This window comes from Rhododendron vialii, chromosome 13a (assembly GCF_030253575.1).
Source record: "Rhododendron vialii isolate Sample 1 chromosome 13a, ASM3025357v1".
NCBI lineage: Eukaryota > Viridiplantae > Streptophyta > Magnoliopsida > Ericales > Ericaceae > Rhododendron > Rhododendron vialii.
This window is the reverse complement of record NC_080569.1, coordinates 28,757,040-28,828,432: the sequence shown is the minus strand read 5'-3', so window position 1 is coordinate 28,828,432 and position 71,393 is coordinate 28,757,040. Positions and strand designations below refer to the sequence as shown.

General features: G+C 38.6%; 6 protein-coding genes across 9 annotated transcripts in view; 2 read left to right on the top strand and 4 right to left on the bottom strand.

The window, feature by feature from the left end:
- Positions 1–4,707, bottom strand: part of LOC131312358 (floral homeotic protein AGAMOUS-like) — a 9,250-nt gene extending 4,543 nt beyond the window's left edge. For both annotated transcript variants that reach the window (XM_058340058.1, XM_058340059.1), the window contains exons 1-2: positions 4,551–4,707; positions 4,036–4,279 (exon numbers count right to left, since the gene is read on the bottom strand). In XM_058340058.1, coding sequence (XP_058196041.1) covers positions 4,036–4,271 — 236 coding nt within the window. In that variant the 5' untranslated portion in view covers positions 4,272–4,279; positions 4,551–4,707. The remainder of the gene's footprint in view (positions 1–4,035; positions 4,280–4,550) is intronic.
- A 6,768-nt stretch (positions 4,708–11,475) lies between these two features.
- Positions 11,476–35,844, bottom strand: LOC131312355 (integrin-linked protein kinase 1-like). Its single transcript, XM_058340054.1, has 12 exons — positions 35,351–35,844; positions 33,224–33,298; positions 33,004–33,099; positions 30,880–30,965; positions 30,660–30,780; positions 29,921–30,000; positions 27,507–27,569; positions 27,294–27,412; positions 26,447–26,532; positions 21,898–22,019; positions 20,075–20,186; positions 11,476–11,884 (listed from the first exon to the last, which is right to left on the bottom strand). The coding sequence occupies exons 1-12, from the start codon at positions 35,660–35,662 to the stop codon at positions 11,780–11,782; spliced, it is 1,377 nt and encodes a 458-aa protein (XP_058196037.1). The 5' UTR covers positions 35,663–35,844; the 3' UTR covers positions 11,476–11,779.
- A 5,435-nt stretch (positions 35,845–41,279) lies between these two features.
- On the bottom strand, positions 41,280–43,342 carry LOC131312357 (aquaporin NIP1-1-like). The gene is made up of 4 exons (XM_058340057.1): positions 43,123–43,342; positions 42,739–42,936; positions 42,593–42,655; positions 41,280–41,798 (listed from the first exon to the last, which is right to left on the bottom strand). Exons 1-4 carry the CDS (start codon positions 43,330–43,332, stop codon positions 41,574–41,576), a joined length of 696 nt encoding a protein of 231 aa, XP_058196040.1. The 5' UTR covers positions 43,333–43,342; the 3' UTR covers positions 41,280–41,573.
- Positions 43,343–46,705: 3,363 nt separating this feature from the next.
- LOC131312356 (uncharacterized) lies at positions 46,706–47,934 on the top strand. The gene has a single exon (XM_058340055.1). The coding sequence runs from the start codon at positions 46,851–46,853 to the stop codon at positions 47,685–47,687; it is 837 nt and encodes a 278-aa protein (XP_058196038.1). The 5' UTR covers positions 46,706–46,850; the 3' UTR covers positions 47,688–47,934.
- Positions 47,935–55,030: 7,096 nt separating this feature from the next.
- On the top strand, positions 55,031–59,144 carry LOC131312353 (uncharacterized). Of its 2 annotated transcripts, none has more exons than XM_058340052.1 (4): positions 55,031–55,402; positions 55,913–56,538; positions 57,500–58,015; positions 58,743–59,144. In XM_058340052.1, exons 1-4 carry the CDS (start codon positions 55,156–55,158, stop codon positions 58,869–58,871), a joined length of 1,518 nt encoding a protein of 505 aa, XP_058196035.1. In that variant the 5' UTR covers positions 55,031–55,155; the 3' UTR covers positions 58,872–59,144. The 2 variants fall into 2 exon arrangements, with proteins under 2 accessions (XP_058196035.1, XP_058196036.1); XM_058340053.1 differs by having other exon boundaries at positions 55,262–55,402; positions 55,902–56,538.
- On the bottom strand, positions 59,117–69,616 carry LOC131312352 (protein STICHEL-like 3). 2 transcript variants are annotated; one of them, XM_058340051.1, is made up of 7 exons: positions 69,287–69,469; positions 66,558–68,595; positions 65,335–65,554; positions 63,940–64,509; positions 62,424–63,060; positions 61,778–61,841; positions 59,117–59,569 (listed from the first exon to the last, which is right to left on the bottom strand). In XM_058340051.1, exons 2-7 carry the CDS (start codon positions 68,490–68,492, stop codon positions 59,477–59,479), a joined length of 3,519 nt encoding a protein of 1,172 aa, XP_058196034.1. In that variant the 5' UTR covers positions 68,493–68,595; positions 69,287–69,469; the 3' UTR covers positions 59,117–59,476. The 2 variants fall into 2 exon arrangements, with proteins under 2 accessions (XP_058196034.1, XP_058196033.1); XM_058340050.1 differs by having other exon boundaries at positions 66,558–69,616.
- Between the last annotated feature and the right edge of the window lie 1,777 nt (positions 69,617–71,393).

The window sequence follows — 71,393 nt, the reverse complement described above, 5'->3', positions numbered from 1 at the left end:
AATGGCTTTGGTGTTTCATTGTGTTTTCTTATATGCAAGTTTGAATCACAGAGACTATAAATTTCCACATGGAATCCTTTTTTGAATAATAAACACAGAAAAGGAGAAGAAGAAAAAAATTACTTGGCTGGACTCAAACTCGACCATGGACGTACACTGAGATCAATCTTACAACTAAACCAACAGAGGTTAATACATTCATGTTGCGAAAGTACAAGTACTTATACCAATTCTTAGGCCCCGTTCCAGAACTAAAAAAAAGCCCTTATTTTTTAAAAGGCAATTTCAAGCTAAAAAATGAGGGGTTTATTGAAATCTAAAAATATGCACTATGGATCTTGTTTGAAAGATTTCATTGAGATTTTTTATACGATGCAAAAAAAATTGAAAATTTATTTTTCATTGACATTATTTTTGAGTTTGAAAATGTGAAATAAGCTGCTTATTTTTTAAAAAGGTTTCTGGAACGGGACCTTAATGGCATGGTCCTTTTTTTGGGCCAAAATTTGGGGGTCCTAGGTGGCGGCCTCTTGGGCCATTCCTAGGCCCTAGGATCTTAAAATAAAGTGAGGAATGAGCATAACATAGTGAGGTTCGTTAGATGAGTTGCAGCAATTGCATCCCAACTATGGGGTGATTTGGATTAAGAAGTCAAATAGTAACTCTTTTTTGTCTTTATTCAAAAAAAATCGCATTTGTTAGTTTTACATCAAACTTTTGTAACTTATTGATTCATCTCGGTGAGAGGAATCGAAAAAGTAAAAATTTATGATCAAAACTCATAATTTTTTTAAAAAGACAAAGATAAGTAAAAAGAAAGTTGTCTTATTGACTTATTTTTGTTTTTATTCAGAAAAGTTATGAGTTTCAATCAAAATTTTTTACTTTTTTGATTCCTCTTGTCGAGACGAATCAACAAGTCACAAAAGTTTTGACACCAAACAAACAAAAGCAAAAAAAGTTTGAATAAGGACAAAAAAATAAGTCACTTAACTTTTTAATCCAAACCCACCCTATATACTCCATTTAGAAGATAGACATTATCCAACGTCGTTTAAACAACACTAGGATTGTCTGTTGATAAAAAGAACGCTTTTAGACGGTTTGAATGTGGACGGAGTACGGCCACCACATATTATTCTATTTGGAGCCAAAAACTTCTCCAGTTTTTCATTCAAAGGAAAGCCAGTCAAGTTTCAATGGGACAAGCTTTCACTCAGCACCTTAACAAGTCACCTCTTGCATCAGTAATGTTTTGCTACCTTAATTTCGTCGAATCACTGATTGGCGGTCCTGCCACGCTGGCACATGATCCAATGACATGATTGGCTGAACCTTTAGACGGTGCATTGCCACGTGTCCCATCTCATACTGTTTGATGGGTAATATCCACCAAGTATACCCTTTGACCGAAAATTCCTCGAAATACTTTATAAAATGTACACCACATCGGGTGTGACCGATTTTGCAAAGTCGCTTGATTTGTTTAAAATATTATTCTTTCTATTCGGATTTAATAGTTCCTCATTCAATTTTAACCGGATAAAAAATGAGTTATATCTTTAAATTGATAATGAATTTTATATTTAATATAGATCTTATTATCTTAATTAATTCTATAAGATAATATTTTCAAAATTATATAAAATATTATAAATTACAAGATATAATTGATTGAAAAATAACACGAATTTCAAAAAAGAACTATTAAATCCAGACAGAGGAAGTAATGTAATAGATCTTATGAAAATTATAAAAAGTTAGCTCATTTGAATATAGATAACAGTTTAATCGATTCATTCAAATTTTGTCCCCACGAATTCAGGAGCTAATATTGAACAAGATTTTACAATATTTGAATGAGTTTATTTTTTATCAAAACTTATAAAAAAATACTTAAAAAACATTTTTTGGCTTTGCTTATTTGTGTGAAACTCGAAAGTGAGTGGATTGCGCCAAGTGGTGTGCCCATATTTTTTTTTTTGGTTATGAAATACCGTCAAATACTACTCTAAAAAAAAAACAAAAGTCTTTTCTATCTGTAACTCCGAATACATCAGAGCTGTCCATTTCAGTCCCATCCATGAAAGAGGCCAGAATCTCAGAACTCACCATTGGTTCGCAACTGTCGTACTCTCTCTCTCTCTCTCTCTCTCTCTCTCTCTGAGTTCTGTGTTTCGACAGAAGCTTTTATAATGGGAGACAACAAAAAAGGAGAAAACTTGCTTCGAAGAAGAAAGAAACTCCCAATAGAGGTTTTCAGTTTTCATCATTGAAGTAAAAATTAGGGTTTGATGTAGACGAGGAAACAAACAAAGAAAGTGACAGACTACCAAATGGAAATGATCATGACACACATAAACACGCACTACGTACGTACCCTTTTTGACCCTTTTTGGCAGAAAAACAAAGTACTGAAAAATCGTGCGTGACGTGACCAAATATTCTTTGAGTAACTACAACAACAAACTTCACTCAACTACTCTAGTCCACTTCAATTCTAACCAGATCACACAAGTTCAGAGGGTATATTTGTCTTTTTGCACATGTACACATTGTTATCTTTGTAGTATAACCCTAGGTGGGTTTTGATTGGCTGAAGAGAGATATCTTGTGATGTACTAGTATTTAATGATCGAAAACCCCATTTTGCATTGTTAATTTGCTACAAAAACCCTAATTTTGAGTTGTTTCACTAAGGGCAGACGGAAGAGGTAGATGCTAATAATAGCCCATTGCGGTGTGAAAAAAAAAAAAAAAAACAGTTTGCTATGTTTTAAAGTGCCTTAAAAAGTGTTAAAAGTGCATTGACAAAAGTGAAAATAATTATTTGTATACTTCTTGTTTTATTAACAATTTAGTGGACTGTCAATAGTTTAGCCGTTATTTTATTTAACATGATCCTTTGAGTAGGTGGTTGAAGAAAGGGTATTTGACATGTTTCAATAGATTGCAAATCGGTCATTCCTGATCGGGCTGATAAGATGGCAGATTCATCAAAGTACTTGTGTTAATTTTTGATGTGGGATGGAGGAAAATGGGCAAATGAGATATTGACAGCTTTCAGAGAGAGAGAGAGAGAGAGAGAGAGAGAGAGAGAGAGAGAGAGAGAGAGAGAGAGAGAACAGCCCAAGTTTACGGCAATGGAGGAGAAAACTCAAATCTATTTATATCAGTTAGCAATTGAAACTATAAAACTTGCATAATAAACCAAGAATTATTCAAGGTTCATTAAAGGGGGAAAATGATCCCCAAAGATCGTAAAAAAATGAAGGCATAAAAAGAAAGAGGAGTCAATCTTGGTTGAAGAAAAAGAGAAAAACTACAGTACACATTCTTTATTTGGGCATGCATCATATGCATTCTTTAAAATGTTATGAATTATAGAGAAAATGTTACGAATCGTATTGCTAAAAAGTTATGAATTGTATAAAAGTTACGAAATACACCAAAATGTTATGAATCATAATCAAAATGTTGCAAATCGTACTGCTGAAAAGTTATGAATTTTAGAACAAAAATTACGAAACATACTAAAATGTTATGAATAAATCATAAAATATGTGTATATGTACACCATTTTAAGGAGTGTATATTGTAGATTTTTCCGAAGAAAAATAAAAAAATGTCTAAACCAGAGAAACAAAAATGACTAGATCCAAACATTTCAAACCCCTTTTCATATTCACGTACACATAAAGCAAAAGAAAAAATGTCTTCTTTTTATTGTTCGGTGAAAGTTAGTAGTGTTGGAGGAGTACTTGAACTTCTCACCGAAGCAAACCAAAGAAAGAGATCATAGCTAGTAGATTTATCAAAACTAAAAGCAAACAAATCATATAAAGAACTTCACCAAGAAGGTAGAGAGCATTTCAAACCCCCTTTATGTTGGAAAAATTAAGGGAAAAATATTAGATGGATGTTTGGCCCTAAAACAATTTAGGCATCAAGAAAAAAAAAAAACTAAAGAAATATGTTAATTAAATACCACAAAAATTAAACATGAAGAAATTGAGATCAGTAGATTTCCAGTACCTGTTGTTGGCATAGTCGTAAAGGCGGCCGCGGGCAGAGAAGACAACAAGGGCAACCTCAGCATCGCAAAGAACAGACAGCTCGTAGGCTTTCTTGAGCAATCCGTTGCGGCGTTTGCAGAAGGTGACTTGACGGTTCGTCGTGTTTTCGATCCGTTTGATCTCGATCTTCCCCCTACCCATTTTCCTTTGGGGAGAGAGAGAGCCCTCCATGGATTGATCTTGGAAAAAAGCCATGGTAACAGCTGAAATTTTCATAAGCAAAACAATTACAGAAATAAATAGGAAGAATGTATATATATCCACTGAGACAAACGGAAAAAAAAAAAAAAAAAAAAGGAAAAGAAGAAGTTGAGGACTTGGGAATTTTATTATTTGCATCCGAACTTAAACCTATTTACACTGCAATTATTTACTAATGAGTTTAATATCAAAGCCAGAAGAGAGATTGCATGTAGGAGAAAGAAGTTGTGGATATTTTTCAATTCAATAGTTTTAGAAATATAGATCACCCACCTGGGTATGATATTCCAAGAGGGAGAAGATAATGGAGGAAAGAATCTACAATTTCTGCCTTGCTTTCTCTCTCTTGTTTTCTCACCAATCTGAAGAGGAGAGAGATGCAGAAAATGGATGGGTGTTGCACCAAGAGATGGGCACTTATAGTTATGACAGTGACCTTTAATTCCACTTACGAAAGATTATTACTCCCCTTTCTAAAGTTTTCTACAAAAAGGCTTGCAATTTTCAAAACAAAAATAATGTACTTTTATACATGATTTTTCAAGTTTTTTCGCACCAAATTAAAAATCTCGATTATAGTTTGTTAATTTGGTGCAAAAAAATATGAATAGAAGTACTTTATTTTTTATTATAAAGATTACACGTTTTTTTCGTAAGAGACTATCAAAATTAAACAAGGGTGTACTACAAGTTGGAAAATTATCCATTTCGAAAGAAACATTACCCTGAGGTGCTCAATTCACTTAGAGTTGGTTCATATTACGGAACCCATTTGCACAATTCACAATCGTCCCGTAACCCTTATTACAATACAATTCGTAGGTACCCCTACAGAATTCACACATAATAAAAGTCATAGCATTTTAAAATTAGTAATGCACAAAGTAATAGTAATATATATATATAGTCATTTTCAAATGAGGAGGTCCTTATTTTAGTTAAAATAATGACATCTCCATTTCTCCCATTTCTCATTCGAATTACGATGATCTGAGCCGCTTAATGTGTTCAAAACGTAATTTTAAGAGTACCTACAGGGAATCAGCAAAAAAATGACCAGAAAGGGCTTCATTCGAGTAGTTTTTATTTGAACCATTCGATAAAAAATAAACAAAAACTGCTCGGATAAAGCCTTTCCGGTTTTTTTTTTTTGTGCTAATTTCACGCGGGTAACCTTAAAATCACGTTCTGAACATATTGAGCGGCTTGGATCATCGAAATTCTATCGGGAAAGGGAGGTCTTTATTTTATTAAGTTAAGGTGGTCCTTAGGAGAAGGGTATATATATAGTAAGCTTCTAATGCGGACCTCCGCATCCAAGCAAAGTGCGGACCACCTCATTTCTCCCCTTTTCCGATTGAATTTTGATGATCCGAGCCGTTCAATGTGTTCAGAAAGTGATTTCAAGGGTAGCCATGAGAAATCGGCAAAAAAAATGACCGGGAAGGGTTTGATTTGAGCAGTTTTTATTTGAATCGTTCAATAAAAAATAAACAAAAACTGTTCGGATGAAGCCCTTCCCCGTTTTTTTTTTTTTTGCTGATTTCTCGCGGGTACCCTTAAAATCACGTTCTGAACACATTGAGCGGCTCAGATCATCGAAATTCGATCGGAAAATGAGAGGTCCGCACTTTGTTTGGATGCGGAAGTCTGCATTAAAAGCTTACTCTATATATATATATATATGTCCGCGTCAACTGGCTAGAGTGAACATCAGGTGCTTAATTTAATTGCTTATCCACGGACTGGGGGAAGCTGTTGTGCAGCTTCGTGCTGCGTACCCGCTGGCGAGCCTTGTCGACATTGGTCCGACGATCGGAGACGTTCACCGCGTAGAGCTCATCGAGTTCTACGTGTACGCCAAAAATCAGCTTGATCAAATATTGTTAAGTGCCTCATCGAAATATATATAACTTGAAAAAAATAAATCCTAATGGATACAAAACACTGGATCAAAACCATTGAATCCATTTTTTTCAAGTTATATGTGTTTGGATGAGACACTTATCGATATTTGATCGAGTTGATTTTTGACGCACGCGTAGAACTCGACGAGCTCTATGCGATGAACGTCTCCGATCGCCAGACCGATGCCGGCAAGGCTTCCCGGAAGGTGCGCAGCACGCTGTGCAGCACGAAGCTGCACAGCAGCTTCTCCCAGTCCCTTATCCACACGTGCAGGGGCTATGTAGGAAAATTAACTCACAAAAGTGGGGGCGGCATGTAATTTTTCCGCGATTCTTTTGTTAAGAACTTTAATTTGCAAACTAGAAGTTAAGTCCAAAGAGAAGTTCAAGGAGTATATTCTAGAGACCGACAAATATTTAGTTTTCAGGAGAAAATTTATTACAATATCTGAATACTTTTTTTTTTTAACAGCGAACAAAATATTACGAGGGAAAGGAAAGAAAGAAAAACAATCCAAATAAAATTTCTCTAATTAGCAAGGGACCAAACTATTGAAAATTCTCCCATAATATTTTCCACGTGAATCTATCACTACATACCCAAATATCGAATTTTTCATGTGAATACTCCCATATTTTTTTTGTGCTTTAAAAAGATCCAAACAATTCGAGAACCAAAATTGTCCCTTTAATGTCTTTCTAGCCCTTAACCTTTTTAGTTGCATTAATTGCTTTTGAAACCTTCTCCAAATCCTTGTTTGGCTCCCCTCCTTGAATTGATCCTTTCTTGATCCTTTCTTGCCATGAAGCACGACCTCATCTCTTTTAGAGCTCCCTCATCTGCCTCACACACACCCATCCAAGGGAGAGTGCAAGGCCATCTAGATATCACAATATCTAGATACTACCATAGAAATATCTATATAGTTATCTTATGTTAAAATATATCATTTAATCTAGAATGTACCAAATATAATATCTAGCTTGTAGAAAATATCGAGGGACTAGAACCATCCTTGGGGGTAGTTTATAGAGTGGATGAATGTAACCATTTTGTTTGAACAAATAATCAAGCAAGTTGTACTCCATTCTATCTATCATAATACAAATCCTTCATCTTTATATATCCAATCCTCTTCTTTCAAACCAATAACACTCTTCTTCTCTTCTTGATCGGGATCTCAGACAATGAGAGTGAACATGGAGAGATTGACAGAAAGTTTCTAAATATATATTTAGGCATTTTTGTCTCTTATCAGCGAAACTAACTTAGCTTCTGAAAATTTAGGTTTCTATCAAAAAAGTCAACAATGGTAGAATCCATTGACGACGTTAATCTCTCTTGCTCTCAGTCTATGGTTTTTTTTTTTTTTGAACGGCAAAAGAAAGTTTCATTAATCTTGAAATTGTTACAAGACTAATAAGAGCAAGAAAGTCTATGGTTTGACATTAAAACATATTTTCCCATAGGATTACACTCCGATCATTTGTGATTTCGGGTCTGCCATTCGCAAGGGAGAAATATTGAAGTCCTTAACTATTGGCTACTAGTCTATGATGTATATAGGTAGATGAATTTTTCTCTACTAAATTCATAAACAAGTACATAAAGAAGTAGTAGATTTCTCTTCTTAATCCTCAATACATTGATGATTCTTATGGAGTTTAGTCCGAATGAAGTTAGGTGACATATATAGTTCTATCTTTTTCCCTATATCAATACGACTTTGGAAAAGGGGACATATTGTGGTGATATGTTTGTTGATTTGGATTCACGGAGTAGGTAGATTTAGTAGATGATGATTTTGTTTTTGTTTTTGTTTTTTTTCTACCTCTCCGGTTCTACTCTATTAGTGTTATCTGTAACCGATATTGACCACGTTAGACCCTGCATCAGAGAGGGCTTTAGTGCCTTCCGCAAGAAAACGATCCTATCGAAAAGGCGGAAGCGACTCTCTCTTTGGGGAAGTCTATCAACGAGGATCAGAAAAAACTCTGGTGATGCACACCTTCAATTTTTGAATAAAAGCCAAGAGAATGAATCAAGTACTATAACAAGAGTATGGCACAAAAGATCTTATCATAGAGCGTTGTTGAAAGCTTCAAATTTTGATTTTCAAATCCGCCAAATATCATTGAGCATTGTTGAAAGCTTGTGTTTATACCATGTAAAATCATGTCTTGTCTGGAGCCCCAACGGCATGTAATTATTAGAATAATTACGGTGCACCATGGGATTTCGTACTTTCCGAATGAAGTTGAAGTTATCTATATTATTGGTGATCGAAAGTTCGAAACGTAGAATAGCAGCGATGTATCCCATGATTCAGTCCAAAACTTTTTTGTATTCCCATATATATTCTTGTTCTAAGGCTCTTGGTAATTCATCAAGCCCATCTTGTGCACCCTTGTTTATGCATTTACACTCTGGCGCCGGGCCTTGTTGTGGCCGGATGCATATGAACAACCATTTTGACTGTGATGATTGGTGGCCCAAAATACTTGATAAGAAAATAATTAAATCATTTTCTTTGCTCCACCACTTCCCGATGACAATTTTTGGACTAGATCTCTCAATTATGGATGCATAGTCTAATCCGAGTGTACAAGACACTCTTTCATTTTTGAGGCACACGAATTCACAATCCCGTCGAAGGAGGAACCACCAGATTTATGTCCTAAGCTAAGCCATGTCACGTCCTAAACTACAAGTTAGGCGTGGCATATGGGAGTATAGGTTATTGGATCATAGGGTACAAGAGCATCAAGTAATAAAAGTTTCGTTTACCGAGCAAAAAAAAAATGAAATTAATTTGTTGACTAATTAGATTTCAACGACATATGATTTTACAAAAACTTTTATGTGTTAATGATTGTCTGTGATGACTCGCGATACTACGTTGCACTGGTATTTCACAACAGGTATAGATGGCAATGCAATTAATTCATGTACTTAATTTTAAATCTAAACTTCTGATTAATATGGGTTGTGACAATGTAATTAATTCATGTACCAAACCCAGTTCTTTTAAATGGAAAAATGTTTTCTATTTTACAAAATCTTTTATTAACGTATCAAACCTTCGGGGCGTTACGTACCTTACAAATCTACTACTCCATATTAAAAATTTGTCAAACATATTTGCGATGAACATATCAACTTCGAAAACATATTCATATTTGATGTAGGCATATAATTAATCTTATACATCCATATTTATCCCAAATGAAAAAATGTAGAAGCTAGTGTTAAATTTTTTAGAGATGCATACAGCATTAGGAGGATGGTTACAAATTTTTTTCCAGAAAATCATGGATAGGGTGTTCGACTTTTTGAAAAAATCAATGTTAAGCAAATCTTGCACAATATTGGATATTTTAAAATTCAAACGAAATTTTGAAAGTTGGGCATGGCGGATGCATGTCCAAACTTAATTATCCGCCTCTTGACCCTTCTTTGGAGGTTGCCCCTGTTGATCATATCCTATTTTATCCCTAAACGCATTTGTACGTAATGTCATCCCTCCAAATACCACTTCACTGCCTTTCAAATCAAAAAAAGAAAAAGGAACACAACTGCAGTACTAGATGATCATACATTTAATTAGTTCTTGCCCAAGAAAGGAAAATTAAAAAAAAGAGCTCATACATTGGACTATTACTGGATCACAGAGTTGTATGATAAAAGTGAAGGTGACTCCCATGTGACAACCAGGCCTCCATTTACTTGCATGATATTGATATCACTTATATGGTAACAAAGGGACAAGCACTCGGCCTTCCAAACAGTAATTTATTTTCATGCAAGATCAGATCAGAGCCATCACTTTGAACATATGGTGGTGGGATCCTACAATGACTACATCAGAGCAATATGCCAATCCAGCTGCTTTTCTTTTTGGTAATTCCGGAGCGTTGGGTATTCTACGTGAGTTTACACACATGGCGCACTTGAACTAATCCATACAGTCTCTTCACAGTCATTTCACTGTACATTTGCGCGTGGAGGTGAAGTAGCTCTTGGAGTTGCTGATAAAGAGAACTGAACATAACACCTTAAAAGAGAGCAAACTCCTAAGTCTCAGGTGGCAAATCCGTTAGGATTTTTTTTTTTTTTGGTAAACCGCTCACTGCTTTTGATTTAAGCTTTCGGTATTCTAATTAAGGGCATAACATGTGTTTACCACACCGGGTTAAGTTATTCTTCATAACTCTGGCCTCCCTTACTCCTACAAACACTTGTTAAGTAGGTGAACAACTACTACTCCCTCCGTCCCCTTTTTTTATGTCCAGTATTCCATTTTAGGCTGTCCCTTAATAAGTGTCCATTTTGTAAAGTTAAGGGGGTAAAAGTTAGTGTATTGTCTATTTTGTCCCTAAAAATATATTTTATTTTGAAAAGTTAGTGAGTAAAAATGTAATGATGATGGTTAAGTAGGAAAAGTGGAGAAAAAAGTTGATGTGAAAGGTGTAATGATGATGTCTTTTTAATAAGTTGGAGTTACGAAGCAGGACATTTAAAAAGGGACGGAGGAAGTACATTTTTACGGCTGCGTTCTTTTAAACTTATAAGTTTTTAACTTATTTCGGTATTTTTCACTTTTTGTTGGTTTAGTTTTTCGATGCAATTATAGGGGTTAACCGTTTGTCTTGACGAGACGAATCAGAAAAATATAAAAATATGGACCGATATCAAAAAAATCAAATAAGACGACATTTAAGCTCCAAAAGACAACTATTTAATATTTTTTGTCATAATTTTATACTTTTTAAACTCCTCTCGTCGAGACAGATTAATCCCAAAAAAAATCACGCGAATCAAACAAAATTTTGAAAAAGACAAACAAAACACACAAAACGAAGAAATAAGTCAAGTATAGAAGAACTCAGCCATGTGTTGTACAACTTAAGTATTGAACTATAACTACGGCAAACGAAACACTAGTTTTTCGGATACTTATCGATGTCTGATTGAGTTCATTTTTTGAAGAGATGTCCTGCTCTTCAAGAAGGACAAAATTAACCGTTTGGATTTGCAATATGCGTTCGGGATGTTATTATACCAAAGGGGGTTCAGACGAATAAGGAGGAGAAAGGTATTGGGAGGAGCTTGAGAGAAAGTGGACTCAAATTAGAAAGGTATTTGTTCAACTTCCTTAACCCCCAAGATTCGGAGCACAATGGTAACGGTGATACCAGTCGGGTTTATGCATCGATTCGGAGATTGCATACAATTCCATGTTAGTCAAAACTCAAGAAAAACAGCAACATACCGAGCAACAGCCAGAGGATTAATAAGATAGACATGCTATCGCATAACTGAAATAGATTATACATGGGCCATAGACTAATGAAAAAAAATTTACAGAGCTGAACGCGATTACATTGGTAGTGTATGTAGAAAGTCTATATCTCTGGTAATAGAACGCATATGAACTTTTGTTGATGAATAAGAACGTGCCTACTGGTTGAAAAGCACCTTAGAAAACTGACTCCCTAATTACAATAGAATCTATAAATGGCCTTTTTTCCATGAACTAAAACCTTAAATTTACTGCACACTCACAAGGTAAAAGGAGCATAAATCCCACACATTTATATGCTTCTGGTTGAGCGAGATGAACGGTTGTGGCTACTTCGACTGCCATGATCTTTCTTCAACATGGCCTCGAAACTAGGAAAGCATTTAAAGGTTCTAACCTGTACAATATATCATGAGTACACACATTAGGATACCGGCACATTGAATAATGTTCTATGTTATAAGTTGAATCTGGGATGAAATAGAGATCAAACAAACAATATTAGAATTGTGAAGATATACAGTCAACCGTCATTGAAGGATATTAGAAATTAAGCATTGGTGGCAATTTTGACCTCCCCAACGCTTACAAACTGCAATCTGATCTCCGAAGTGTACTTAGTGTGTCCTAAACGTCAGGTTTCTAATCCCTAGTGCAAGGCCGGCCTTCGGGGCAAGTCAGCAAAGCGGCCACCTTCCGCCGCCAAATTTTTTTCCAAAACATAAGACCGCACTTGGCAAAAGAGGCTGCAACCCAGTGGTGCATGGGTGATTCAACTATGTATTAGGTTTAGGGTTCGAGTCTCTCTTGTTACCTTGTAGCCTAATACGCTGTTGTGTTTCTGAGTATTCTGACTCAATTGTGTCTTGTAGCTTTTTTTGATAAATGTTTCTATAACGTCCTATTGAAAGCTAGCTTGGCCCACTTAAGAAGAACCCTTATATTAAGCTTAAAAATAGTTTCTTCATTAATTCCCACTTCAATTTATTTCAAAATCCAATTAGGTCCAACCTTTATGCCTATGTTGACCCCAAAAAAAATATTCATAAAAGACCAAAAAGTTATAAATTTTGACTTCAACAAACTTTGGTCAAACTGAGATCTTGATCATGGCCCTGACGCAGAGGAAACTGCGACCCAAAAGAACACCGTCATGAGATGCGTCCACTGCTAGAAGCTTCCCAAAGAGCTTTCCGATCAGCTTGGCATTAGCCCTAGTCATCTTATCCACTGAAAGTCCATGGATCAGTACCCAGAACGGGCAGTGGGAAAACTCAGCATCCGTCACTGTGCCTCCATTAGCCAGAGGTTCGAGAACCAGCAAGCTATTTGAGATCGACCAAGGTCCCTCTTTCAGAATATGCTCCTTATCCTCTGCATCCTCAAAACGGAAAAGGAAAGTGTTGTTGTTCCATGGTACCACAGAGAATGGAGCTCTCATTTTTCATGCTACGTTGCACACATTAGAGACTGCAGAGACGTGGCAAGATTTATTGCTCAGAACCTTACCCACAACGCAGAGAATTTGGATCTCGCCAGTTTCCCCGGTACTCTCCTCCAGATCCAGAAACTCCATCTCTGCCCAGTCACAGCGAAAGCTGGAGGAGGGAGAAGAAACGATAACTTTGAGAGATTGGAAGACGGAATAGAGAGAAGGGGAAGAAGAGGGGGGAGATGAAGAAAACAGGGAGGTATTACAAGACTGTGGATTTGGGGGAGTAAAGATTGAGGGGCTAGATGAGGAAGAAGAGGATGGTGGTGAGGATAAGGATGGTGAGATGAAGGAGTGTACAGAGGGGCGGCGTGAAAATTCCACTACAGGACAATACTCTCATCTAGAGAAAGAATTAAACATATATACAACTAGTACCAAGAGGGTTCTGGTTGTGACGAAAACTGGGGTGTGGGGATGATATTTGGATTTTGTATAAGTTCGAGAAGCTCAGTGATTTTTGTTATGCCTGCGGGAGGATAGGCCATGAGAATAAGGGATGCTGTTTTGTTTCGCGGTAGGAAGGGATGAATTCCGGTTATGGCCCCGAGCTTCAAACTGGTAGAGTGCATCAGTCTGCCATCCCTATTGAAGAGATACACCAGCAAGTAGATGAAGCAGAAATACGTGTGGAAAATCTTCTGAGAAATCAGCCTGTGTTCCGGTCTGGTGTTACGGCGGCGCGTGAGAATGGGGGTTTACTAGCGAGTGAGGGGCCCCCTCTAAGCCTGCAGAATAATTCCACGTGTACGTGTACGGGTACGAGGCAACCACACTTCCCTGACTCTGTCGCTATCTTTGACGGGACAGGTATCACCACGGCAATGAATTCAGGTATCTCGCCATGCACTCCCCTTGTCGTTACCCCAAATTGTAATTTAAATTCCTCTATGGATCCCCTGGCTGACCCGAATACCTTGGTTGGACCGGATCCCTTGATTTCAGCCTCTTTGCCCCCAATTAAGGTACGTCATAACCCCACCCTCAACCCTTTTCCTAAACCTGTCCAATCCACAATTATAGCCCCACAGTACTTTGTTACAGAACCTTCAGAAAGCCCAAAATCCCTTGTCACCAATCGGCCCAATCCCACTCTGAAAGCCCTTGAACAAAGCCCAACCCACCCCCTCATCGTGGAATTTAGCCCCACTAATAGCCCAAGCAAAATTGACCAAACCCTTAACCCTACTAAAAAACCCACTCCAAATCAGCTGGATGTCTCCCTTGCCACTGTTTTCAATATCCTCACTATTAAACGGAAAGCATAAGATGATATAGAGGAACATGGTAGATCCAAAATTCTCTGTATTTGTGCTCTTGAAAACCCCATTACTTAACAAGCCAGTATAATCCACACCTCCACCCACCGTCCCAATACACCTCTCAACCACCAAGCCAAACCCAAGCCTCGGCTATCTCGAACAATTCAGAGAAGAAACAATTCCCCTAAACCTAAAGGGAAAACTGGTTCTGAGGGGAGATTTTCTCTTGAATGTGAAGATAATCTTTGTGAAGTCAGCATCTGCCAGGATTTTGATGGCCAGGGGAAGGATGTTATCACGGAACACTCTGAGATGGTCCCTAAAATGGAGAAAGGGGTTTATTATCTTTTTGGGAAATGGACAGGGGCGTGTGGCTGGCCCGAAACAGCCACTGCGTCAATGCTGATCCTAACCTGGAACTGTAAAGGAACTGGGCATACTTTGACAAGCCAGACTTTATAGGATCTAGTTCGTAGAAATCGCCCCTCCATCATCTTCCTAATGGAGACAAAAAACAATAAGGTCAAGTTGGAGACCATCCGCCATAGATTAAAGTTCGATTTAAGTAGTTATGTGGAGCCCAGGGGACCGTCTAGAGGGCTTGCGTTATGGTGGAGGGATATGAGCTTTCTGTTGATGTGAAATTCTCTCACAAAAATTTGATGCATACGGTCTATGTAGCATGGACACTTCGTTGGAGCTCACGTACCGGTGTCGGACACTTCTCGGACACCGACACTCCCAGACACTCTCCGGACACGTGTCCGACACTTCTCCCAGAGTGTCCTTTTTTTTTTCCCAATATTTGGGGTCCGTCACTTTACGGACACTTTCAGGACACTTTGGGGGTAAAAATGCAATTACGACTTTTAAAATGGATCAAAGTGTACACTTTAGGGACACTTCGGATGACACTTTAGGGACACTCTCGTTGTTTGAATGTGTTCTCTCTTTCTTTCTCTCTATGTGATTAGATTTAGGACTATCTCGTTATAATATTATTAAACTTTTATCTAATTTGAATATATTTTTTAATTTATATATATATATATAACGTGTCCCCCAATGTGTCGTGTCCCCCATTTTTTGAAAATTTGCGTGTCGGGGTCGTGCCGTGTCCGTGTCTGTGCTACATAGCATACGGTAGTTTATGACAAGGCAGATTCTTCAAGCTGGGCAACTACTTTTCTGCATGGGTGCCCTTCTCATGCGGGCAAGGAGCAGGTTTGGGATGAAATTAAAGGTATTGGCTGTACTGATGTCTGTCCGTGGCTTTGTATAGGGGATTTCAACCAAGTCCTCAATGTGGGTGACTGACTCTGGTAGAATTAGGGCTTTCCAAGATGTGCTAAATGATTGTGGGTTAGTAGATTTGGAGTGCAAAGGCCCTAGATTCACCTGGAGACACAATAGGTGTGAGGATGGTTTCATCATGGAGAGAATTGATCTGGCTTTTGCAAATCTAGAGTGGAGAGAGAAATTTGATACAGCATTGGTCTTTGTGGAGGCTGCAATAGGGTCAGATCACAATCCTCTCGTCCTGAATACAAATTGCTCTCTCAATAAGGTGAGAAAACCCTTTCGGTTTGAGTCCTGGACTACTGAGGAGGAGTGTCAAACGCATCATCTTTGAGTCCTGGGTCAAATTGGTTGAAGGGTTAGAAATGCTACGTCTATGCAAGAAGCGAAGGGGATGTAAAGAGAACTTGAAGATTTGGCACAAGAAAAACTTTGTGGATATGCGACTTCAAATTGCAGTTTTGAAGGATCAGTTGACTGGTTTACAAAAAGATAATGAGAAAGGGTTCAACCCTGACAATTACGTTAACGAGAAGGTATTGATTACTAAATTGGAGGACTTGTGGCAAAAAGAATAAATGCTGTGGCACCAACGATCAAGAATGTATTGGCTAAAGATTGGGGACAAGAACACTCGTTTTTTCCACCTAACAACAGTCCATAGAAGACAGAGAAACCAAGTCGCCAAGCTGAAAGATGGGAATGGGGTATGGCAAACTGAACAAGACTGCATTGCTGAGATCATTAAAGGGCATTTCCAAAATCTGTACTCATCTCCACCTAGCAGAAATGTAGACGATGTTGTTTCACTGGTTGATCCAATAGTTTCGAATGAAATGAATGATGCTCTTACTAAGCCTAGTTCCAGAGACGAAGTGAGAATGGCTGCATTCCAAATGGGTCCGTTAAAAGCTCCAGGGTCAGATGGCTTTCCGGGTTTATTTTACCAGAAGTATTGGCATATTGTGGGTGAAGATGTATTCAACGCTGCCAGGAACTTCTTTGAAGGAGGGTACCTGTTGAAAGAGCTGAACCATACAAACGTCACACTTATCCCAAAGGTTTCTAATCCTGAATCCATAAGCCATTGAGCCACTTTCGACCCATCAGCCTTGCCGCTTCAACTGCAAACTTTTGTCCAAAGTAATGGCCAACAGATTGCAACCCTTCATCCCCAATATTATCATTGAGCAACAATCTGCCTTTATCCCTGGGAGGCAGATACATGACAATATCATTGTTGCACACGAAGCTTTCCACTATCTAAAGTGCAAGAAAGGGGCAGTGGCGGTGAAGTTGGACCTGAACAAAGCTTACGACAGAATTTGCTGGGATTTTCTCATTAAGGTGATGGAAAGAATGGAGTTCAGTCCTACCTGGATTAGGAGGGTCAGAGAATGTGTGTGCTCTGTTAAGTACTCTATTACGGCTAACGGAGAGCAAGTATGCAGTACAGTTCCCAATAGAGGGCTCCGTCAAGGCGATCCCCTTTCTCCATATCTCTTCCTCATTGCTTCTAATGTTCTATCCATTCTCATCAACAAGGCGATCATGAAAAAGTCTCTGGGGGGGATTCGGCTGAGGAAAAAGTGCCCAATTATCTCTCATCTTCTGTTTGCGGATGACTCTCTGATTTTTCTCGAAGCAAATGCAAAGTGGTGTTCAAACTTCAAGGAGATGGTGCTGTGTTTTAGTGAAGCATCTGGTCTATCCATCAATCTTCAGAAATCTGGCTTGTACTTCTCTGCCAATACCCATGGAGATGTAAAAAGAGAGATCAAGGATATTTTTGGGATGGAGGTAATGTCAGAAGGGGCTAAATATTTGGGCTTACCTATGTTTTGGGGTAGGTCAAAAAAGGAATCGTTGGCTTTCATCAAAGACAAAATTATGAGGAAGGTTCAAGGATGGAATAGGAGGACTCTCCCACAAGCGAGCAAAGAAGTACTGATCAAGTCGGTGGTGCAGGCGACCCCAATGTGGGTGATGTGCTTCAAACTGCCTTCGTCCTTATGTTCCTCCCTCAATGCTATTATTGGTAAATTTTGGTGGGAAAATGGAGATGGGGGTGGTAAAATTCATTGAGGAGCTTGGGATAAGTTAACAGAGCCAAAAGGGAATGGAAGTATGGGGTTTCGCGATTTTGAGGCTTTTAACTGTGCTCTTTTGGCTAAACAATTCTGGAGAATGGTTCAAAACCCCAATGCTTTATGAGTACAGGTCCTGAAGGGTTTGGACTTCCCGAATTCTTCGTGTATGGAGGCTGAAAGAGGGGCCAACCCTTCCTGGTTATGGCGTAGTTTGCTGGAGGGAAAGGATCTCTTAAAACAAGGATTAAGGTGGAACGTGGGAAATGGAGAAAGTATTAACTTTTGGGGTGACAATTGGATTCCAAACTGGTCTGATGGAAAACCAGTGCCAACTCCACCAGTGAACTGTCAGTGGACCAAAGTTTCTGAGTTTATCAATCCAGCTAATAAGGTTTGGGAATGGGAAAGTTAAGAAGCTGTGTTTCGGGAGAGGAAGTCAGAGCAATCTCCAAGATTCCTGTTAGTATTACTAATTCTGCTGATAGAGTGATTTGGGGCCATACAAAGAATGGATCTTATACAGTGAAGACAGGGTACATGCAAGCTTTTAAGAACAAGACAAAGCCAAGACCCATTGCCCTTCCTCCTCTCACTGTCTTCCATACAAATTCTGGACTAAACTGTGGGCAATCCCTACCATTCCTAAGGTGTGTAACTTTATTTGGAGAGTAATTCGAAATTGGGTGGCTTGTAAGGATAACTTGTGCAAAAGAAAGTGTGCCCATTCCGCACTGTGTCCTATTTGCGAGTTAGAGCATGAGTCGATTGAGCATGTGCTGTCTAGATGCCCTTGGACTGAGGCTGTTTGGTTTGGGTGTGGTCTGTAGTACTGGATCAAGGAACACCCTATTAACGAGGCTGATAAATGGGCTGAGGAGCTATTGTGTGGCAATCTTGCCAAAGAATCCAGTCCTGAGGTGGAGGGGTATATTTTCCAGGTGTGCTGGGCAATTTGGAAGGCCAGAAATGAATGTGTTTTCAGTGGAGTGATGCCTAAGCCAGAAAGAACGGTTGACCAAGCAAAGAAAGCCAACTCTGACTATCTCCAAGCAACCTTCAAGGAAGCTGAGCAAAATAGAGTGAAACCCAGTAGGACTTGGAAATGGACCCGTCCTCCCCCTCCTTTATTAAATTCAATTGTGATGGAGCTTTTTCTTCCTCCCGCAGCTCAGCTGCCTTTGGCTTTTTAGCCAGAGATTGTGGTGGTCAAATGCAGTTTTTCAGATCGGGCAGAGTAGTTGCATCATCAGCACTGGTTACTGAAGCTTGGGCCCTCCGAATAGCTTGTGGGACGGCTGTTGACATGGGAGTTTCAAAGGCAATTTTTGAATCAGATTGTCGTGTTCGTATTGGCTGCCTCAACAGCAAGAATGATCAGGAGTTGTGGGAAATATCAGCTATGGTGGTAGACATAAAGAAGTGGGCTTCGAACAAGAATTGAACCTTTGTCTGGACTGGTAGAGAGCAGACTACAGCAGCACATTGGTTAGCTACTAGATCCTTAGATGGTAGGTCTAGTTGTTCATCAGGTTGTATTCCGCCTGATTTTACCAAACTTCTTTTGAAAGATTGTACTCTTTAATGCGTTCATTTCAATGATTGAATTATCAAAAAAAAAAACTTTGGTCAAACATGCCTTTGAATAAATTGACTATCTGTCTATGGAAAATGACGATAAATAAACGTAGTGAATTGTTGAATTAAATAAAGATACAGTACAACTGACGCAATGTTGCAATTCATTCAGTTATTTCTTATTACAAATTCAGTTGTCTTTCTTCTGTGGAAAATCGGTTTCCGCTAAAATACCATATTTTGTTGTTTTTAATTCTTGAAATAATAACTTTTGAAACTTCGTCATACAAAAGTTTAGGGACACCATCTCACAAGATCGCGTTGGGGCCCAAAAACTCATGGCAGCCTCACCCTAGTGTGTCCCTGACTAGTCCAACTGAAATTGTATAATGAAAAAATTAAACATGTATTTGCGGGTGATAGTAGATGTGACGTGTATCTGCTTGAGAGAGAGAGAGAGAGAGAGAGAGAGAGAGAGAGATTAATCATGCAGGTAAGAACATGCAACCAAGGAAATGATTAACCGAAAGGACCACCGCATGGACTACAATCACCCAGTTCCACGGATAAAGTAAGTATTCAGGACAACTTAACAAGATAGGGCTCTTTCAACCTGTCAGGTACGTCACAACTCGTTTGCTAAGTTTCTAGAGACCCACAACGAGTTTGTTACATTTTCGTTGGTTGCCTTCTTTCTAGGCCCAATCGAACTAATAAATTACTTAATTATAAAGGTTAACTTATGTTATGCGGTTGTTGTTTATTCACAATAGAGACGTTTATACACACATATTGAAGCACATAGATGAACAGAAAAAAGGAGATCCCGGTCAATTATGTTTAGAGAGAAAGGGAAAGAGATGAGAAACCTTCCAACCCCTCTTGTGACCAATACTGCCATAGATGGTCTCCAACCTAGAAATTATTTGCCTGAATGTCGGTCTCTTTGCTGGGCTCTCATTCCAGCACGCCTCAATCAACCTAAGCCAGAAATACAGGATTAAGACTTCATACTTGCATAAATATCACTATCATTCTAATTCCTAACTCATCAGTGGATATGACCCAAGGAATTTAACAGCTAAAACCAAGAGAAAAAGTCAAAGACAACCAGACATGAACCCATGTATAGCGATGATTTAGCTTGTCAAGGCATTGCTTAACTATGTACATAGTGTTCTTCGTGAATATTGACAATTGACATACCCATCTGTAAGTTCACATTTGCAATTCCGAAGCCATGCAAGAAATACAATAAAGCTATGAGTACATATGAGTCTGTACATACCATGTAATATGAGTTTTGTGGGGTTCACCTCGGGTCCCAAAAAGATGATTCAAACCGCCTATTATTTTTAAAACATTTTTTTATGGAGCCTGTAAAAAATCAGCTCAACCCGATATCGGTAAGGATATTTTCTGAATTTGTGGGGGTGAAACTACTTAACTGCTCAGTTTAGCTCCTACAAATTCAGAAAAAATCCTTAAGAGATATCAGGCTGAGCTGATTTTTTACAAGACTCCATAAAAAAAATATTTTTAGGCGGTTCGAATCATTTTTGTGAGACCCAAGGTGGGCCCCACAAAACCCATATGTACATGGTATGTACATTGCATATGTACACAGCAGTACTCGTGTCATTAACTATATAATAGCTGCTTCCATGAGGTACTTAGCCCTTCGTACTCTTGTACATTCCACTGGTAATGTACTACTACAACCCAATTTTCTGTTAGAGAGACAGAGAGAGAAGGTAAGTTATAGCACTGAACCCTGTTACTCTCATCTTCTACACTAATCAGTATCACTACCATTTTGCTAACATGTTTGCTGCCAAAAGTTGCAGCTATGATGCCCTCCCTATCTTACTATATCAAAACTTCCTTTTTGTTTACTTGAACACCCGTCTTCTGTTCCTTTTTGTTTAGATACCTACACAAACGTAAATCCTCAAACAATTTTTTTCCACTTATATAGTTGCCCACCACATTAAATTGCTAATTAAAATCAATAAATTTGAAGTTAGGTTTAAACAAGTTACCAATCGATGCCATTCTAAGTAAAACTTAGAAACTTAGAAGTTAGAACAACAAGAATAATAATACTATTTTCTTTCATGTCACATGACATATAATAACTCATATATATCTATGATATGCACATTTCTATTTAGGCAAACAGTAATTACCAGAACATTTGTTAGCAATTATTCTACGATATATATATTGTTATATCCTATGTGTTGCATGGGACAACTTCTAGGAAAAGAAATTACTAAATTTGTTTTGTGCCCTTCCTATTGACTTGATTTTATTTTTCTCAAAATGTGGAGCCTGTATGTCCTTAAAGTGCAGAAGCCGTAGCAGTATGTGTCCACACTTTAGCCTGGAACTAGGCATCACACCTTACTGTCTTCATTTAAACACATTACACAGTAGAATATTTATGGGCTGAAAATGTAGCGTTAAGAATCGCAGATATTGTTGAGGGGGGAAAACCCAGTGTCTGCAGTTATCAAAATGAAAATACTAAACAGACTTTTGGAGATAATAATGATAGACGTGGATAGCATCAAATACAAATAAGTGCACTAAAATGCTACAATATGTACCCAAAAAAAAAGGAACTTTAAAGTTAGTTTTGCAGACAACAAGAAGAAACATATAGACTATGTGTTGATATAGAGCATACTCTTTAAGTCCATGGGCATAATGCTTAGCTGGAGCTCGAAATGGAGGGCGAACATTTGCAGAGTACGCTTTAGGGACATCATTTTCTTGCTTCGCGGAAAAAGGGAGGCAGCCTTCAATCATCTAAGTTAAAAGACAAAAGAAATGCCAGCTTATAATAAGCCTATAATGAGCAAGGAATTTGTCCAAAAGCATTAGCTAGAATCTAGAAATTTCTTTCCAAATAGTTAACCAGGTTTTCATGGACTGGTCAAACAATCAAGATAACAAATCATGCGATGAGATTTGTTTTCCAAGGCAACATTTTAATCTTCGGATCTCCCTATTGGGGGACATCCTCGGGTAGTTCACAATTGAGTTACAAATAGAGATAAGAATACTAGAAAGAAAAGATTGATGGGATATCTTTGATCCCTAGGTGCTTTTTTCATATTGTTTCCATCGATTTGTTTTCGGTCAATTAATGTCCTTAAAACCACCAACAAATACGATCACTTTATTTACTTCCCATCTTGCACCAACAAATACAATCACTTTATTTACTTCCCATTTTGCACAGAGTTGGTCATGAAGTCGAGAATCCATGTCTTCCAACCTTTCATCAAGCTTTACCACTTCGTTACAATCTAACTTGGGACTGGGGAAGAAATGTCACAGCGTGGAAATTGGTGTTGAATGATGCTTTTGTTGTGATGACAAAGCAGAAAAATCATCACTGATATCGATCAAGTTCAACCTCATTGGACCCGGCATCAGGTGATAAAGAAAGAAGAACGAGAATATCGGAAGTACACAGTCAACTTATTAAGCTGAACAGAGCTCCGGTCTTTTTGCAACTCCTTTCGTGAATAATGGAGGACAATTAACTGATGTCCAGTGAAGTGTTTACCATATACCTCTCTGTTTTCTATCTTTCCTCCTAAATCTTGTTCTTTTCTCTTTGTAATCGCTAACACATAAGACAAACAGTACCGACTCCGGGGTGACGTAGCTTGTTTTGTTCATTCTTGCTGTAAGCTGTACATGGCTGTTCGCAAATGGGCCTTTCTATTTAACTAATGAGTCAAATCCAAAGAGAAAAAAATCATGGCAAGATCCCGGCAAAGGTGGGATTGATTTACATCTGCTTTGGATCATATCCTCAACACTTTCAAGAATTCGAAAAATAAAAGGTACTTTCTTTCACCCTGTTGAGTTCGTTCCCAATTAGATGATTCATAAGTTCTGACAACTGACCAGAAAAACAGATGTCATTTGTGTTTGTCTTTTATTTTACCCACTACACATACTTAAACTTGAGCCAATATGTAATTCTTTTACCAACTTTTGCTCCAAATTTTAGTATCAGAAAAGATAATACAAGCTTTAAAGCCAACTGTTCGTTAGGCGTGAGCTATAAGAACATCAAATATATGCAACCAATACCCCATAACATCTAGTGCACGATTGGCGTAAGCTGCAAATCAAAGGTTGTCAGGATCAGGGTTTCTGGTGATTAGTAAAGTGTATCTTTGGTATTTCTGTTTGCATATATCAGAGCCGATATGATTTACTAATCACCAGATATCTTCCAAAAAGGCCTGCGCAGATCAGAAACAGTCATAGTATCATTTTGCATTTGAACATGAACCAGAAGATACCCAGGACTGGTAACAAACATGCAGTACATAACCAAATTACTTAAAGGTAAACAACACTGACCTCCCCTAAATCCCTGATAATTGTATTTAGTAAGATTCACCCTTCACTTGGGGAAAACCTCACTGACATCAGTGTTTGTCTCTTACTGAGGTAATGCCCTTAACTTTATAACTAAAATTACCTCACTATCCCTTGCATCTACCTCCTCTACCTCTGTCAGCTCTCCCTACCCAACGCCTAGGGCCAAAACAAACCACACCCGCATCCAAAGACACTTCCTTCACTCATGGACCACCACCACTACCCACATAACATATAATAATCTACTTGTTGTGCAGAAAATCATCTCTGAACTGAGATTTTGCATTATTGCTTGGAAGAACTTGACGAGGTCTCCAACTAATCAGAGCATATGTCTGACTTGGAACATCTCTTGTAATATTCTTTGCAAGGTTTATGGTCTCTGTTGTTGTAGCAAGGGAGGCCTAGATTGACTCTGTTGCTTGGTTGTTTGTCTGTTATGGTTTTGTTTCCTGCTATTATATGCTGGTAGGTTGGTGTAGGGTTTGCTCTGTTTTCAGGGGTATGCCCCAGTGGAGATGTCCTGTGTTTGGTTAATAAAATTTTAACTTACCCAAAAAAAGAAATCAGTGGCCACCCCCCAGCCCACCTCCACTTGCACCATACCCACCGACACAGCAATCCGTACCACACCCGTACACTACCACACCAAAACAACGCTTTCTCAGATCTTCCACCATCAACCTGATCTGCTCTATATGATAGCTGAACATTTAGGGATTTCGAATGCAGGCATGTGAAAGTACATTCTGAGAGAGTTTCATCAACGGTGACATCACTCCGGAACTCAACACAACACAGTGTTTTGCCTCCAGTCACGATGTAGAAGCTTCTTCGTGAGGAATTTGACATGTCCTGTTAGGTTTATCCATCACTGATCGTTGTCTTAAAAGAAAGGAAGATTTGCAGTCAAACAAATCACAGAGTCAAAACCACGCCAAAAGATTTGATTCTCGTCTATAAAGAAGATAGTATTGCCGACAAGAAAAAGGAAGAGTGCAATTTTGTTCCCCCTCCCTAAAAGAGGTTGAACAAAACCCTCTCTCCTATTGGCTAAGACCTTATAAGGGGACCACTCTTAACCCAACCTAATCCAACCCTAAGTTTTTATGCACTACTCTCTCTCTTCTGAATCGTCTCTCTCTTCTGAATCCTCTCTCTCTCTCCACCCATGTCCTTTCTCTCTCCTTGCTCCCTTCCATGGCCTCAATCGTCAGCACGACGGCTTGCGGTTGGATTCCTCCCTTCTCTTTCCTTCCTCCACCGCCACCACAAGGCCCAGTTCCACAACTGCATCGACTCCATCATCTGTAATTAATTAAAAAAATCCCCTCTCTGAACCCATGAATACAGATAATTAACAGAGAGTAGCAACAAGCTTTCGTTAATTCGTAAGAAAATAAATACGCATCTTTTCCAGTGCTCGCTTTCTAGTGACCTTTGATATTGCCCTGCTGTAGATCCCCTTTTCATGGGTCAAATGGTACAGATTAGATCAAGATAGAAATTAAGTCATGGGTAAGGTTTTGTTGCTTAGGTCATCATTGACATTATCACCGTCATCACTACCAAAGAAGAAGGCAGTCGATCATGTCACAGTCATCTCGAGCTGGATTGGCCTATATCCAACTTAACTTGGGTTGGGTTAGGTTGGGTTAAGATTGGTCCCCTTATAAGGTCTTAGCCAATATGAGAGAGGGTTTTGTTCACCCTCTTTTAGGGAGGGTGAACAAAATTGCACTCCAAAAAGGAAGGACTCAAACCGCTGATTGCCACTGCCTCTCAGATTCCCCGACTGATGCTATCAAAGAGGCTGACGATGGGTATCAAAAGTAGGGAAAGCAACTGCCTTTCACATCTTCATCATCTGAATCACCGTCTTCGTACTCTACTGGTCCCATTCAGCATCCTTAGGACCTCATTTATAAGCATGTGTAGTAGCTGATGATGTGCCATTAAACCGTTTTTGTAACACCCGTCCCACATTGGAAGTCTACATGAAGGATCTTGGGCATATAACAAACAATGTGGGCTACTACTAGTACCTTGGGCTTAAGCATTTTGGGCCATGTGGTATCGCTCGTGAATCAAACTCAAGTTATTGGGCCAATGGTCTACTTGGGGCATTACAGTTTTGTGTTGGCTTTGAAGTTTGTAGTTGCCTTGGGGCTTTTAGAAACTCATTAAGTGCTCAATACACATAAACAATTGGACGACTCTGATTAAACACAAAGACTTTGCATAGTTGATGCTTAAGCGCGCGATTCATGCCCCTTTCACTTAGCCCCGAAGCGCGCGCATTTTGTGCCACCACTGCGCTTTGCCACCCTCGCACTGCTTCAGCACATTGAAGCGCAGTACCTTAGCCTTATGTGTCTTGCTTAGGAGCATGCTTTTTAAAACATTGTGGGGCTTTGAGTTTGGTTCTATAAATAGTCTGAAGAGAGGGAGGAGAGACAGGACAGCGGGTTACAATTGTCATTCCAATATCATAGGGGGTGGCATCAGTAAAATCCATCGAGGGCCAATGTGCATTGGGATGTAAACCTCAAGGCGGGAATTTATTTTCCAGAACCTCAGAGGTGCTAATGCATTAGTCATAAACCTTTTAGGAGGGCCATGTAATTTACCCGATTATGCAACATAAACATGACCACATCAACTTTTCATGGGGAAACAAATAAAATACTAATAATATCATCCTATGCTGTGATCAGAAAATATTGAACCCAAATAACGGAAAACTTGAGGAGAATAGACAGAAAGAATAACAGGATCTAACTTCCAGCGGGAAAAAGGATGAAGGGTCAAAACCATTAAACCTTTACCTCTTGTAAAATTACAGCAAATGAGAAAACATCCACTTTGGTATCATACTCTTGGTTTTTAAAAACTTCTGGAGCCACATATCGACCTGTCCATACGTATACAGTTAGTACACCGAGTAAAAATTCAATAGCAGCTGAATTAATTTAATTAAAAAAGGATAATTGTGTTGTCACTTGGCAATTGGAACGAAGTTCGATCGGTATGTCAAATCTAGAAACCATAAAACATATTTCAAAACAGAAATTCAGCAAAATTACTGCCCCGAAAAAGTCCTATGTACAGAAAACCATGCATAAGACACTTGACCCATCAGGAACATTGGACCCAACTACAGTAATGCACCAGAAATATATGAACTTCGAAACATGGCAAAGGACCATAGAAGCTTCATATTTGGGAGCACCAGGGGCACGCAACTAGGAATAATTTATGAAAATAGCAATATGAAATAAAAGTAAATAATATAATTTGTAATTCGTGTGAAGTGTGAACTGTAAATATTGTTTTAGCTAATAGAAGTGCATATGATATTTATTTTTCTAGAATCTTATCTCAACAGAAGCAAGGTTCCAACTTTAGAGCAGGTTTCTTTCTCAACAGGAGCAAGGTTCCAAGGAGAGTCTGACTTGGGAGCGTGGAAGCAAGGTCTTAGGTGGATTTGCCATCTTGATAAGAGGTCATTGCAACTAAGATAACTTCCATACAATCTAATACTATTTTAACTCATCCATAATCCAATGCATTCGCATGACCTTAATAGATAACCATAAAAAGTTTCTTTAAAAAAAAAGGAAGGAACAATTTGGATAGGCAACATGAACACTATCCTTAACTATGCACACTCACAAGAATTGTCTTGGCAGGTCAACGGCCTATCTTCTTTGACTCTGCTGGTTACTTTTAGCAGCTTGCTCACTCCAAAGTCAGCAACTTTCAGACACCCAGAATCATCCCGCAATATATTTCTGTTATCTTACTCGTACACAACACAAATAGTTAGTATAAAAGGCAGCCTTCTCTTGCACAGGTAAAAAAAACCTATTAAAGAAGATAACTTACGAAGGCTCTAGATCACGGTGGATAATTGCTTCAGGTCTGTTCTCATGCAAGTAATTCATACCCCTGGATAAATCACCAAAAACAACGTAAGGAAAGCGGTCAGACCTAACGGCTGAGTTAGCAAAGTCTTGGGCGAGTAACAACACAGACAGTCAAGTGTTCCTGTTAGCTTGAAACTAATTTTAATAAAGAACCAGAGCAACAGCAACAACATCAAAAAGAGGCTTCAGTTCTTAAGAATTCTAGAGCATGTATCCATCAACTCAATGAAAGAATCCCCAGTTAAGTTACTGAAACCTTCGATAATTATAAAAAGTGAACATCGAAAGCTAAGAAGCACTACAACAGCCAGTACACGGAAAACACCCTACCAGTACCAACACCCCAACAAAGTAATTTCTAAAAAGATCAGCAGGCGACAGAGTTCAATATAAGTCTGCAAAAAAACAACATCCATCTTAACACGAACATGAAAGTAGTTCCCATTTTTTTTTGCAAATTAAGATGTTATATGTAACAGATCTTTCCACATTCCATGTAGCAGAACTGTTTATAAAAAGCACTATTCAAAGTCAACTGAAGCCTAATCTAGAAGGAATTAGTTGGTATGAAATGCATAACTTTGCTTTATGATTTGAAAACCTAATTATTTAATTCAAACTTTCAAGGTGTTACAACTTACAGGTGTCTTAAGTGATGGAAAGGTGTGCCCTGCCCACTTAAGCCTCCTAACTCCAAAGCATCCAAGGTTTTTTAAATACTACAAGAATAATAGGATACATTTGGACTCGTTCTTGAATGTATTAGTCTCAAACTGCAAGATGGAAAGACCTAACTGATTGGTCCACTTCTCTAATAGATTCGTTCTTCAACGTTTTGTTTGCGCCGTTCATGTTTGATCAGCTTCATTTTCGTGCATGTTGTGTGAGTTCAAATTAGAGATCAAGAATCATGCTCATGCTATTCGAGAAATCAAAACCCAAGTCTCCACCTTGTAGGGTCATTACTGCTTTTTTGATGTCTAATCAGTATTGACTATCATTGAGTCCTAGAATTCAGTTCATAGTGCATTCCTTAACTGTATATTTCACTCCACAACTTGTCTTCCAAACAAGAGCTTGAATCTTCTCTTCTGATCCAGTCAGTCAATTGAAAATTTGGCACACTTACTCCCCAATTATTTTAAGTAAAATGATTAAACCAAAGGCTGCACAACTGCATAAGTTCCGGAACAAGCTCCTGTTTTGTGGTTTACGAGTTTTTCTCAATGCGTTACAATTCAAAATTTGCTTCATTAGATCGATAGGGAAAGTATCAAGTAATGCATCACTGAAATTAGTTTTGTAGTTTCTTTTCTGATGTTTGTATCAGTACTATCATTAGGTTCCTATGGTTGACATTCACCTTCCATAAAATTTCTCTATGAAGGCTTACACTCCAATGCGACATCAATTATAGCTGATTCTGAAACCAATATTGGCAAATCAAACTGGAAAATCCTCAATATTTCCTACCATATACCTGTAATGGAATGATAACATACTTCAAGGAAATTATTCCCCACCCCTGGTTATTCTTAAGTAAACCAAAAAAACCTAAGGCTGCACGGCTGCATAAGTTCTGGAACCAGCTCCTGTTTTGCGCTTGGTGACTTTTTCTCAATCCATTATGAGCCATTCATTGTCTTACATTATTTCTCAAACATGAGTACGAAGCAGTAAGTTAAGCATCTGGCCTGCTCTATTGCCCCATGCCTCTCTCTCCCTCTCGCTCTCTCTCTCTTTGATGCAAGCCAAATTTTAATTATTCTTGAAATATAAGAATTCTAGTTTATTAGTTTGAAATCAGTATTTTATTTGGAATATTTCCATTTTAGCATTAATTGCCTAGAATATTAGGTTTTCTTATTTAGGTTTATTCTATTTCCCTTTTCTTGTTTTCTTGTTCTCTAAACATAGATTTAGTTTTCCATTATTTTAGTTTCTTTTTTTTAGTATTTCTAGATTATTATAAATTGAGTTGTAAGCCTTAGGGCAAGGGGGTTGTTATTGAGTTAATAAAAAATAGAGATTTATCTCAATATAGTGTGTTTGAATAGGGAGTAACTCTAGTTCATACTTGTTCATGGTTACTTTGTGCAAATAGTTTCGTTGTCATACACTTCCCTGCATCACTCTTGAAGAAACAAACAAACATAACTAAAACCCTACAGTTCCCAGCACAGGACACTAGTTTCAGACATTCTTTAAAATTTAAATGTTCTACTACAGTCTACAGGAACGTTCAAATTATCACTTTCAAGAGAAGTTAATTAAATAAGGAATTTACAGTAAAGAGATGGGCTGCTAACAAAATCTTCTAAACAAGGCATGTTAAGTGAAGGTGAAGACAAATGCATAAATAGAAAAACAAACCTTGCAATATCCAGTGCCAATCTGACAGCTGTGGGAGCTGTTAGGGCTCCTTTTCTCTTTAAATATAAGCGAAGATCACCCTGCATTTTACAGACTGATAAATAGAATAGAATATATCTTGTACCAGTAGATTTTAAAGAGAACAGTTCCAAGGGTAAATTGACAGCACAAATTGTAAGAACAACATCATCAGTTCAACTCTGTTGTAGAAGTCGATTGAACAAAATGTCAGCTGACATGGAATCCATAAAATCCAAAATGATTATATCACAAAGACAATGGTACATGCACCATCTAAAGATCATGATATTACTTTTAAATCAAATTGCCTTCCTCGAGCTAAGAATCTTCTGAATATTGATGATTGGCAAAACTTGAGTTATTTTTTCAATAAGCGAGAATCGCAGTAATCATGTTGATGTTGGATCAACAAAAAGATGATATGATGAGTAGTTCTGACTTATAACTTAAGGTACTATATACAAGCTACAACAAAGGAAACTAAAAATACAATAAGTAACAAAGAATGGGACAAGATCAGAAAGCTCATGAGCTGCTATTTACAAGGCATAAATAGCAAGGACGAAAACTCATAACACCATTTCCGATTGAACAAAAGAAAAAGAAAATGCATAACACCATGAGAGCAAAATCACATGTATATCAACAATCCATTTAACGGGAAATCAATCATTAGTTGAAACTTAATAAGGGCTAGCGATTGTAATATGAGACAGACCTTGGGCAAATATTCTGTCACAATCATCATTGGACTACTTTGAGTTACAGCACCCAGAAATTGAACCACATTTGGATGCCTAATCTTCTGAAGCAATGCAAGCTCATCTCTGAAAGCCCTCCTATATAGAATTACGCATTTTAAGGTAAAGATAAAATAAGAGAAAACATTCCAGAAAATAATGCAAAACCACATAAATTTCGATGTATAGACCACTCACACTTTATCCTCGTCAGCAGTCACTTCCTCACCAAGCCTTTTTACAGCAACTTGTATTCCTCGCCATGTAGCAATGCAGAAGGTTCCCTGAGATAGGTTTCATAAGGTCAAGTTACCCTAGATTAATAACTACTTGCAAAGCCGAAAAGATGCCGAAACATGATGGCTGCAACAGAAAGTCAGCAGATCAAAAATCTTGAGTTCAAAGCTACCAATGAGATTGAAATTATGCCAAACTTCTCCAATCATTCTTACCAAAGTACACAGCTCATGTGAAGAGCAGATTAGTTCTAGCGATATGTATATTATTAGGGATTGAATTGTTATGTGGTCTTAGATAGGCCTCAAACTCAAATGCTAACCAGTAAGGTAAGGTGCCCTCACGCATATAACTACATATTGCTTTCATAGAGGACGAGGGACTCCACTCCATAACCTCCTGACAAGCAGCATGCTCACCTAGCAGCCCACGAGAATGGGCCCAACAGTGTATATCTAAAAAAACGCCACCACCACATAACGTGGAGATATCATGATCCATACCCAGAGCAAAACACAAAGTAAAGGGTAGAGGTAGACTGCAAATGTAGAGACTTGAACATGAAACCTCCCAAAAACCAAAGCTCTGATACCATGTTACATGGTTTAGACTTCACTCCCACGTAATGTGGGACTTTGCTTGACATGGCTAAGGACAGAACAGTAGTACACCTGATCTACTCATTTAAGAGCACGAACTGCATTCAACACAACGCATGAGTCATGGCCTTGTCAATATGAAAAGATTCTCATAGGTCATGTTCCAGGAACTTCAATAGGTTCACCAAATTGTCTACTAATCTTTAGTAATGTGCTTGACATTAGGGATGTAATGTACCACTTAAGACGCTTTGAAGAAGCGTTGGACATTTTTCACGAGTATCTGATATAACACCTCCTTCATGGAAGTGTATGTACTCTGTCATTACCTGCGAACCTACATAACATGTTTCTTAAGCTAGTTACTTCTGAGATATTCCTACCAAAGAAGTATATGATTGAGTACAAGAAAATAGGTTTCACTTTCCTTTACTTCAATAAATATTCCCCGACAATAAATTTTCCACACAAATTTTTGCACGGCCGAACATATCCCTATTATGCTAAACACAGCATCTTAATGACAGGTATAATTAGAGCCACACTTTAGACAAGATCATATCGAGAGACAGTCAGTCAAATTGAAATATATATACATTCAAGAAATTGGTATAGTTGTTCTTGTTCAACTAGGCTTATTAGTTATTACCTTAGATTACTTAAAAGTTAAAGGCATGAGTTTCCCTAAACCACATTTCAGTCATAAGCAGCACATATGAGGTTGAAACAGGTCAAAACACAAATGATTACACTCAGATATTGAGACTGAGCAAACTAAAGTATCAGTTTTAGCACAAAAATATTGTTTCAAATAGCATCCATAAGATAAGTATTTCCATCCATTCTTTTCAAGTTTATCTAGTCCTGCTATACCAGAAAATGCTAATAACACAGTACACCTACAATGCGGTAAAATAACAATCTGCAAACCCAAAAGTTTGTTCTGTTGATTTCCTTAGAATAATGAACAAACAAAATAAGCTAAAATGCATTGGTGAAGATTTGGCGACGCAAAATCGTAGTTGGAAAATGGTTATAATGCGAACAGAAATGTGTTCCAAACGATAATTGTACAAGAAAACACCAACTTGATCTGATATTATTCGCTTGAAAAGAGTATAATATACTCTTCTAATCTACAGAAATTAACGCCACAGTCTGGGGATGCTACATGTTCGAGGTTTCCATTCCACTACAGTTCCTCGTAATGGAACAATCCTGATTCCAGGCTAGCCTAGATAACATTAGGCACTAAACACCAAAGAAAGCAGAGGTGGAGGAGAACATAGCCAGGGAAAATAGGTTATAGTATAGCACAAACGCACTTAATAAAGGAACAAACAACTACGACCACAGGGTTTCAAACCAGAGGGAATAAAAACTCGAAATAGGCAGAACCATGGCTAAATGCCAGTAGCAACGAAATTGAAAGAACATGTATATTTAAGTTTTCTTTTGGCGATCAAAAAGAAAACATATATCTTACCTTGGTTATATCGACACTATTTGTGAAGTCGAGTTCCTGCGGATTAATTTCGTACTCTGGGACTTGACGGGCATTTTTGACATGCATAGGTGCCGTCTGATTGTTAGATCGTTTGAACAGATAAACAAACAACATGAAACATATCAACCATGATCTGTAAGCAGAGAGATATAAGTATCAAAATCTCAGAAAACCTACACAACCAACACATTGGACATACCAGAGGTTTCGCGCCATGTTTCTCCAAAAGTTTGATTGCATCATGCTTTTTATAATGTATTGCATCTGCAAGAGGCTGTTTACAATGTTAGCTTCCTAATACATAAGTCTGAAGTGGTTTCATACTTTCATCCTTCTCAATATTAGAGACTCTATTTGGTTTCATGCCTGGTAGATCAACTACAAAAACAATCTACTTGTTAAGGAGATTAGTTGAAAAGTATAGAAAAAACAAGGACCTTCACATGGTTTTCATATCATAGAATTAGAAAAAGCATGTGATATGGTGCCAAGAGAAGTTATATGGCGGATCGAAAAGGATGTGACGAAAGGGTATATTGATGTGATTAAGGTAAACCACTCCTACTTTGATTATCTGAGCCATTTAGTTTCAATGTCTCTATGTAAACATCTATGAGAGAAAATTAAGTTAATCGGATATCAGTAAGTATCAACTGTAATCATATTTGTCTCGAGCACCATCTGAATTGATTTGAAATGTGAGAATCCGAACCGTTCAATTCTCCATTTGATAATCTCGATTTGTTGAGATGGCTATCGATTGATGTAAGATTTCACTTAGTTCTTAGCATGCATATAATCCATACGTCAACAGTGGCGGCTGCACACCCAAGAGTGAGGGTGCAGCTAAAAATTATCGCTTTTTGAAAGGTAGTAGTAATTTCATGTAAGGTTTTATTTGAACACCCAGCTCAATACACTATGAACACCCATCAGTCTAGGTAATTCATAGTTGAACATCTAACACATTAACTCAAACAAAACCCCATACTCATAACGAAAGAAGTTTAGAGAGAGAGAGAGAGAGAGAGAGAGAGAGAGAGAGAGAGAGAGAGAGAGAGAGAGAGAGAGAGATATTGTTATTGGTACGGTGTCCTGTCTTATCTCTCTTCGTCATCTGTGTACCATGTCTAGATGTAGTAATTTTACTTGTATTCATGGCATTAACTAATTTAAATTTATTGTTTGTTTAGCTCATAGAATTAAGGATAACCTCAAAAGAAATTCAACTACGTGTTGACTTGAACGATCTTTATTCGGGTCCACAACTACTGTAGAAAATCTCATCATATCATGCTAATGGTGAGATCAAAGCAAGAAGAGCACATTGTCAAAAAGGTCCACCCTAACCTATTTGCCAATTGCCACATTTTTTCTCAAAAGGATATTAATGGATTAATGAACCAGTTTAGCATTGGCTCTAAATATGAAAATTCATCCATAGACAATTGTAAAAGGGAAATTTATAGAAATGGTCCTCTTAGTTTCACTCGAGTCTCATTTTCATCCTCCAAGTATCAATTACAACTCTTTTGACCTTCAAGTTTGGTTTTCGTACCAAATTGGTCCAATTGAAAACTTCTGTTAGCCAAACTGGACGGAAAAAATCAAATTGATGGCAGTTTGGACGTTGCCGTTCGTACCAAGTTGATCCAATTGATAACGTCTGCCCTCAATCTGATTTTTCCCTCAATCTGATTTTTTCCATCCAGTTTGGCTGACTGGCATTATCAATTGGACCAACTTGGTACGAAAATCAAACTTGAAGGTCAAAAGAGTTGCAATTGATACTTGGAGGATGAAAATGAAACTCGGGTGAAACTAAAAGGACTATTTCTATAAATTTCCCATTGTAAAATCTTAGTCCTTCCATTCTGGGGAAAAAAAAAAAATTTATTTATTATGCAAAATGAGAACTTAAAAACAAATAGACCTTTTCCATAAAATATAGAAAAAAAAAACTCTTTTACTTCTATTCCCGTGCAGAAAAAGGTTTGGATTTTTTACCAAAGAACAATTTTTTTCAGTTCTTGTGTTGCATAGTGGACAATTTTTTTAGAACGAATGGTATGTTTTCTGATCCCATTATTCATACAAACATACTATGAGGTTTTTTATATATTCTTGGTTAAAAGAAGGGTAATTTCTGAACACCCTAGTACAAAATCTTGGAGCCGTCACCGTAAGTCGAAACCCTTAAAATGAATGACTACCATCATCAAGATCCTACCCTCTCGACCCTATTGGCTCATTACTCTACCATGTGTGTTGCATACATACACGTATATCTATTTATATGTAGAGGAATTAGAAGTGACTGCCATACCGTGCTTCCCCACCGATCCTCGGGGTCAACCTCGGCGCCGTTCCGAAGCAAGAGCTCCACCACGCCGCCGGAACCCTGGCACGCGGCGACGTGCAGCGCGGTCCGGCCGTCGATGTCCCGGTAATTGACGTCGGTGCCGGAGTCCAGGAGCTCCTTCATGCCCTCCAGGTCGCCCTCGTTCGCCTGGTACATCAGCCTCACACGAGGATCGATCTCCCTCTCCTCCCCGTCGCCGTCCCCGTCCCCGCCTCCTTGCTCCGGGGCCAGCGACGACTGCTTGCCCAACGTGAACCTCACCGGCTGCGGCTCCATCGGGGAAACAATCGCGAGAATTCGATTAGGTTGCCCGCGGCGTTGGATTGAACTATTTGGGAGTGTTAAACCCTGGGTTTTGTGAAGGATGGAGAGGCTAAGACCTTAATTTGGATCTGGATTTGAGAGAGAAGGAGAAGATCGTGGGGAAGATTTTGGAAACAGGCTGAAGTGTCAACGACTCAACGGAAAGGTCGACGTTGACGAGTTGTATTTAAAGTCACTTTGCTTTTTCTTTTCTTTTTTATTTAAATTTTTTTTCTTATTTGTTAATTTTTCGTTAATTTTTTTAGAATTATTATTTCGTCATGACTACAGGAATTTAAAAAGTAAAAAATTATGATTGAAACCTAATTTTTTTAATAAAAATAAAAATAAGTTAATAATAGCTAATTTTTTCGTCTTTATTCAAAAAAATGGAATTTCGATAATAGTTTTTTACTTTTTAGATTGCTATTGTCATAAATAAGCAATAATTCTCAAAAAATTGATAAAAAAACTAACAAATGCTAAAAAAAATTAGAATTAGGACCAAAAAAAAAGGCCAATTAGCTTATTTAGCCGAACAACGCGCTGGGACAATGCGTTGGAGGTTTTCGCAGCTATAAAATACGCGAAAGCGGCGCGTTGGTATTAGTATTGGTATTGGTATTGATATTGGTATTGGTATCGGTCTTTGCTCTTTTTTGTTTTTTGTGTTTTTATCTTTGATTAGTCTTTGTCTTCCTATTGAGATTAATGCTTTGTGAACACGTGAAAAATGAAGGAAAATGAAGAGAGTTTAAAATTTGTTCCATGAGAGAAAATGGGCAAATGGTGAGAGTACTGAAATTTTTTCCCTCCTTTTCTCCCATTTTCTGTTGTAATTATTTTCTCTCCTCTTTCCTTTAGTTTCCATAAGTTCCAAACAGAGATTATTTTCGACAATACTGGAAATTGCACTGAGACAATGTGGGTCCCACCTTATGTATGTTACAGTAGCTTGAATCATTCATCTTGTAAGGTTCATCGATTTGATTATCAATGTAGAAAATCAGCTTGATTGGACATTAATAGGCATATCAAAACTTGAAGTTTTGTTTTGTTAAAAGAAAAATTCTAAAATCTGCCCAATGGGTTGACAATAATGAGTGTGTGAATGTGTATTAAATGGTATAAAAAGTATACAGAAATACGTGTTTTCCTTGTTTTCTAATGTATTTATCGTCAGCCCAGTGGGCTGACAATAGCAAAATTGTTTGTAAAATTAGAAGTTAAGCTGTCCATAACCCGCCCATTTCATAAAACAAAATACAAAGTTCGATGTTTTTTGCATGGATAATCTACTCGGAGAGCCCTACACGATTACTGTAACAAACATACGATGGGACACACAATGTCGCAACATTCACTCCTTGGTTTTTTTTGGATAAAATTGCTTGAACCCCAAACTAGTACTAATCTCGTCCATTCACGCTAAACTGCAAAGTTCTGATGTAATCCGGTGCATTAATACTGATATAATCATACCATTTATTTGTGTGGAGCCCTGAAGTGGACACCTTGGTCGGTCTTTCCAAGTCCTAATCTTGTACAGACTGTAATCTTGGAAGATGTATAGCCTACCATGAGATTTATCACCTTGGTCGGTCTTTCCAAGTCCTAATCTTGTACAGACTGTAATCTTGGAAGATGTATAGCCTACCATGAGATTTATCGTAGAATTTTCTTATCGGAGTACTACTTTTCCTCCTACTAATTTTCAAAGGATAAGGCCTTCGGCAGACTTCTTTGCGGGGATTGAATCATACGGTTCGATCTTTCATTTGTGGGCTATGTCGAGCTCTCATTGATGATCGAAATTGTATATTTTGCTGTAATGTTCGAAGAGAATGAAAAGAACACAGAGAATCATTAGAACGACTTTAATCACAAAAATGATTTTTTTACTTATGGGATATTTGCACAAATTGATAAAAAATAATGACTTTAATCACAAAAATGGATTCAGCATTGGTCCACAAATGGTCAGACCGGACAATGTAGTCCCCCATTTTTTGAACCCCGATGTAGTCCTCCTTGCTGAGAGCTATCTCCAACCCATCATCTAAAACACAAAAATAGTGAATGGATGTGATATATTGAGAAGAGATTTTATAATTTATTCCCTCTTTTTTCACTTTATAAGAAAATATTACAGAGACTCATGGTACTTTTTAGAGATTTAGTCTCCAAATTTACTTTTGGGTCTCCAAAAATAAAGACCCTACTCCCATTTTGGAGACCAAATCTCTAAAAAATATCATAGGTTCCTCCAATATTCTCTCACAAAGTACAAAAAGAGGGAATAAATTACAAAATCTATTTTTAATATGTCACATCCATTCTTTATTTTGGTGTTTTAGAGCTTGGTTGGAGATGCTCTGAGAAGCCCTATCAATTTTCAAACTCTTTAGAGGAGCTATAATCGTAAAAGAGTGTACTTTGTTTACCAGAGGGAAATAAGTACTTAAGGCTCCGTTCTATTAAGGAAAATAACTTGTTTTTTGAATTAAAGATGATACATTGTGGGAGAATAACGTATCTCGTAAAATGGTAAATAAGTACTTAAAAAATAAAAACCTTAGTGGAACGGAGCATTAAGAGCCCGTTTTAGAACACCTTCTTAAAAAATGAGTACTTATTTCACATTTTCAAACTCAAAAATAATGTAAATGAAAAATAATTTTTTAATTTTTTTTACAATGTATAAAAGATCTCATCGAGATCTTTCAAACAAGATCCATATTGTATATTTTTAGATTTCATTAAACCCATTATTTTTGAGTTTGAAATTGTCTTCTTAAAAAATAAGTACTTAAAACTCGTTCCGAAACGGGGCCTAAGTCTTGTAAACCATTACTTGCTTTCCCATTGATTCTTTACATGTATACGGTGCCACGTTTCATGTGAGGTTTGGACTTCGAGTTACAGAAGCTAATAATATGGGAGTCATGAACGCAACAAATCTACAGAGCTGGTCATGAGTTAAACTTTGTGTTGCGACCGCTATAGGCAAAATTTTGAATTTCAAGGGTCCCTCGTAGTTTTTTATCCCTTAATAATAGTGTGACAAAAAGGCTTCATTTTTTTTTTGCTTTAAACCCCTGAAAAGTTAGGATCAGCTCTACATATCTAATAGTAGTAACATAAGCTAATGAGCTCTACATATCTAAATAGTAGTAACATAAGCTAATGATTACAAGAAATAGCACCGTACTGCGCACCTCTGAGCCGTCGGATTGTGCATCGGACGGTTCAGATCTCATCTTGGCTACCAACGATCGAGAGCTGTTTATTGTCGAGATGAGAACCGTGCCATCGGATGCACGATTCGATTGCTCGGAGGTGCGCAGCACGGTGCTGCGCACACCACTGCACAACACTATCCCCCAATTCTCAAGAAGCATATGGTGAACCAATGAGGAGGCTTTTCTAGGAGTGGATCAATCCGCAACAACAGCAGCAACTGTGATAACCCAAAACCTTGCACTCATGAACAACTAGGCTAACCAGTGATGAACCAAGGAGGAGGCTTTTCTAGCACTTGGAATGGAGCATGCTATGATTGTATCTAGATGGGACATAAGAGGTCCAAATGCCTTTCTAAACGGATGGAACCAGAATCAGGGTTTTTGATCTCCAGAACTTTACTTAACTATAAATAACAAACAACAAACTTATGATCCCCACAGAACAAGTGATCAGGGCAGCAGGATCGCGGGAATGGACATGTAATCACAATGTGCCATGCAAGAAGTGTTTTGTTCTTGTAATAAGAGGAGGTGGAGAATCTGTCAGTAATTAATAAGAGGTACCCTTTGATTTTCAGTACTCATGCATTAATCAAGTATTGCCCGACGCTGGTGCTTTACATTCTTTCATATCAAATGCTTGCATGCTAGCTAGCATTAGTGTTGAGTCGAAAACACCAGATACCTTCATGAACGTAACGTCACCTTTAGGGAGACAAGTTAATAGGTAAAAGGGGGAGATAATTAAGAAGAGTTAATGTGATAAGTGAGAGAAGTATAGATGTAGTTAGGTTGAGTTCTAATGCGATAAGGATTGTGGGAGAGTTTTAGGAAGAGTGAGAAGAGAGATTAGTGGGAGTAGATATAGATAGAGATGGAGGTGGTTATTTTACAGAAAGTCTACAGCCACTGCATGCCATTTGGGGCTCACTCCGGGCCTCGCATGGATGATATGAGTCGACGGCTATGTGTCGCCCTACACGTGCACTACACAGGGGTGCATTACAGCACCCCCGGATCCAACAAAAGTGGCATGGTTTTTCAAATGAGCCCATCACAATTTAATTATTTCCTCCTTTAATTGCAAGAAATAACACCACATAATTACATCTTGTATCATTTCCATACTTGGGTTGAGCGCCTCTCCCGTCCATGAAAATGGATTGGACCTTCTGGCTTGTCTATGCTAGTCCTTTCCCTAGCCCATTTTGATGATCTAAACCGTTCGTATTTAGGGCTCATCGAGAACGTAATCCACGCAAAAAATCAAATTTATTTGATATCATTTGATATGATTTCAGAACATATTTTCCTTACCTTTCTTAGAACATAACAAGAATACACACCGAATCGGTAAACATTTAACCTAACAAATGCATTCCAAAATAATATCAAAGGGTAACTGTTTGCACCCATTTTTGGCACCAAATTTTAGACTAGCACTGGAACACCATTTAATTAAGTATTGATTAAATTGGGCCGACGTCTATTGCTTTCTCGGGCTAAAAATTAATGGGCCGCATTAATTTTGTGATTTGGAGTAAGGCCCAATTAATTTTAGTCTTGAAGCTTGGCCCATGTTTTATTTTGGGAGAATTGGCCCATGATTTGTGGATAAACGGTTGTGGATTGACTCCAACCGTTGAGAACAAAGAAGATTGTGGACCGTGATGCATGGAATAATTGTTTCAAAGCCATGTGGGTAACTGACCCATTATTCTCTTGTGCCCACGAAATGGGGGAAATGGAGTACTCCATTATCTCTGGTAACTTTCCATGATGGGAAAAAAACCATGTGGGTAATTTTATTAACTTCCCCATTATCCTATGAAATGTACACGTGGAGGAGTTACATGGGACACTTGTCATCACAAGAAGAAAGTTGAAAATCCTCTTGCATGCAAAGCCGTGGCCTATAAATACAAGTTCACAAGATGAAAAAAAGGTTCACACACCAATCAAGCTCAACGCTTAAAATCAAAGCCTTCCCAGCGAAGCAACTATCTCATTTCTCTCTCATTTCTATCTCTCTTATACCCCAATTTTGTTATTACAACATAACAAAGTTATTCTTATCTCTCTTGTATCCCTAACTTTATTATTACGATATAATAAAGTTATTATACGTTGTTACTTCTTTTCCTACATGGTTAGGAAATTATTAAGTTCTCGCTCGTAGAGGCAAAACCACGAACCAACACTGCAATCCAGCCCTTAGGTTTACACCACTTTCGCCCTCACGGTTAAGAAGTCAGAAAAGGGGCACTCAGTCCTTTTCGCTGGACGCGACAAGTTCTGGCACGCCTGCTCAGTCCTTGAGCCACTTCGGAGCCGAAACAGTAACTAATCAACCTTATTTTTAATGTGACAAATGTTCTCGACGAGCTCTAGTTTGGATCATTAAAATGGGCCCGGAAAGGTCTCACAAATGGACAAAATGAGCAGTCCACTCCATTTTCACGGACCCGCCGGACTCTCAGCGAGGATCCTGTCCCTTTAAATTTACAGCAGTATTGAAGAAAAAATCAAAATTTTCATATGCATGACACATGAAAGAACCGCTTCACCATTATGTACAAGATATACCATTAATTTTCTACATTGTAACTTCAAATATGTATGGAAGCATATTGGGTCAATTAGCAGAACAGACACGACCGGAGTCTCTGTGCAAAGGCCAAGTCTTGGTTATATCCTGCTGGAAGGACTTTTTGTCTGTGGGCCTGAAGATGTTGAAGAGCCAAGCACCCCCTACGGCACCGGAAGTCGGTCCCACGATGTACATCCACAGACCCTTGTAATGCTTCCACACGATTGCTGGCCCCAAGCTCCTCGCTGGATTCATCGATGCCCCTGAAGTTGACCTGCATTAACCAAAAACCTCACTGTCTTCAGTGTCCGATATCGTCATTTACTTCACGTAACCGCTGATACGCACCGATAAGGCCCGATAACGACTGATATATGTCTGTATTACTGATACTGTTCTGTTGTCCGATTCCAGAATTTTAAACCCTGGTTCGCATTACTCGTTACAAGAGCGCTACTATTTGGACCAGAATTGCAAATTATCTGGGGGGTTAAGGTGGAGGCGAGAAGTTCACCCTCCATTGAGAGAAATACTGAATGACACGAGATTGTTGGCTTTGGAGCTTTACACAGTGCATGAATCCTAGTCCATGAGTTATGTCGTTGTTTGACCGTTTCAAGAGCTCTCTCTCTCTCTCTCTCTCTCTCTCTCTCTCTCTCTCTCTCTCTCTCTCTCTCTCTCTCTCTCTCTCTCTCTCTCTCTCTCTCTCTCCATGCTCAACGTATCATGGAGCCCTTAGGTTATGGATCAGACAAACTCTTAATGGCTCACGAGAAATTGATAGCAATTGAGAGGTTTCGATTTTAATTAATGAATGAGGACAAAGGTGCAAGCCATAACCTCTAAAGATTATCCAACACAACAGGCGTTTCAGGTGCAAATTTTCCAAATAAGATAGTTTTCCATGTTGATCAATAAGTTTATTGCCACTGAAACTAACAAAATTTTGTCTATTTAGTTTTTTATTTATTTATCATGGTTGTCTATTCCATCCAGCTGTGACTGTGAAGTTTTGGTTATTTTACGGTTTTGCGGTACTTTTACCGTAAGCTATAGGAATAAGCATACCCTCCAACCAAGATGTTCAATGAAATTGTAGCTCCAATGACAAGGCCCAGCGAGTTCCTTAACCTGCATAACAACAAAAACAAATGGAATCAGAGAATAACCATAGCCGTACGTTAGGTTAAGGTGGAAGAATAGATCAAACTCACCGCTTGGTTATCGGCAGCTACACCTGATGCAACAAACATGAGGAACAGAGTGATTATGAACTCCATTACGAGAGACTGAGCATCCGACCCTTTAGGAGCTGATCCTACGAAACAATCGTTCTTTCCGTTGAATATCAGTCTTAGGGTTCCGCTTGCGAGCGTTGATCCAATAACTTGCGCTGAAATGTTTATCGGGACCTTTTGCAGTAACCAGAAAACAAAAGTCAGAAAAAGGGTAGTATACTAGCTAAAACACTATTCCGGAAGCATCAGTAGACTTTTGGAGAGTCGGTGACGACTCCCAACAGTTGCTTGTAAGCTAAAATATTAATCTGCATAAATAGATTTGTGTCTTGATCAGAAAATAGAAATCTATCTATCTACCTGTTTCCATGCAAATTTTTGACAAGAGGCAAAAGCAATGGTGATGGCAGGGTTGAAATGAGGACCAGAAATGTGGCCTACAGAGTAAACAAGAACCAACACAGCTAGTCCCCAGGCAATTGCTTTTCCGAGAAGCGTTACCGCATTTTCTTCGTCCAAATCCACCTCTATCGTGGCGCAACCGGCAAATATCAAGAAGTATGTTCCCATCAATTCTGTGATCACCTTCTTGTAATCAACAAACAATTCATTTTGTCCGATCGAAAATGCACAAAAAAATAATAATAATAAAACTAGCTTAATTTTTTAAGTTGCAAATAGATGTTTCAATCATATACCATAACGGTCGATAAGTAAGTACAGAGAGGGAGAAAGAAATTAGAGCAAGTGGTTACCTTTTGGATGTGAAGAACAGGAACAGAAGATGTGCCCAAGTCCTCATTGGTTTTGGGCACAGAGCATGGGGCGGGGTTGTGATTGTTCAGATCGCTATCTTTAATGTCTAAAACAACTCCATGGTTGCAATTAGCATCAGAAATTTGAGCCATTTTTGTCTAGCTAGCTAATAAAATTGGAACATGAGATCATATCCTCTACATATATATAGGAATCCGTATATTGTGTGTATGTGAGAGAGAGAGAGAGAGACCATTGTAGCCTCTAGTTTCTACTTTCTATGACCATTTTTATGATGACATATGCATGCACTATGACAATTTGCATTTTGCACATTTTAAATGTTTATCTAACTATTCTAACCATACTGAGTCTGACTTTCATCGGGAAAAAAAGAGCAGAAAAAAAAAAAAAACATAACTATCAAACATTTTACTGTTTTTCTTTTATCTAGATTAAACATTTTTCTATGATCCGGGAAATTAGTAATTGTAACTTGTACCATATATGTAATGGACGTGCAAGTGAACAGCTATATCAATAACCCAAGTAGTGTTGGAAGTACTACTAATAAGTTTTACAAATTTTGAATAAATAATGTTCATTTTTTTTTTTGACAAGAATGTTCATTTTATTCAAACAAATTAATCAGTATGTTGTTGTAATCTCTTGCTCAAGATAATCAATTTTATTTGTTGACAAAAATTTTGAATATTTTTATGGCTTTGAAATGTTGCGTGCAGTAATAGAACTCTGAACTCTGGTATATATTCAAATCATCATTTACTAAAACAAAGTGATAGTGACAATTGAACTACCGCATTGGATTTTGTTTGGGTTCAGTGATCAGTGTGTCCAGGCCAACTTATATATTTCTCAATTAATCTATTTTGTGGTCCGGACAAAGGCACCTTCCACGCCCGGATAGAAAATTCAAGGAAATTACTTTATTGCGGCCTCATCCCAAGGATTGAACCCGTGGACTCCTTGGTTAAGATGTTACATAGCAGAATCACAAACCGTTGGTGGGCTCTGTTTCGGAAGAATTCAACAGGGGCGAAGAATATTTAAGTCACTGTCAAGAAGAACATATAAACACTATAAAACTGCAAATACAGAAGGCTAATGATACAAAAATGCTTTTGACATTAGAAAAAAAAAAAAAAAAACCTCTGGTAGGCTCTGTTTCAAAGGTTCTTAGAAAAAAATATATTTTTATTTTTTATTTATCGGCTAGAAAGATGATTTCTGGACACACCTTTGTAATTGACGTGGGTCCAAACCATGTGTATTTCTTAATTAATTATCCAACACTAGATTTGAATAGTATGTATTATTGTTTGCTAAGGTTGGAGGATAGATGAGAATGAGTGTTATATGTTGTCACTGTTCAACATTATTCTCGTGAAAACTATTGGTAATTTTGGATTTTAGTAGTTTTTTCTTACATATATATAGGTATTTTAAAAAAAAAATCTCACTCAAGGGACTTGAAAAGTCAATTCCAAAAAAAAAAAAAACAAAATTGAAGTTAACCTAAAAAGCTACTAATATAATTAGCTACTATTATATTTGAAATTGTGCAAGGGCCACAAGGTCCTTGTCTCCACCGCTCTGCCCCTCGGAATGAGAATCCTTCCCCAAAACAAGAACACACACTCTCTCTCTCTCTCTCTCTCTCTCTCTCTCTCTCTCTCTCTCTCTCTCACACACACACACACACACACTACATAGTACTCCTAATGTTCTTGAAATTTAACAAAACCACTAGCGGCCTCTGCTACGTGAAAGCTCCTCTCTGGTTCAGGTTCGCTTTAGTTCAGGTTCAGCTTGCAGCTATTTGAATTCGTTTAGTTTTCTTTATTTCTTTTCCACAACAAACGTGAAGTTGGTGTTTGACGTTGACTTTTGATTTCATCCTCATCTCTCCGATAGAGACTCCATAAATTTTTGTTGATGGGGTCCTCGTTATATTTAAATTCTACAAATTACTAGCAAACATTTAATTTGCTATTTCGAAACAACCATCGAGGACTTTTCAGCTTTTGAGTAGGGATTTGTGGATTGGGAAGGGCTTTGGATTTTTTGGTAGATTAAAGTGGGACATCTGCAATCTACGATCCTTACGAAGGTATAACTAGTTCTCACGGATCAATCTTTTTTTTTTGTTTCTCTTGTGATCTCTAGTCTTGTGTTTTGGTTAGCATACTTGTGCAATTAGTTGGCGATGGGATGAATTTCAAGTTGGATCTGGGAAATAATAGGAAAGATTGATGGGGAAATATGAACAAATAGTGTAAATGAGCAGTGGTTGTGGTTGATAGTTTGGACTAGTGATGGACTGATGGGTAGCTATTACGCATAATCTGATTAGTTTGTAAGATATAAAACTATCGCGCGCGGGAATCGGGAGCCTGTAGGGCAAAGGTGCACTACAGGACTGTAGGGCAGCATTCTAACTGTTCAAAAGTGTTTTTAATAGTCCGTTGTATTATTGATTTCTGAGATGAATTGTTGTGATACTGCATTACAACCCCGTAGTGCAGAGGTGCACTACAGGGTCCCCAGATTAGCTATCTCGTGACTTATATGATTCGTTCATAAGGGTTTAATTTGTTGCTAAGTATCAGTAGAAACTAAAATAGCCAAACTAAACTAAATCAAATCGAGCCTTGTGTCTCAATTAGTTGAGGTCGGCTACAAGAATCCTATTTACACCTCCTATTTATTCATTAAATTTTGTCAAGGGTCATGCCACAAGATAAGGGTCGTGCCTCAGTATGCTCAATCTAAAGATAATCATAGTGAATATGAATCGTTTACCTGGATATTACATCTATATCAAAAATTAAGTTCAAAGGTTCTTGAAATTTACAAAGAAGATAGACTTATCTTACATCACATTATTGAACTCATACTCACCTCCTATTTTTCTAACTAATTTTGTCTAACCAATAAACTAATGATATCCGATCAATCTAATTTTTCTCATGAATGATTCACTCAACAAACTTTACAAACCGAGTGGTTTAGATCACTATGAGGGATTAGTGTTTGAGTTTAAACATCCGGGAAAAACTCGGAGATGGACCATAGTTGGGGGGATTTATGTAATTTATCCAAAGAAAAGGTTTTAGATTGGCTCGGCTCCAAACCTATTCCCTCGACCGTTACTCCAAACCTATTTTCAAACTTTCCAATTCCATTTCCCCATCAAGAGAAAACTTTCCATCCCCAATTCACGGCTCACAACCACCCACAAGCCCCAATTCTCTCTCTCTCTCTCTCTCTGTCTCTCTCTCTCCCTCTCTCAACCAAAGAAACCCACAAAAATGGTTTCAAAGGCCATCAAGAAAAGCCCTCCCAAACCCAACAAACCCCACCGCGGCCGCCCCCGCCGCCGCAACAAGTCCCCCACCAAGACCGTCGCCGCCGTCTCCTCCCTCATCCACTCATGCCAACGCCGCCTCATCAAGATCTTCTCCAAACTAGCTCGAATCGCCACCCCCCACAAGAAAATACACAGTTACCAAGTTCTCTCGAAAACCCCCGCCGGCGGCGCCACCCGCCGGTGTCTCTTCTCCGCCGCCGCCAACCGCCCTCTCCCGCCGCAGACATCGCCGGAAGAAAAACCCACCATTGTTCTTGACCTGGACGAGACCCTTGTCCATTCCAAGCCCGACCCACCACCGGAAAGGTACGATTTCGTCGTCAGGCCAGTGATTGACGGCGTAAAAGTCGATTTCTACGTCTCGAAGCGACCGTACTTGGACGAGTTTCTTGATATTCTGAGTAAGAAATTCGAGATAGTTGTTTTTACCGCAGGGATAGAGGAGTATGCGTCCCTGGTTCTATCTCGGCTGGACCGGAAATCGGTGATAAGTCACCGGTTGTACCGGGATTCTTGCCGGGAGATGGAGGGTAAATTTGTCAAAGACTTGGGGGTTTTGGGGAGGGATTTGAAGAGAGTGGTTATTGTCGATGATAACCCAAATTCGTACGTTTTACAGCCGGAGAATGCTGTTCCGATTTCGCCCTTCGTTGATGATGTTCGTGATGGGGAGTTGAGGAGATTGGTGGAGTTTTTTGAGGGGTGTGATGGGGTTGAGGATTTGAGAGATGCTGTGAAGGTGTACCTTAGTGATGGTAATGAACAAGGTAAATTGTGAAATGTGGTTTTTTGTTGTTGTTGTATGGTATTGGGATTTCTTTTAGTCTGTTGGAATCAGAAGAATATGATGCTTTATTTGCATTGCACAGATTAGTTTCCATATCCTGAAAAGTAGTGGTGATGATTTTTTGTCTGATATCAATTTTAGTTACTAATCTGTTGATGTACCTCATGTTTAGAATCCAGGAGAAATATACAAGTTCTTTCCCTTTTTTGTTGATTTGAAGAAGGGGCAGTTTTTGAAAGGAATGAAAATCTTTTTCGGCAAGTGTCCTGAACAGTTGAAACGAATGTCTCACAATTTAGAAATACCTACCGGGCAAGAATTTCTTGTAGAATCCGTACTTGTGAGATAATTCTAGTGACTGTCAACGTGCGTGCGATATTTTCTAAACGTTCGATTTCTGATACTATTAGTGTACCTAATTAACACAAGTCCACTGATTCTCTTTCAGACTTTTGCAAGACATAGAGGCCAGCAGCCAGTTTGTCTTGGTTTAAATGTATTGACATTTGACAAGTTAAATGAAACTCTCGATTTGAAAATTTAGATTGCCACGTGAAGCAATTTTTTAGCTGAACGTATTTTCATAAGAAAACAGAGACGTTCAGAAACACGAAGTTTATCAATTTCAGACCTTTGCAAGATATAGAGGCCACCAAATAAATAGTCTAGCTTGGATAGTGACTTTGCAGGCTTGGCCAGCTCGGCCTGTTGACTGCTCTTAATTGCATATGGTCTCAACCAACAATGCATACATAAATAGTCTAGCTTGGATAGTGACTTTGCAGGCTTGGCCAGCTCGGCCTGTTGACTGCTCTTAATTGCATATGGTCTCAACCAGCAATGCATACATGCACAGAAGAGGCTAGAACACATAAATTGCAACAAGATGTACCAGATTTACTTAGGCCAGGGAATTCCAAAGAATGGCTAAGGAAATTTCTGGTAAAGAATCGTATATCAAATGCCTAGACATAGGCAACCACGAGGGTTTAAAGCTAGAATTTCATTTGGGTGGAAGATTTGAATGGTTATGGATGGACTTAAAGTTCATGTGAAAGTTTTTTTTTTTTTTTTTCACAAGGCAAATTCTATTCTACTACTAATATAGGGGAAAAGGGATTAAGGATGGAGCTGGGTGGGTTTGAAATCTCACCTTGTGTAAGGAATATATGGCGTCGAACTCTAGAAGAGAAAAAAAAAACGTTCACTAACAATGAAAACAAGTGGTTTAAAAAAAAATTAATTTAGTCCAAACTACACCTTAATTGTTCCCTTTATTGGGATTACTTTTTTCCATGATATATCTTCAGGAGCTTTTTCAACATGAATCTGTTATCGCTGGATATGCCTCTTCTTGTTTGAACCAAAGTGTTCACTCGGGAGGAAAGTGAGACTTTCGTCGATTGGCATGGAAAAGCCACATCCTTGCGTATGTAAACAATTCTCAAATACTTTGTGAATCGTTCCTTCCTTTATCTACATTTTGTCATACTTTTATCGTTTCGTTTTAATCCTGATCAATCACTATACTTGTAGATTGTAGCGCTAGCTACTGTTTCAAAGTTACGTCGCTATATCCTGGGAGACAAACGTCAATAAACCGAATTAGCACTGGAGCAATTTTATATGGAGACTATCTCAAACACAAATCTCGTTCATTTGATTTTCTGCAAGTTTGTATATATGTCTAGATTACAGCTTTGTTTTACGACATACATGTTGAGAAGAACAATAAATTTTTTGCGTTGCAGTGTTTATAAGTAGTCTCTGAATCTATTTTATGGAGTTGGGTTTGATGATGTTTTAGCTAAACTTTGGTACAAGTATATGCGCAAAAGCTGGCCTTCAGAATTAGCCGAGGTGCATGTAAACTAATTCGGATACTTGAGTTTTAAAATTGTGGGGTTTTTTTATCGGCAATAAATTTACTAGGGAAAATTTGACAAATAATACATCAAGTTGAGGGAGGAGAATCTAACCAAATGTTGGATGAAAAAAACTCCTGATAAGTCAAAGCCCAATAACACTCAGGGACCAAGCCCGAAATACTTAAAGAGCAAAGCCCATACACATCATGGGCCAAGCCCAACCCAAGGGACCCCCAAACCAAACCCTAACCATTGAACAGAAGCTGCCGCCACCAATACGTAGACTACCACCCCCTGCAAGGAGACCAACCAACTCCACCATGACCCAAGCTGACAGAGCTAAATAAACAAACAGAGGACCGCGCCACCGCGAACCCCACAAATAGCCGGACCCCAAAAATAATCGTCGAGAAACCGCCATTTCGATCCTCACAAACGACTCGAGAATCCGACCACCGAGATTCCATAGCATTGCGCATTGTATGATGGAAAACCTGAGAAAAACGGTTTAATACTATGTGGAGATGGGATTCTTGTGGATTTGAGTGCGTGAGTTGTTTTGGTTGACTATATGGCCGAAGGCCCAACACGGACAAATATGGAGTCGGTACTTTTGGGTTAGTATTATCGAATCTTTCGAAAGGCGAGGAGCGTTTCTCTGTATTGAGAAATTCCACGGACTCAACATTTTCACTCTCTCTCTCTCTCTCTCTCTCTCTCTCTCTAGGGTGCTTCAGAATCAAAGTTGTCAAATCCGTTCCGTACCGGCCGGTACCGGCCGGTACGTACCGTACCGGTGCGTAAACGGAACGCAAAAAGTCATGTTCCGTTCCGGTTGAAATACCGGCCTGTTCCGGCCAATACCGGGTGTACCGGACAATACCGGCCTGTTCCGGACATATTCCGGTGTTCCGGCCGGTACAAAATTACCCTCTTTTTTTTTTTTTTTTTTTTTTTACATTTTATTTATGTTTATACTTAAAATATGGTAGATATATATTAAATATATATATAAAATATTAATTGCGGTAAATCCGGAACGGTACCGGGATACAGCCCGGTACCGGTACGTACCATTCCAGTAGTGAAAACGGTACGCTGGCCGGTACGGTATTGACAACTTTGTTCAGAATACGTTTTCAACGTTTCGTTTCAAGATATTTGACTCTTGTGAGAAATTTTTAGGTGCCGAGCGGGTACCATGTGACAGCAATCGTCGGCGATTCTAGCCATCCAAACGTATTTTGGACGGTCCATATTTATTCCGTCTCTCTTTCCTCACCCGACCACTCTCTCTCCTCTTTTTCTCTAGCGAAAATTTAGACTGTCCAAAACACGTTTGGACGGCTGAAATGGCCGACAAGGTACCACATGTGTGGTACCCATCCGACACCCAAAAAACTTCTCCCAAGATGACACAGATTGGCCTCAACTGGCACAACACAAGTTGTAATCCATAGAACGGTTGGAACCACCACCCTAGCTTGTAGGCCCAAAAAATTGGCAACTTTCATAACTTTATTTCGGTCATTCTTTTAAAATTTTTTTATGTATATATTTGTTAGTTTTGCATCTTCTATTGTTGTTAATTCATCCCAACGAGAGAAATTTAAAAAGTACAAAATTATGACAAAAAATATGAACTTCGTCTAAAAACAAATAGCCAGATGCTTTGGATTAAATTTGTCTTATTGCCAACTTTTTTCAAAATTGATTCGATTGTTTTTTACTTTTATGACTCATCTCATCAAGATGATTAAAGTAATTTCAAAAAACAACTGATGCGAAACACTTAAGTTCATGTAAGATGAAATTCTATAAATAAAAAATAACCTAATAATGAAGTTTGGGCAAGCCCACGCTAAGACTGCAAGTTGTTTCCCGAAAATAAAATTAAGTACTAAGATACAGCTGAACAAAGGAGTAAGTGAAGAGAGTGGTTGCATGCAGCATTATTAAAGTTATTGACGTGGATATATAGGATTATATTCTCTCATCGTTGCCGTGGAGGATGTCCATTCCCATACGGGTTTTACTTGAGTCACATAATGCGCAGGCAGGTGTGGGAGTGCAAGTGTGAAAGCGTCTCTCAAAAACTTCTTGACCATCAAAAATCCATGGGTGAGAGGATTTGAGAGCGCGAGCGCAGAGCGAAAGTTGAGAGTGCGAGTAAAGGTCATTTTTAAGGATTATGTGACTATGAACTTGACATAAAAAGGACGTCGATGATGAAAACAATATCCTTTTTGGAAAAAATTAACCTTCTGACCTCTCAATTTAATGTACGTAAGGGTGACCATTAGAATCATAACTTTTGGAAAGTTGGAGATTTATGAATGTAGGGATTATGTTCATTTTTTTTTTTGTCATTCGTTAATTCTAATATACTCTATCTTAGGGAACTTTAGGGAGGAGGATGGGTGCTTACGGGAATCGAACTCTGTCCATGTGCATTGAAGTATAAGGAGAGCACTAACTGCACTCTACCCCGCTTACGATTATATTCCCTTAAAAAGTTAATTATATTCCCAAAAATGGACCCAAAAAAGTAGGACAAGTAGCCAATTGAGAGTGATGCTGGGGATGAATTGGGTCCTCGATTCCATGAACCAAGGTCGACCCTTCATGCGCAATTTATGGATCTTTATCTTCTCTTAATTTAGGAAATAGACAAAAATACCCAAGGTGCTGTAATGCACTCCCCGCATTACACATGTAATGCGGTCAATTCGGCTGTCCATCTTGACAATGGACGGTTCGAATTTTCATCCAAACAATGAACGGACAGAATTTGTAGAAGTTATTATATCCAAATCGTCCGTGCCGTGAACTGTTAGACCGTCCGCACTACGACAGGTGCATACAGCTCCATCCATGCCCTTTTCATGAGATGAAACATGTATGATCAGGTACTGTTCTTTTTCTTTAGAGACTTTACAGCACATGGGCTAGCTGGTACCATTTTGTCTTGTTAATTCAACCTTCTGTAAGGATGACTACGATTTTTTATTGTTTATTCGACGGCCTTTCAATTATTTGAGGGGAAAAAAAAAAAAAAAAGGCCCTGTGTTTTTTTTTTTGAACATAAGCACAATTGCATTCATTAAAAGTCATTCGGCACTCACAATTTCCATCTAATAACAGAGATAATGAGCTACAACCAAACCTGAAACACCAACGATGTCCAATAAACACAAAGAGATGAACTTATGTCTAAATCCTAAACGAGAGCCTCAAAGCTCTATATATCCACATGACCGACAAGAAAACCATGGTGTAATGAAGGATTGTGTGTGTAATAGTACTATACGAGGAGTGCTTCCACCACAAAGTATTCTATACGTCACATGCTTTCTAGAATTTTTAGTTCAATGGTTGTGTAATGCAAATTATGCAAGTCTTCTACTAACTACTACAATTGTATTTAATGTCGGCAAGAGTTGAAGAAGTGGTTGGGGAAGAAGTAGTAGTACTGTATTGAACATAGATTTGATTAATGTTGACTTGATAGAGTCTGATTCTAGGTGATTTTATAAAGCAGAAGAAGGGTAGACCATGAGGCGGAGCCGCGGCGGTGGCGGCTTGGCATCTACGCCAAGCAAGGGTTACCATCCTGTTGGGCTATTGTATGTTATTTGGACTTCATTTTAGTTATCCTGATTGTGCACATGCATGTTTGAACTCGTCGAAAACATGATCCACGCCATGATGTCCAGCCCTCCGGTTGATTTTTTTGGCTTGTCCATAGGTGAATCATCAGTTTTTGATATTGAAAATATGATCATGTGCTATTTGCAATGTAGTTACAAGAGGAGGGCTATTTTTGTAAACGAAATTTTTAAGGGGTTAGCTTGATGGTTAAGATCTAAGGCTTGTGAGTTTGCTTCATTCTAGGTTAATTATAGGTTTGAAACCTCTCCGGTAGTATTAATTACTATATTATCAGCCTATGCAAGGCTTTGCCTTGATTTTAATCAGCTCTGTGGATTTAATCCCTAAAAATTACTCAACGTGTAAGTTGCCCGGATACACTAAAAAAAAAGAAAATAATGATGAACAAATAGAATATCTGGATTCAAAGTTTAGGATCTCTGACCTTTGCCTTTGCTAGTTGAATTAATTAAGAAGACATCCCTTTGAAAACTGGAATAATCAGTATACCTCTACCCCAAATTTCTTGCCCTGCACGAAAAGTCGTGCGATGTTTAATTTCCTAAAAAAAATGATCTACTTTCATACATAATTTGTTAAATTTTTTTACACCAAATTGAAGAACTAATGAAGTATTTTTATTTGGTATAAGTAAATTCAAAAAATTATGTACAAAAATATACTTATTTTTTTTATCTTAAAATTGCACGACCTTTCGTGGTGCACAAGCAAGTATTTCTGATCAAACACAGTGGATTTTGACCTTGTTGTTATTATGGATATGCTAGCCCTTAATTTCTCGTTAAGAATAGAAATTAGGCGGTCCTAATTAAAATGATTCCATTTATATACAGCATATAAGTTTTAGCAAGGGACCATAGCTAGCTGACGACATGATTATTGATTCATGTTAATTTGGCAAAACCTGCCTTTAATTAGTTTTCTTTCTTTATTTACCTTATAACCGTTTTGGGAGTTCATTTATTTTTCCTTCCTGCTGTCAAAGCATCGTAACTGATTTTCTTAATTAAGAAACTAGTCGCACTAATTCAACCCCTTCACCAAATCGTTTACAGAAAACAATATGAGAGCCATGTTTTATAATTACCTGGGGACCCCGCAAGTGAGTGGTTGGATTGATTCCCGGGATTAGTCAAGGTGCACGTAACTGGGCAGTTGGATTAGTCTCCCAAGATTAGTCGACGCATAAATTGGTCTGGACACTTGAGTGGTAAAATAAAAATAAAAAATAGAAATTCTACAAAGCCCTTCTATGTAAAATAGTGAGAAAGCAAAGGAGTTCAATTGTTTCTTAGTTCTTCGGTGGTAGGTAATTCATAGACGTATGTTACAGAATATATACATATCAACAAGTCAACTAATTATAAGCCTAATCCCACATCAACCTATTACTCAAGAAAGAACTAATAATGTTGGAGGACAATTTAATTAATCAGATCCCGCGTTCCGCAAGAATCGACTCCTTGAACACCCGTACGTTGAGAGCGTAAACATTTTCGGACGAGGTATATTTAGCTATCAAGACAAAATTTACCCGCTCGACACCCAAAAACTTCTCTACCTACCGAATAAAAAGCATGTCCAGAAAGACCATCTTATTCTCCGAAGAGGATCAATTGAAAGCCTCTAATCGTTTACGCTACACCTACGTATTTTCATCTATGTATTTACGAAAACAAAAGAGGCTATGTAATAAAGAAACATATCCTTCATGTCCAAATCCAAGTATAAATTAAAGCATAATCCAAAGTATGCGTACATCCCATGCAACCAAAAGAAAAAAAAAAAAAAGTCTACATTTTTTCTGTAAACATTTGCATTATATAATTCCATTCTCAACCTTCTCTCTCATACACTTGCGGGAACAAAACACATCTGTTTCGTTTCAGGCTTCCTGAGATATATATCTATCTGTATCAATGGCACAACTGAGAAGCCCATGTGGGTTTGTTCTCACCCTTCTTCTGGTATCTGTATCTTGTTATGAAACTGCTGGAGATCAGTATAGATCGGCGGTGGGCGATCCCGGGATGAGAAGAGATGGGTTGAGATTGGGAATAGAGGCATGGAACCAATGCAATGAGGTCGGAGAAGAAGCTCCAAACATGGGAAGCCCAAGAGCTGCTGATTGCTTTGATGTTTATAAAGCTATTCCCAACTCAAATGGTCAGTTCTGTTTCTTGGTAGTTAATTGCTGGGTGGTATTGTATTTTTGTTTTCTATGTTCTCCTTCTCCATTTTTCGGCGTTTTGTGTGGTTGGATTTGCAGAAATGTTATCCGGAGATTCTGGAGCATTGGCACGTGGTGCTCCAAGTCCATTGTGATTTGTTTACAGGCCGTAACGTTTATGTCTGTAGTTAGCCCAACTATATTGGATGTGTCATGAACTGGTGATCGATTACTGCCGGGATTGCTCCAAGCGCAAAGCAATAATTTTTCGTTTCCCAAAATTAGATAAATCGAAATGTTTGAAAGCACTCCAGGATTTTCCATCATTTTTTCTTCGTTAATTAGGGATATCGAAAACAGAGTGTCTTTACAAAAATCCTCAAAAACAGATTTCACATACGATTCTGTCAAGCGAAAATATACAACGTTTTCAGGAATCAGAACCCAGAAAACAAAAAAAAAAATGACAAAAAGAAGACTCTAAATTTGCTTTAGATCATGTTCAGGAGGGAAGAGCTGCTCACTGTGCAATCGAGTCCCCCACATGCTAGTCCACAGAGTCACAGAGGAAGACAACAAGCTTGGGGTAGGACAACCGATTCCCGGAGGGCACCCCAAGTCATTCACGAACGTCGACCTCTACGCAGCAGAAAAAGAGCTTTACTTGGGCTCAAAATGCCAAGTTAAGGACACCCCAAATCCATGGCAGTTCTGGATGATCATGCTCAAGAGTGGCAACATGGACACTTACGCAGCCAAGTGCCCGAAAAACGGGCACAGAGTCGAGCCCTATGGTCCCGACACTCGGTTCCCGTGCTTCGGGAAAGGGTGCATGAACCAGCCATTGATTTACCACAAGTACACCACATTGCAAGGGCCTAATATGACTACGCTGAGAGGGAGGTTTTTTGGGTCATGGGATTTGGACTACGATTTGAGTAATGGGATGGGGGAGAACTCTTCTTACCATTCTGTGAAATGGGAAAAGGAAATCGGAAAGGGGAGTTGGGTTTTCCATCATGTCTTGAGGACTTCGGTTAAGTATCCTTGGCTGATGCTTTACTTGAGATCGGATGCCACTGCTGGTTTCTCCAGCGGGTACCATTATGAAACACGAGGAATGTCCAAAATTGTGAGTAATTTTTCAGCTTTCCTGATTGGTATTTTTATGACCCGATGTCTAGGCCTGCTTACACGCACTCGACTACTTCCGGAGCCTTGAAGCTGACAACCTGTCAAACCCTCAAGTGGCTAAAATTTGGTTTTCAAGCTTTCTGTTTTTTCGGTACCATATAAATGAAAATAGAAACATTACCAAACCCCAAGTAGTTCGGCTTGCTATTGAGGGTTCAACTTGACGTGTGCAGTTCACCCATTTCAGTCCCAATATGGGAAGAAATTTTTCCAGTGCCGGGTGGGCACGGGTCACGTGGTGCCAAGCACGCATCTCGGTCGTCCAAACGTGTTTTGGACAATCCAGATCTGTTTGGGCTTGAGGGGGTGTTTTGGTAATTTTATACTACAAAATTACCCCCTCAAGCCCAAACAGATCTGGGCAGTCCAAAACACGTTTGGACGGCCGAGATCGTGCTCGGCACCACGTGGCCATGCCCGCCCGGTACTGAAAAACTTCTCCAATATCGGCCATAATTTTGAAATCCAAAACCGTTCTATTTTTAGAATCAGGTGAATATGCTTATCGTCACGACAAATTTTTTAATCCGACTCTCTAAGTACAATATCGTGGAAACTTTAGATGCAAAATATAGGTTTCGTTGGTTGTGCATGGAAACCCAGTTAACGCATCCAAATTTGTTTCGATCGTGCACTTATAGATGTCCGATTGAAACATTTTCGACGAAGATAAGCTTCTTAGCATCATCTATAATATGAACGGTTCAGACTTTGAAATTTTGGTCGATATTGATATTTAGACTGAAATGGGTGAACTGCACCCCCTGAAGTTGAAACTATAGCAGACAAGCCATGTCCTTTTCCCTCCTTTTAACAAGTTCTTTTAATTTCCTCCAGAAAGTGTTGCATTTTCCAAAAGCATGTTACTTACTGGGTACTCAAAATTATTAATTGTGCAGATCCCAGAATCACCAAACTTCAAAGTGAAATTCACCCTGAATGTGATCAAGGGTGGGGGTCCAGCAAGCCAATTCTACCTACTGGACATAGGGAGCTGCTGGAAGAACAATGGCAATCCCTGTGATGGAAATGTGACTTCCGACGTAACCCGATACAGTGAGTTCATACTAAACCCCGAAACGCCTTCGTGGTGCCGACCAGACGACCCCAGACTGTGCCCTCCTTACCACACATTCGCCAACGGTACCCGTGTCCATCGCACCAAAACGGAGAAGTTCCCGTACGAGGCCTACCATCTTTATTGCTCCCCCGGAAATGGAGAGCATCTTGAGAAGCCCTACGGTTTGTGTGATCCCTTTAGCAATCCTCAGGCTCAGGAGATATTGCAGATATTGCCTCATCCTGTTTGGGGGGACTATGGGTACCCTGTCAAGACAGGGGAGGGGTGGATTGGGGACCCCAGGAGTTGGGAGCTTGACGCGGGGAGATTGTCTCAATCTCTCTACTTTTACCAGGTTAGTACTATTGGCATGTATGCAGTCCAAGTGATCGCAATCGTCAGTTAGCGTTTTCAATGGTTCAGATTTGTTTTGAATCTTTTCCCAGTAATAATATGCTTTTACTGGTAAAGGATTCAACAGATCTGAACCATTAATTGTCAATATGAACGATTCAGATTGGCGTGCATGAAAGTGAGATTGTGTTTGTTACACGTTTTCAAGATCTTGCATTGACAGAGAATGCAGGAGAACTTTTCGAAAACAAGGAAAATAATTTTCTGATACAAAGTTTGGAATGAAATTTGGTTTTTGATTGTTCTATTGACACAGAAATACTTGTCAAGGATGTTTTTTTGTCTTTCAGCTTTTCATTTGATTGATATTGAAAACAGGAAACAGATGAAAAATTCTTGCCAAGAGTGAAATGATTCCAAAAAAAAAAAAAAAATTCCAAAGCACCAAAAAAAAAAAGATTCTAAAATGACAAAGACGGAAGTGCACAGATCTGGAACCGTGTAAAACGTGGGCCTTACATTCACTATGGTTCCAAACACAAAAGTGTCTGAATCTATGCATTTCTGGCTATGTCGGCAGCATTGTTGTTTGACCTTACTCAGATCGTTGGGAAAGGATTTACTGATTCAACACAAACAGGAAGGTTCTTAGCTTTGAAGAGTTAAACCAAGCTTGTTTTAATCTCTTTTCTTCCACATGTATATGTGCACTTTTTTTTTTTTGGCAGGATCCAGGCACTGAACCAGCTAGGAGGCGATGGACATCGGTCGATTTAGGAACTGAAATTTATAAAGACCCTAATCAAGTTGCAGAATGGACTGTTAGTGATTTTGATATCCTTGTACCTGAGCAATGAAGATCCTTGAGAGATACACTATTGCCTCGATCCAAAGATCAATTATTTCTCATATCTCCACAGAAGAATACATGGCATTGATAATGCAAATGTCGTGGTTATAGCATGGACGGCTCTACCCTTATTTTAAGGGTTCAAGCGAAAGTACCGGTTCAGAAAATGTACTAAAGTTTTGTATTTTTGTATCTATAATTTGATTTTTCTTCTTTATTAATGTCTGCTGGATCACAAGTATGAATAGAAAATGAATAAAATTCCGATAAACTTTTATTACTCTTCCATTTCAAATTTGAACATACAGGCTATTTATAATCAGCAACTAACCATACTATCATTCTAAGACAAATTCTTCAATGTGCCTACAGGCTACGGATATGAGTACAAAGATGCAATCAATTACGAATCGAATGATAACCAGACGAAGATTGCGGAAGAAAGCAAGATTAAAGCTGAACTAATTCATTTCTACTATTCTAAGTTATGCTTTATTAATCGACTCGGGATCGAACTTGAGAAAGAACAGGAGAATGAATAAATATAGGCATCTAAATTAGCTTTGCAAATCAAATCCTCACGCCCCCATCCCACTATGATTCCTTGCAGTACTACCTCGGAGAATTAGAAGAGAGACACTTCCCACAGGAGACGAATCTCAGCAGCGTTTTTGGTTTCCCCACCCTGATCTTCAAATGCGAAAGCTGTGCAAAAACAATTACATGTTATTGACTAATCTGGCAGAATAAAACGACATAATCACAGTGGAATTGCAGACATTAGGAAAGCAACAGTAAGTTTATGACAACATATTAGACCGTCCTGAGTCTCCTGATTGTTATTGATAAAAGGTCAAACCGCCAAAGACATCTTACAACGAGGTTTCACATGAATTCAGACGATATATAGCATCCATGGAAAGAACTAACAAGAGCCATTTCGCCAAGTAAGAGACTTTTAGTAGATAAATTTTGAAGCACAGCTTGAATAGTGATGACAAGGACAGTGATGGCCCAAATAAACAACCACCAAGGCGATTGTAGTGGCTCCAGAACTGGGGACTCGGTTGTCTCACCGAGCCACGTTGCACCAAACCAACATGAGGATTCCTGCCCACTATGACACGAGAGTTAGGAGGATCGTGGCGCTTCCCTTGGTATGTCGCTTGGTAAGGAGGGTCCGGTCGGGGCTCTGTCACTGCCTAATGGCGCGGAGCATACCCGACCCCTACTCTCCGAGGCCGCTTGAAGGAAAACGGTTACTCCAGGAGGATCCCAAGTGGTTACGCCACGAGAGTAATCATTGGGGTCTGACCTGGCCATGTGCTCCGTAACTGTCTTATCCCATACGTCACATATGATGTCGCCCAAGGCGGTTACCCGAGCGTACTCTCCATGCGCTAGCTTAGAGGCTAAGCAAACCAAGGTCTATAAATACAAAGGGATTCTAACCTAGAAAGGTATGTCATTCTATTCTAACCCTAGACCAATACACTTCTCCCTACATCTAACTTGATCGTCGGAGGGTCACTGGGTAACCACTGCCCTAGTGACTTGTTGTACGTCAGGCGGCAGGCAAACGGAGCAGCGGAGGAAAGAACCAGACCTGAACCACGGTCAAGGTAATCAAACCCCCACAATGATTAATCACTACCGAGAAATAACTACTACTATTTGCCAAAGAAATGCTTTTACAAGAGAAGGGACGGTTCAATGCTATGGATGACATAACATTGAAAGTAATATGAGAGACTGACAAGCAAAACGACCTATACAACTTGGTACACCCAACTGGCTACAAATTATGGGTTCTGATTTGACTTTCGCACAATAAAGACCAGTGATGATCTTAAATCTTGGTAAGACATCACAGAAAGTCTACAGCAAGTCAATCATAAGAAGTCTAGTTCCAATCCATACCCCCTTCTATGTCTAACTCGCGCATAATGCCATGAGCACTTCTAACCGTAACTAAGGATAAAGAAATTAACATGAAATAGATTAGACCTATTGTTGAAATGTTTAGTACCAGTCGTATTCCATGCATTATGTGGTATGATGACTGCACTGGTGACTACTGACTAGCACTAAACTCGTATGGTATATACTATATACTAGTTATATCGATTACACCCTTTACCCGCTAAGCCCTGCCCTACCTATGTACCAAAGAGGAAAAGTGTTGTACTGTGCTTCCTTCACATAGATACTCAAAAAGTTAGAACAGAGTGCAACAATTCTAAGCTATGGCCATCCATAACATGTCATAATTAACCAATAACAAATTCGCCCTTGCATTTCAAGTAGGGTTGAGATAAACCGACTAATAATTCTAATAAACTGGACAAAATTGAAGTGGATCGGTCTGGTTTTGATCAGTTTGGGCCTAAAAGTTCAAAATCAATACAATAACAAATTTGTTTTTATTTGGTCAAAAACGAAACTTCGTAAGTCCAACTACCATGATAAAAGGGGCAAGGAAAAATTACTACTGTGCCTAATAGATAACAGAGTGTTATTTAACGTTAGCATTTGGAATTAAAAGTAATGTGAAGGAATCGGTTGGTTAGATTTCATTCGATGTATGAATCCTTTCAACCAAAGTGAACCAAAAAATTCATTATTTAGTATGTCAAAACCGAACAGAGCAACGCTAGTTAAAAAGACCGACCAAAACTAAGCAGTTTGGTTTGGTTTGGTTTGACGCTTTGTTTTTTACATCCTAAATTTTCAAGTGGACCCCCTCATTACAGGACTATCAAATACCTGGGAAAGGATAGACTATAAACATTCCCCAGCTAAAGAGAGGATAAAATTTGTGGATTTTTTTGAACAGCGAAAAATATTTTTATTAATCTTTGATAAAATTTGTGGATTTGCTGCAAGATCATAACAAATATATTCAAATATTACCTTCCGGCGAGTTACTCTTGATGCCTTCCAGCAAAGCAAGCTTCTAGATCTAGGTTCCAGTTTCCTGTACAAACCAAGAAATATCAGCACAATTCTAAGTTCACAAAAACCCACTTCAAAAAAGAGGCTTGCCCTATTCTACAAATAAAGCAGACATAGTACCCTTCATGACCACCATATGCTTTGACAGAAAACTGCTTAAATTTTTCTGCCATATTTATAGTCCATTGCCAACTAAAATCAAGATTTATTGAAGAACTGATCTATGTAACAGAACACACTCTTTGGGTAACGGAAGTATTGACAAGAACCAAACACAACTTCATCTCTTAAGGATTCGTATTTTGTGCTATGCATTGTAACAACAAAGCTGCAGTCCCTGAAGTCAAGTCTAGGAGACCAACTGCACTAATGTTTAGTTGGTGGTTCTAGGCTTCTAGCATATCCACTTCAAGGACTACAGTCTACAGACAATCCAAAAGCTTTAGCTTCTTTCCATTTCTCGGTTACCATAGCTAAATAATCATTTATTTTTGGTCGCTTGAGAACTCTAGGCCTCTGCATATCCAGGAGAGACCACGGGTGGAATTTTACAATAAAGAAAGAAAACAAATGGAATGGGAAGATAGAGCGTCCGGATACGTACAGATTCTCTTGTTCAAGCTTTTCAGCAATAGAAACTGCTTTGCGTTTCGACCATCCATTTCGCTGCGAGCATCCTTCTGCCTGCTGAATTACATGTGCAAGAGACACCTTGCCCCTCACAAGGCTCTGGCTCTGGCTCTGGCCCTGATTTTGTTCCCCCAACTTTCTTCCTTCTGGTAAAGAAGCCGAGGTGGATTTCTTATGTGAAGCTTCTGCTTCTCCCATCCAAGCACTCTCCAAAGCTCTTCTCTCATATAGTGCATTGTTATATTTTTGCTCATTACTTTTCGGCTGTCGAGGAGAAGCTATTTCAACAATTTCACTCCTTCCCATTCGAAGAGAGTCAGATGGTACCTGGGCTTGAGTTGGGCCATCTCTATCCATAGGAACCCTTCTGCTGATATTGTTGTATCCTATCATAGCCAACCTGTTACCACCCGCTGCATTTGTATACATCGGACTTGAACCATCCTGAGGGACTGGTACCCCACCCCTTGTATCTCTTCCGAATTCACATCTGATTTCAACAGTCACAGGGGACCCCAGAACTGCTTCAAATGCTTGCAATATGTGAGCCCTATACTTTTCCGCCTTGGATTTTGTCAGGTGTGAACTGAACATTAACTGAACAGATGGAACTGCAAGGAAAACGAACTAATTAGATGGACTCAAAGATGCCTGCAATATGTGGGGAGGAAAAGGCAGTACATCAGTGAATTGGCCCAACAAACCAATGTGACATCCTGAGGATCATAATCTAAGTAACCAAACATAGTGGAACAATGTTCTATCAAAATATCTCAAAGGATTAATGAGGCATACAAGAGTTGTATCTTCTCATCTGTAACAGTATTAGCACAAAAGAGAGAGATTTATATAAGCTTATGTATTCATCAATATCTATCCTTTGCTTAGCTAGAATATCCATACAAGAATATGGACAAGTATTGAGAATAGAAACTTGTTCCATTGTAAGTAACAAGAAATACTACATGAATATCAAGTACAAGAAAGAAAAGCTTCCAAGTAAGAGAATCTAGTAGTCTAAGATTACATACCAAAATATTGATTACGTATTCAAAATTGCAATTTGTTCATTTGAAATACCAATAAATACCATGTGAATATCAAGTCCAAGATTATATATTCAAAAAAAAATTATTACGAATCCTAGACTACTAGATTCTCTTTCTTGGTAAATCATACCCACTGGGAATCAAGCATTTCCCAGAACAACAGAACTCCAGAACCAGAATGATATTGAGAGCACTACATTTAGTTTTTCCCCTATTTGCACCCAGTCCCACAAAAAAAATCTGACCCCGAAGATCCTCTAAAGGTTTCCACATACAAACGATGTCAAGATGTGAAAATCCTCTAACACTCAGCCCTCTCCCCTGCCAGGAGAAAAATAATAAGGAAAAAGCCATAACAGTTGTAATTTTTTAAAAACAATGATAACGATATAGGGATGGGCATTAAATATTATATTGAAAATGGGCAGGATTAGGATGTACCTGCACCAAAGTTGACTGAAATAAGCTTTCCTTCTCGGTACACAAACTCTTTTATGCTACTTATTTGAATCTTTTGAAGTACCTCCAACCAAATTACATCAATTTCCTTATGGGCTCTAGCTGTTAATGGCCAGCCACTTGTTATGTTCATATCCACTGACTGTGCTAATGGCTGTTGAGGACCCAACCCAGATGCAGCATGTCTTCTTCTATCCGTAGTATTACCTTTCGTCACATCATTCCGATAAGCATCAGAAGAACTTCCAGCTTGAAGATTTGCTATCCTAGTGTCATGCATTGACGATCTCCTCTCAGTATTAGGCCTCTCAGCCTTCTCAGCATTACTCTTCCTAGATCTCTCTCTTCTTGCAGCATTACTTTGTACCAAAGGACTATGATTGAAACTAGTGTCCGCAGAGGAACTGGGCAACATATATTGCTGATCGGGAGCAAGTTGCAGCAATGCAGCTGTTAGCCACGTTAATCTGTCATTTGACATTCGCAGCTGTTTTTCTGCTTCAGACAACGTTTTCAGAGCTTGACGAAGTTTTTCCATATCTTCTTTCAGTACTGACACCAAAATCTTTATGTCAGTTGAAGGAAAAAGGAAAACGAAAAAACACAAAGATATGCATTGCATACTCGCAGGGCCGGCCCGAGGAATTTGGATGCCCAAGGCTAAATTGTGGGGTGATGCCCTATGTATTTTAGAATTAAACAACAATGATAGAAATGTTTCTTTATATTACTATTTTAGACTTTATAATGCATGTTAATTGTTTTGTCACCAACGGCCAAAGTGGTTGGCTTGAATTCTACTTGACTTGGTTTCGAAACCTGATAGTTACAATATCATTATTTTTGGAGAAAAAAAGTTTCAAAAGAAAAAGGTGCCTAGAAGACTCGAACTTGGACACCCCACATGGACTAAAATCAACTTACCACTGAGCTAGCAAAGACATTTGTGTTATAAAATGAACAAATAATATATATATACTAATTTACAAATAATATTGGAGTGCCCCTAAAATTTGATTTTTTTTGGATGCCCAAGAGGCCTGGGCCGGCCCTGCATACTTGTGGAATCCAGAGACCACTGGAACTCTAAAGAACGTGGACATTGTAGAGAATCTAGTGATATTTAAAGACAGAAAAAACAATGAAAAATTCATTAAACATAAAAGAGGTTCAGATGGACTGACAACACAGAAAAAAAAAAAATGTTTGACAATCTCGGAACCATTAAAAGTTTTAAGATTCAGAGAATAAACCAGGACCAAAATGAATAAGCACCATGAATTCTAATTAAATGCATGGAGTTACTCTGTTACAAGACCAATGAATTGGCCAATAATTGTCGTCAAGATGAGCTAGACCAAATAATGTTGGACTTACAAGCTTGTCTTCGGAAAAACTTCCTTCTAGGCCTTTCTTTTGTCAGATCGTAGCTACCAGCCAGAATATCGGTTATTACCGTGGCAAGTTGAGACATTAAAGCCAATGGCTCAACTCCAGATTCCATGATCTCTCTCAAATTTTTCACAGTGTTAACTGTGTCTGCAGATAAAGCTAAATCAAGTAGATCTACCAACTTCTCATCAGATACGAGTCCTACCTATAAAAAGGATCCATTAACTCAGAGAACTTACATACAGCTATTGCATAAACAAATTGCACAGGAAAAATTTGGAATGACAAGTACAATAGTATATTGCATGTGCTTTACAAATGACAACAATTCATGAATTTAGACAACTAACAATTGCTGTCTTTTCATGAAAAAACAAAAAACCAATGTCTTTGAATTCCATGAAGAATGGTGTAGCATAATCTAAAGAACAAAGAAGGAAAAACAAGAGAGAGCATCAAAACTTTAATCAGAAAACTTCCCCATCGCTAAAAAGGTGTCACCATCTTCCACGGACTAATGTGAGAAATATGGATTGACCATGTTAAACTTTTGCGAGCAAAACAAGAAACAAAATTGACTCATTATTAACCTTTGAAATTAAGCATCATTAGTTACTTTCCACAACAGGGCAAGCTGAATAGGCAGCACTTGCACAATTAGTAACTAAATTGGCATATCTAGGAAAAACACTCCAAAACATAACAGCAACGTCAATACTCAATAGTAATTTTTGAACAAATTGAAAACATTAAGATTTCCGTAATAATGGGATTGAAAAAACATGAAGTGAAAAATGACAAGGTACCATCGTAAAAAGGAAGACGAAGAATTCCAGAAAAAATTGTGTAAGTACAAACTGCTCTCCGATCCCAAACAATTAAAACAAGGAAACACCTTCAATGTAAGTCATGTTGATGCCAATAGAGAAATGTAACAAAGAAAAAATATTCCATTGCAAACATGACATTACTCATGAGATAGAGAGAGAAAACTATGTCCGTTGCCATTTAGACAGCAAATTTCCTAATGCAGGTGCTTGAAACAGAAGAATGATTGTTTTCCCTAGCAAACTCAATTGCCAAATGGACATGCTACATTAATTATACAGTCTCCAACTTGGGTAGCAAGAATTTTTTACAGGATAGCTAAGGTATGACATTGAGCAAATGAAAAAATAATACATAGGTGCCTGCATGAAAAGACTTACCAGTTCCTGAACTAGAGGAACGGAGATCCTCCGGCCAAGCAAACTCAATTGCTCAAGAGTCATTTCAGCATCCCGCAAAGAACCATCTGACCTGGATGCAATAAGTTTGAGTGCATCCTTATCAATCTCAAGACCTTCTTTGGTTGCAATCCACTGCAAGGCATAAATAATATCCGCATCCTTCAGCTTTGGAAAAAAGAACTTCTGGCACCTCGATATGATTATGTGAGGCAAAACATCGAGACTAGAACAGACAAGGACAAAAACAAGACGCCTAGGTGCTCGATCAATGACCTTCGATATAGCACTCCAGCAATCAGGAGAAAGAGTATCACAATCATCAAAAATAAAGATCCTGTGCTGCGATGGCAACTGGGAAACTATCATATTGTCAAGTAGATCCATAATGCTCTCAAAGTCAAAATTACTGACTGGACCAACTTCCCTTATACTTCGGCTCTTACCCATGTCATAGGCAACACAAGAGTTACAGAATCCACAAGGTTTGGGCTGCTCTAAAGACTGGCAGTTCAAAGCTCTGGCAAATATTCGTGCACATGATGTTTTTCCTGTACCATGAGGTCCATAAAATACGTATAACAACCCAACCTTCTTTCTGACGACAGCATTTGAAAGAGCCTGCGCAACCAAATTCTGCCCCACTAAATCTCTGAAGGTTCTTGGCATGTATTTCTGAGTCAGGTTCTGGTGCCTACTGTTGTGTTGTCTTTTAAACTTGTGTTTATTACCAGATCTAGCTTCCGAAGCAAGGTCTGAGTCAATTTCCTGCTTTAATAGATTATCTGCAAAAATACCTAACTCCCCGGAATAGTCATGCACCCAAGCAGCATTGTCAGTACTTTCGAGAGATCCAGATGCCTCCACTAGCAGAGGCATTGCTTCTGCATCAGATTTAGTAGATGAGCTTGAGTGGTCTGACATCACAGGCATATCAGACGCATCTCTGCCTCCAGCAAATGAAGCGCCTTTCTTTAATTTGGAGTCAGACAAGCCACAAGACAAACTCCTTCCGGCCATGTCAAAGAGAGATCTTCCCCTGTCGTGAATTCTTGACCAATTCCAAGGAATGCCACACCCATTTTTGGGAGCCCTCACGACTTCGTGTTCATCATACTCTTCTTCTCCCTGCTCCTCCGTGTACTTTTGACGAGCTGAACTTTGAGCTAATGAATTGGATGCCACAGACATGTCATTTTGAGCCCCAGAATCTCCTAGAGGTTTAGCATTTCTAGTTCTTCTCGTGCCTCGAAACTTGCGCCTTTTTCCCCTATTCAGTCCACTGCGCGGGCCACGAAAAGTTGCTTCCGCTTCCTCACCAGCTTCCTCATTTTGGCTGTGCTTGCCATGAAGATGGATATGAGATGATGCTACATCATCACCATTCTTCCGAACCTCATTCAACTGTTCAGAGAGGGTCTTGAGGTGGGCATCCTCTTTGTGCCTCCCCTCTTGTATTTTCTTATCCATCCGTTGAGATTTCACCAAAACATCATCACGGATCAAACCATTGTCATCTTGTGGATGCATGTCATCCCTTTCACGTAATTCATCTCTCTTATTTCTTCTGTGTTCCCGAGCTACACTGTTGCTACTACGATCGCTCCCGAAACCCACCCCTTCATTTCCCCCTGTTGCCTCACCGGGATGACCTTCTACTCTCCGTAAACTAGCTAAAAGTGGTGAGTCTGCCCCCAAAACCCCTCTGCCATCCCTGTGATGGTCAATGCCCACAGACCTTCTTACGTTAACTATTGCAGCATCCTTTCCATGTCGTTTCGAAAGAAGATCAACACCAAAAGGGGAATGCCAAGAGGGCGGGCTAGCAGAAGGATCCCTGAGAGATCGCGATCTCTGAAGGACAACAAGGTCCTTCATGAGCGACCTATCAGCCAATACAGGGCTATGCTTATGCATATGGTTCTTCAGATGGATACAGTTTGTCAAATGGATATGGTTGCGGAGATGATCACCAATATCACCATTTGCATCTTTTAATACTCGGTCACGATTAACAGCCCTGGTCATGATCAGCACATAAATGTGTCCATTACCATAACTTTTTGCAGCTTTAGGCAACAAATCAGTAGCATTCTATTGACTTGATACTCTCTCCCAAATCTTCTCAATTATCACATCACGAGGATAACTAAACCCCTAGAAAAACCCTCCACTGATATAAATGCCGCTAATCTAAAAGCAAAAAATGATACCCAGATGCAAAGCTACAAAGATTCCCCCATTACAAACCCATCAATCAAGGAATTTACAAATATTGCAAATCTTAACCCATAAAAAACCCGCCGGTCATACATATCCCAAATCCATTATAAATCCTATCTTGAAAGATTCCCCCATTAAAAACCCATCAACAAGTTTTACATACATTTGACACCCAGATATCAAGTCCAATGTCTACTCCCCCAAACCCCCCCAAGTGCAAACTGCTGAATCCATTCCATTTTGGCTCACAAGCCAAGTGCCCCAAGTAAAAAGAAGAAAGTGTACATAGCAAATTCAAGCAAGGCAGTTCTGCTGCTTGTGATAGAGTAAGAAGAACACATGAAAGACTGTAAAGACCAGTCTTTGTGAAACCCTAACCAATAACAGCTCTGTTCTTGCCCCCTTTTTTTAAAATAAAAAGTAGTAATGGGTAAGTTAAAAGAAGAGGAGGGCAGTATTCAGAATGTGAAGGACTGAAATGGGTTCACCTGAATCAGAGGCAAGCGACCCGTTTCAATAATTAATAAATCCCAGATCCTTCTTTCTCTCTCTGTCTGCTCTTTGTGAGAACTTTCACATGAACTTCACGAGGGGTTTCTTTCGGGAAAACGATGGGAGGTGGGCGGCAGAGGAGAAGCTTGGGGTGGGGTTGTGGAGAGAGAAAACGGATGAGTAATATTTTCCGCTTGACCAAAAAAAAAAAAAACGGATGAGTAATGAGTTGCATAGAAAGCTTTTAGACTAGGAAGAGTGGAGTGTTATGAGAGAGAGAGAGAGAGAGAGAGAGAGACATGGGGCGAAGGATCTGCTGCTGACGGTGACCTCTAAAAAACAGAACAGTACAGTACAATATGCATTGCAATCCATGTTTCCGTTGCTTGATAGTGTCTTCGTATTAATTTTTTTTCTTTTTTGTCCAAACGCTTATCTTCAAGGCCGACAAAATCGATTAATCTCTCACTGATAGGTGCACCGCCACAGCCAGGGGCGGATCAAGGGGTGCAAGCAAAGTCCGCGTCCCATGCGCCTTTTAATTATCCCATAATTTTTACTAGTATATTTTAGGTTTTATTTGTACAAAATTACAAAAAAAAGATATTTTAACATGATCTTTTGCTATTTATATACAAGTACATGTGATTTGGTCTCCCACGATAAGAATCATGCGTTCGCCGCTAACTACAACCCCCATATCAACCGTGCAATATTCCTGTAAAGTTTGTACAAAAAATTAGAGTTCCAACTTCTATTGAATACCGTTATCATTTATGTGAAGTGTGAACGAACTTTAAAATAACATTCTAACTTCTCTTTTCGGGTAATAGTACGGCCTCTAACACCCCCTTATTCTATTCTTGTTTTGAGTGGAATTTTTTCACATCTTATTTACACCAGTTGAAAAAAAAAAACTTTGAAATTATGCTTCATAGGTGCCCCTAAAGATTTTTTTTTTCCTGTGCCCCGGAGCACTGTGTTATGATAATGAACAATATAGTGAAGATTATTAACACAGGGAATTCTGTAAATAGATACTATTTGTGTTTGTACGATTATAGAAAAAAACGGTGCATTAAATTTGTGTTTCGTAAATGGTTGTGACTATTAATGGCAGTCCCCAGAAAGATTCTTGAAATGCAGATTGATAGGTTTTTTAATTAATGGCTTTGGGCAATTAATTTTGCAGGCCACTGCCTAGGATTCTATTCTACGAATGAGTACGTGGTATCATGTAGTACTATTTGTTTTTTTGTGTGATTAATTAGGGGAATTGATTTTTATACTCTCATTTTTTATAGTCATATTTTTTTTGTCTTTTAATAAAAAAAATACATACATTTTCACCACCAAAAAATAGGAAAGGGAGTGTAGATGTTAAAAAAGAGTGTGAAAATCGATCACTTCAATTAATTGGTTGTTTCCTCCCAAAAAAAATTCCTAGAAAGGCAAAATATTAAGAGTAAGGTATGAGGAGACGTTTTACTGACAAATTAAGAATGAACTTCTCAATTAAAGTGTGACAACCCCTGACCATCAATGAGGGGTGATAAACAAGTCAAACGAGCCAAGCAGGTGGTTAATCAAGCTTGATTTAAAAATTTAACAAATTTTGAAAATATGTTCAAGCTTAGCTTACTTATTAGACCAATTTTGAAAATGAGTTTTGATCAAACCAATCTCGAGTAGCTTGAATTGTTTACACTTTATAAGCAGAACGAGTTAATTAGTAGTTTGTTCAAGTTTATGAAACAATCCGAACTTAAACAAGCTTTTAATAAACGGATACGAGCTCAAACAAGAGTAGCTTGATTCAATTAACACATCCCTAACCATCATTGCTAGTAATATCATGGATAACCCTTAAACCTTGAACCACTGGCTTACACTGCCAAAACCCTTATCCTCGCCGTAAATACTCTGTTAGATCTTTGGATACCTTCATTCCCACATTATAAAATAGTAACATATATTGACCCAACAACACGAGAAGGAATCTTGTATGCATTTTATTTGTCACAAATCCCAACGCCATCCCCATTTTTTTTTAATGCGGCCAAAGAGTCAATATCTTACCCCAAAGTTGTGATTGGATGATCG

Coding starts and splice junctions, on each gene's coding strand:
- LOC131312355 (XM_058340054.1), bottom strand. CDS start 35,662: ATGGAGCCGCAGCCGGTGAGGTTCACGTTGGGCAAGCAGTCGTCGCTG. Junction 33,299..35,350: donor AGGATCGGTGGGGAAGCACG/GTATGGCAGTCA, acceptor CATTGTAAACAG/CCTCTTGCAGATGCAATACA. Junction 30,966..33,003: donor ATAGTGTCGATATAACCAAG/GTAAGATATATG, acceptor AACCTATCTCAG/GGAACCTTCTGCATTGCTAC.
- LOC131312353 (XM_058340052.1), top strand. CDS start 55,156: ATGGCACAACTGAGAAGCCCATGTGGGTTTGTTCTCACCCTTCTTCTG. Junction 56,539..57,499: donor CACGAGGAATGTCCAAAATT/GTGAGTAATTTT, acceptor TTAATTGTGCAG/ATCCCAGAATCACCAAACTT. Junction 58,016..58,742: donor AATCTCTCTACTTTTACCAG/GTTAGTACTATT, acceptor TTTTTTTGGCAG/GATCCAGGCACTGAACCAGC.
- LOC131312357 (XM_058340057.1), bottom strand. CDS start 43,332: ATGGGAACATACTTCTTGATATTTGCCGGTTGCGCCACGATAGAGGTG. Junction 42,937..43,122: donor AAAAATTTGCATGGAAACAG/GTAGATAGATAG, acceptor TTACTGCAAAAG/GTCCCGATAAACATTTCAGC. Junction 41,799..42,592: donor TTGAACATCTTGGTTGGAGG/GTATGCTTATTC, acceptor TGGTTAATGCAG/GTCAACTTCAGGGGCATCGA.
- LOC131312352 (XM_058340050.1), bottom strand. CDS start 68,603: ATGACCAGGGCTGTTAATCGTGACCGAGTATTAAAAGATGCAAATGGT. Junction 65,555..66,557: donor TTCCTCTAGTTCAGGAACTG/GTAAGTCTTTTC, acceptor TCCTTTTTATAG/GTAGGACTCGTATCTGATGA. Junction 63,061..63,939: donor TTCAGTCAACTTTGGTGCAG/GTACATCCTAAT, acceptor TTTTCCTTGCAG/TTCCATCTGTTCAGTTAATG.
- LOC131312356 (XM_058340055.1), top strand. CDS start 46,851: ATGGTTTCAAAGGCCATCAAGAAAAGCCCTCCCAAACCCAACAAACCC.